This window comes from Vipera berus (genome assembly GCF_964194415.1).
Source record: "Vipera berus genome assembly, chromosome: 1".
In the NCBI taxonomy this organism is placed as follows: Eukaryota; Metazoa; Chordata; class Lepidosauria; order Squamata; family Viperidae; genus Vipera; species Vipera berus.
This window is the reverse complement of record NC_138202.1, coordinates 7734362-7806124: the sequence shown is the minus strand read 5'-3', so window position 1 is coordinate 7806124 and position 71763 is coordinate 7734362. Positions and strand designations below refer to the sequence as shown.

Genomic DNA, 71763 nt, shown 5'->3' with positions numbered 1-71763 from the left:
TCGTGGACTTCAACTCCCAGAATTCCTGAGCCAGCCTGGCTCAGCTTGGAAACCTCTCCCTTTCCCCTCAGCATGTCTGGCTCAGGAATTCTGGGAGTTGAAGTCCACAAGTCATAAAAGAGCCAAGGTTGCCTACCCCTCTGTTAAGTCAATCATGCCATTTATGATCTTTTTACCATAATTGTTAAGTGAATCATGTAGTCATTAAACAAATCCCAATTACCCCATTGACTTTGTCAGAAGCCAGCTGGGAAGGTCACAAACATCAAACACAGGGCCCCAGGATGCTGCCACTGTCATATAAATATATGCCAGTTGCCCAGTGCACAAATTGTGATCATGGTACTCGAGGGATGCAACAAAGGTGTAGGGGTTAGAACTGGTGATCAGTCACTTTTTCCAGTGCTTCCCTAACTCTGAATGGTGGCTAAATGAATGGATGTTAAGTCAAGGATTACTTGTAGATTGGAAACTCAAAAACCTAGAAGAAAATAGGGTCAACTCACACCTCTTATGTTGCTAAAAAGGAAAACCACAAGAACTTGACCCTGAGGTCATGAGAACTCAAGTTCAATTTGAAGGAGAATTCTTCTTCTTTGCAAACTGGCTCACCTCTTCAAAGTACAATTGTTAAACCCCCTCTGTGCCCTTATTTCAAGTTTGCCTCATGCAGGTGCTGCACAGGTGTCTTGCATTCTTCAAGGAAGGTAAATTGAGTGAGAAAGGAGCAATAACCACTACTTCTCAAGACTCTTTTGTGGGCCCCAAACTAAGATGCTTTCAGGGTCTGTACCAGGGATCTTTAAACTGTCATTTGCAACCTTTCCAGGGAGTTTCTCACCAGGAAAGTCAATGGTGGAAGCAGTGGACAATCACTTAAATATGAGCCTGCAGCTGCCAAAAAAAGCCAACACAGTGCTAGGCTGCGTTAACAGAGGGATAAAATCAAGATCACGTGAAGTGTTAATACCACTTTACAAGGCCTTGGTAAGGCCACACTTGGAATACTGCATCCAGTTTTGGTCACCACGATGTAAAAAAGATGTTGAGACTCTAGTGCAGAGAAGAGCAACAAAGATGATCAGGGGACTGGAGGCTAAAACATACAAGGAATGGTTGCTGGAATTGGGAATGTCTAGTTTAATGAAGAGAAGGATGAAGGGGGACATGATAGCAATGTTTCAGTATCTCAGGGGTTGCCCCAAAGAAGAGGGAGTCAAGCTATTCTCCAAAGCACCTGAAAGCAGGACAAGAAGCAACGGATGGAAACTAGTCAAGGAGAGAAGCAACCTGGAACTAAGGAGAAACTTCCTGACAGTTAGAACAACTAACCAGTGGAACAGCCTGCCTCCAGAAACTGTGAATGCTCCAACACTGGAAGTTTTTAAGAAGAGACTGGACAGTCATTTGTCTGAAATGGTATAGGGTTTCCTGCCTGAGCAGGGGGTTGGACTAGATGACCTCCAAGGTCCCTTCCAACTTAATAATAATATATGAACAGGAGTGATTCACTTAACAACTGCAGTTAAAGAAAGATTGTAAACTCCTGCCCAACTCAAGCACCATATTGTTTAGTAACGGACGTTCTGGTGTCACCTGTGATTGTAAGTCGGGCTACCTGCAGTGTTTGTACAGACCAGGGGTCTTCAAACGTGGCCCTTTTATGACTTGGCTGAGGAATTCTGGGAGTTGAAGTCCACGAGTCATAAAAGGGCCAAGTTTGAAGACCCCTGGTCTAGTCTCTTCTTAAAAACCTCCAGTTCTAGGTTGATTCTCACTTGATTAGTTTCCATCCATTGTTGAGCAAGGTGGTTTTTAATGGAGTTGCACCCAATATTAAGAGCTTTTTTTGCCACAGTTGTTAAGTGAATCACTGCATTCATTTAGCAAATCCAGCTTCCCCATTGACTTTGCTGCTTAGAAGCTGGTGGGAAGATTGAAATGTTCAAGTGACTCTTGAGATGCTGCAAGAGGTATAAATATCTGGTAGTTGCAAAGTGCCCGAATCGCAATTACATGACCATGGGGGCCAGTCTTGAGTCATTTTTCCCCCCAGTGCTGCTGTAACTCTGAATGGTCACTAAACAGATGGTTGCAAGTCAAGGACTATTGTACAAGCAAATTGTGGGTTTGCAGATTGATACCTTAGCCTGCTATCGTGATTGCACCAATTTAACAGATGACGGGCTTGTGCCACTCCAGAAACTATGGTCTATTTAATAAACCATGGTTAGACACAACCTGACTTTGATCATCTTTGTAAGCTCCTCCATCAAGGATGGCACTTGGCTCCCAACACCTTGGGGACAAAGAAATTAAAATTAAAGAATCACTCCTTGTCTTAAACCTCAAGAAAAGCTCCCGGCTTCCTTGCATTAAATTTCTTTTTTTTTAAAAAAAAAAACCCAAATACATATTTAACACGAGCACAATGCCAATCACGAGCACTCGGTCCACCTTAAATTGCTTTTCCAAGCTTAGGCTACTACGAGCCGCTGCGGATTGGCTGAACCAAGGTAGGCAACTGGCCAATCACTCGCGTCGGATCCCACACGGGTCTATGACGTCAAGAGCAGGGCTGGCTAATCAAGAGAAAGCGACCAAGAGGCTGGAGGCTTAAGCGGCCGGGGAAGGGAGGGGCTCGGCGGGAGCTTCCCCAGCAGAATTGTGGGTAGTGTAGTTTTGGCCTGTAGAAAATGTACTTTTTCTGCTGTTGGTCAGTGGAGCACGTTTTCCCACTAGGATAAATTTACCGTACTTGGATAGCAAAAGGAGCATTTATTTGTAGCACATTCGACCTATTTTCCAGTGTTTCCTCAGCATGCTGGCAGGGGGAATTCTGGGTGGTGAAGTCCACCTCTCGTAAAGTTGATAAGGTTGAGAAACACTGCACTCCAAGAAAAATACACATATATTTTATATGCAATGCATATCTTATATAGGTAGTCCTCAATTACAACAGCTTGTTTAGTGATGGTTCAAAGTTACCATGACACTGAAAAAAGGGACCATTTTTCACACTTACCACGATGACAGCCTCCCCCACGGTCACATGATCAAAATTCAGAGGCTTGGCAACTCACATTTATGACCTTTGCTGTGTCCTGGGGTCAGGTGATCCCCTTTTGCGACCTTCTGACAAGCAAAGTCGATGGGGAGGCCAGATTCACTTAATAACCGTGTTACTAACTTAACAAGCACAATAATTAACAACTGCGTCAAGGAAGGTCGTAAAATGGGGCAAAACCCAATTAACAAGTGTCTCAATTAGCAGCAGAAACATTGCGGTTGCTAAGTCGAGGACTACCTGTAAACATACAGATATGCACACAAGTATTTATAAGATTTGGGGGGGGTTGCATATAAGTAAAGGTAAAGGTTCCCCCACACATGCGTGCTAGTTGTTTCCGACTACTCTAGGGGCCAGTGCTCATCTCCGTTTCAAAGCCAAAGAGCCAGCGCTTGTCCGAGGACGTCTCCATGGTCATGTGGCCGGCATGACTAGACGCCAAAGGCGCACAGAATGCTGTTACCTTCCTACCGTAGTGGTCCCTATTTTTCTACTTGCATATTTACGTGCTTTCGAACTGCTAGGTTGGCAGAAGCTGGGACTCACTCTGTTACGTGGCACTCGGGATTCGACCCGCCAAACTGCCGACCTTCTGATCGACAAGCTCAGCGTCCTAACCCACTGAGCCACCGCCTCCCTGGGTTGCATATAAATATTTGTAATAAATAAATAAAATGCTCTCTCTCTCTCTTAACCCACCACCTGGATAGCTTGAGAAACTGCAGGTCAAATCTGAACCCCCGATTTATTTAAACCAGAATTGTGGCCAGATAAGTTTCTTAAGTCTCCCGAGCCTTGAATATCTGTGTCAAGTCCTCCATTTTTAGCATCTGGCTGGCCTTAGAAATGTACATGATAGTCCCTCACTTACAGTCACAACTGAATCCAAAATTTTGCTGCCTTCCCCATTGACTTTGCTCATCAGACGGTCGCAAAAGGGGAATCACGTGACCTTGGGCCACTGCAGCCGTCATAAATACGAGTCAGTTGCCAAACGTCTTGAATTTTGATCGTGTGACCACGGGGATGCTGCAGCGGTCGTTGAGTGTGGAAAAAAACGGCCCGAAGTCCCTTTTTTTCAGCAGCGTTGTAACTTTGAACCGTCACTGAACGAACGGTCCAGGAGTGCTTGTGCTGTTTTAATCGGCTTAAACTTCAGAACTTCCAAATCAGCAAATTTATTTATTAATGGGACTTAATTGTCACTTGTCGTTTGGCTTTCTGCAGAGCAGGATGGCCTACTAAACCCGGGTTGGTGGCTTCCCACCACCCCTAGGCAAGGCTAAAAAGTGGAGTTTGCGCCGAGTTTGGCTCATGCTGGGTTTGCTTGCTGCGAGTTCGGCTCATGCTGGGTTTGCTTGTTGGGAGGTTGTGGGAACGCGGTCAATTGCAACCAACCCCCCCCCAGACGAAAGGTATGCTTGTCTAAATCTATTCAATAGGAGCCCGATCCCCCCCCCCCATTTTTGGGATGGGGGGCGGCAGGAGGCGATCCCTCCAAAATAGGAAGAAAAGTTAATGAAGGTGGAAGAACAGAATGAGAAAACGACGGCGGCGGCGGCGAACTACGTTCCCCACAAGCCCTTGCGCGGCTGGAGCCGTGCCCCCCCCGCTTCTCACCCCCCCGCCTTCTCCTCCCCGCGCTCCGCCCTGTCAATCAAAGTAACGTGGGCTCCCAAGCCTGCTCGCTCCTGATTGGCCGCTGGCTCTAATTGCAACCCATTGATCTCACCCAGGCGAGGTTCTCCTGTTGGCCATCAATCAAGCATTAGCGGGGAAAGGCGGGGAGGGAAAGGGGGGGGAGGAGGAGAGCAGACGGGCTGCCGATCAAAAGCCGGCGCTCTCCAGGGCTGCCTTCCAAAAAAAAAACCTGCTTGGCTTCGCTTCCCCCTGCCCTGAAGCCCAGAAGCAGACGCCGCTTTGCAAAAGGCCCGCCGGGGAAGCTTGCAAAGCAAAGCAGCGCGCCCAGCGTGCCTCTGAGCATGGACAGAGGGAGCGCCGCTCTCCCGGGAAGGGCCACCGGCTTGGCAGGCGCGTCTCGTTTGGCGGCCAGCCCGGGGGTGGGAGGGGGGGCGCAGGGGAGGACTCGGGAGCTGCGCGTTCACATGATATCTAAACCCGGGTTAAGGAGAACAGGAGGGTTGCGGTCTTGAGTTACTTGGCGATAGAATCACAGCTTTTCTGGAGGAACATGTAAACCAAACAATGGGGACAGTGAGTTAATTGATAATGAGTTGGTACCTTAGTTTGCACTATCTCAATACAGAACATCACTGTCCCCGGCAGTCTAAGAAAATAGGGGAACTCAGGCACCACACAGGTTATGCAGCAAGTAAACACAGGGTCAGTCATAAAGGACTCAAAGGTCTGTACACAAATGCCCAGAGTAGGAACAGTAAGCAGGGTGAACTAGAAATTCAGGTAAATGAGGGTGGATATGATATTGTTGCCATCACGGAAACATGGTGGGACGAAACCTACCAATGGAACACACAGCTAGAGGGATTTAAACTATTTAAAAGAAACAGACTAAACAAAAGAGGAGGAGGAGTTGCTCTCTATATAAGAAATAACTTTATCTCTACAGAAATAGAGCACAACAATGACGAAAACTGCAAACTTGAAAGCATTTGGGTCAATATAAAAGGGGAAAAAATGACATTGCCATAGGTGTATACTATAGTCCGCCCAACCAAGCAGAGGAAATAGATGAACTTTTTGCTAGTCAGCTAACTAAGGTATGTAAGAAGCACATCACAATAGTAATGGGGGACTTTAATTACCCTGATATCAACTGGGAGACAAACTCTGCACCAAGTGGAAGATCAAACAGATTCCTGAGAAACCTAGCAGATAACTTTCTCTCCCAAAAAGTAGAGAAGGGAACTAGGGGATTAGCCATATTGGATTTAATTCTCACAAACAGAGATGAAATGATAGAAAGTGTCGAAGCCACAGGAACCTTGGGGGGAAGTGATCATGCAATATTGGAATTCAACATTCTGGAGGCACAAGCAATAGAACACAGCTAAACTAGAGTCTTGGACTTTAAGAGAGCTAATTTCAATAAACTTAGAGAGACCATGGGAAGAATTCCATGGATGAGAATCCTAAAGGGGAAAACAACTCAAGAAGCTTGGGAAATTTTGAAAAGTGAGATAATAAAGGCCCAGTCTAGTACAATACCAACAAAGAAGAAAAATAACAGCTCTCAAAAGAAACCAGCATGACTGCATAAAGAACTCTCTGATAAACTGAAAGATAAAAAGGACAAGTATAAGAATTGGAAAGAGGGGCACATAACTAAGTCAGAATATCAGCAAATAGCCCGTGCCTGCAAAGATGAAGTGAGGAAAGCTAAGGCTCAAAATGAACTAAGGCTTGCGACCAAAGTCAAAAATAACAAAAAATGCTTCTTTCAACATATAAAAAACAAAAAAAAGTTAAGGAAATGATTGGTCCATTAGTGGGGGAAAGAGGCAAGAAGGTGACAAGCAATAGGGAGAAAGCAGAACTATTTAACTCATTTTTTGCATCTGTCTTTGCACAAAGGGGAAAAACAGTCCAACCTACCAAAACCAGTGCCATAAAAAACAGAATAGAAACGCAAGTTAAGATAGGCAAAAAAATGGTAAGTGAGCACCTGTCCAGCCTAGACGAGTTCAAATCACCAGGACCAGATGGATTACACCCCAGAGTTCTCAAGGAACTGGCAGACGTGATCTCAGAACCACTGAACTATATTTTTCAAAGATCCTGGAGCACTGGGGAACTACCAGAGGACTGGAAGAGAGCTGATGTAGTTCCCATCTTCAAAAAAGGGAAAAAAATAGATCCGGGAAAAAAATGGATCCAGGAAATTACAGACCTATCAGCCTGACCTGAATACCTGGGAAGATTCTGGAAAAGATAATCAAACAACAAATCAGCGAACACCTTGATGCAAACAAAGTCATCACTAAAAGTCAACATGGGTTTATCAAAAACAGATCATGCCAGACAAATCTTATTACATTCTTTGACCAAGTGACAAAATTAGTGGACCAGAGGAATGCTGTAGATATAATTTACTTGGACTTCAGTAAGGCATTTGATAAAGTAGATCACAACCTACTACTTGATAAGATAGAAAAATGTGGGTTAGATAGCATCACTACCAGATGGATTCGTAGCTGGCTGACAGGCCGTACTCAGCGTGTGGTCCTCAATGGAACTGCATCTACATGGAAGGAAGTGTGTAGTGGGGTGCCCCAGGGCTCTGTTCTGGGCCCAGTGCTCTTCAACATCTTCATCAATGATTTGGATGAGGGGATAGATGGGGAACTCATCAAATTTGCAGATGCCACCAAGCTGGCAGGAATAGCCAGAAGATAGGCTTAAAATACAGGAGGATCTGGACAGACTCGAACACTGGGCGCTATCTAACAAAATGAAATTCAATGGTGAAAAAAGTAAGGTTCTACATTTAGGCAGGAAAAATCAAATGAGCCAGCCGTGTGCTGCAGCTGCCAAAAAAGCCAACACAGTGCTAGGCTGCATTAACAGAGGGATAGAATCAAGATCAAGTCAAGTACTAATACCACTTTACAATGCTTTGGTAAGGCCACACCTGGAATACTGCATCCAGTTTTGGTCACCACGATGTAAAAAAGATGTCGAGACACTAGAAAGGGTACAGAGAAGAGCAACAAAGATTATTGGGGGACTGGAGGCTAAAACATATAGGGAACGGTTGCTGGAATTGGGTATGTGTAGTTTAACGAAGAGAAGGGTGAGGGGTGACATGATAGCAGTGTTCCAATATCTTGGGCTGCCCCAAAGAAGAGGGAGCCAAGCTATTCTCCAAAGCACCTGAAAGCAGGAGAAGAAGCAACGGATGGAAACTAGTCAAGGAGAGAAGCAACCTAGAACTAAGGAGAAACTTCCTGACAGTGAGAACAATTAACCAGTGGAACAACCTGCCTCCAGAAGTGGTGAATGCTCCAACACTGGAAGTTTTTAAGAGACTGGCCAGCCATTTGCCTGAAATGGTATAGGGTTTCCTGCCTGAGCAGGGGGTTGGACTAGATGACCTCCAAGGTCCTTTTCAACTTATTATTATTATTATTATTAAGTGGTTTGCACTCCCATCAAGGAAAGCAAGATGGAGATTGGGTGGATTCCCACATGGGAATCGGGATCCCGGTAGTCCGGTATTTTTCAGCCTTTGCAACTTGAAGTGAGGTCTGGATTTGAACTCCCAGAATTCCCCAGCCATCATTTGTGACTACAATTCCCAGGATTCCCTAACATTAGTGAACTTCAGCTCCCAGGATTCTCCAGCCAGGATTTGTGGGCTGCATCTCCCAGAAATCCTCAGCCAGCATTTACGACTTCAATTCCCAGGATTGCCTAACAAGCATTAGTAGATTTCAAATCCCAGGATTCCCTAACAAGCATTAGTGGATTTCAACTCCCACGATTCTCCAGCCAGGATTTGTGACTTCAATTCCCAGGACTGCCTAACAAGCATTAGTGGATTTCAACTCCCAGGATTCTCCAGCCAGGACATGTGGACCTCTACTACCACAATACTGGGAGTTGAAGTTCACACATCTTCAAGTTGCCAGAGTTGAGAAAAACTAGCGGAGGGGTCCTCAACCCCCAGGCCGCAGCGCGTTCAGAAAAGGGCCGTGGAACTAACGGGTGAGCGCGTGTGGAACTCCACTCGTACAAGCAGTGGGCGAGCGCATGCGTGAAGCTCTATTTGTGTGAGTGGCAGTGGGTGTGTCCACTGCTGGTGCAAATGGAACTGCATGTGTGCACACACCACCTGTCAGAATCCATTTATACAAATGAAGCTTCACGCATGCGCTCACCCGCTGCCTCTCCACAGAGCTGGAAAGGTTTGGGGATAGTCCTTGACTTACAATCATTTGTTTAGCGATAGTTTGAAGTTACGACTATACTGAAAAAGTGACTTGCAACCAGTCCCTCCTGTTTATGTCTCTGGATCCCAATGGTCACATAATCAAAATTCCAGTGCTTTGCAATCTGCTTATATATTCATTTTTGTTGCTACTTCTCAGGGTCCTGTGGCTACCATTTGCGGCCCTCCCAGCTGGCTTCCACAAGCAAAGTCGATAAAGCTGGTTTTGCTTAACAGTCATATGATTCACTTAATGACTGCAGTGATTTGTTTAAGAGCTGTGGCCAAAAAAAGATAAAACTCAGTGCAACTCACTTAACAGCTGCTTGTTTTACCAAGACAAATTCTGATTCCAATTTTGGTCCTAAGCTGAGAACTATACCTGTAGGATGAACAGAGAAAAAATTACATGAATGAAGTACATTGTGGTTTAATTAACCATAGGCTTGTGAACAGAGCGGCTGAGTGCATTTGCATAACCCAGATAGGCATGTCAACTTCAGAAGTGTATTCACACAACTGTTGTGACTCAGGGCCAGCCGGTGGGTCCGGCAGCCGGCTCGGATGTATCGGATGACTCAGATGAGGGGGAGGAGGAGGGTGTGGAAGACGAACCGGCTGATGATGGCTTGGAGGCTTCGCAGAGCCCTCAGCCGGGGCCCTTTTCTCAGCTGCGTGAGCCCGATAGTGCGGAGGATGATGACCCACAGCTGGCCCTGTTCAAGGACGCCCGACGCAGGAGGCAGTCGAGCAGGAACAAACAAAGAAAGGCTGTGGGACTCCTCGGGAGGAGGCACAGGGAGACCACGCCCTGAACTCTAAATAAAAGGAGTGTTTGGGGAGGGGCTGGTTGCTGAAAGCAACCCTTCCGCTTGAGGATTCAAGTTCCTGTGTTTCTTGTTCTGTTGTTTTGCTTGTGAATTAAACTTGGCAGACGCTTTGCAGCCTCAGACGCTCTCCAGTCTCTACTGCTTGAACAGGGGTTTGCCTTATTACAAGGCCGGTAGTTGGCTGGTTCAGAACAACAACATGCTAAGCTTAGTGTCAATCCACACTGCTTATTCTAGAATAAAATTTACAGACTGTGATTGAATTCATACAAGACAAATAATACAGTGGCTTGTTTAACTCTTGTCTTCTTTCAAACCAATCCCTGTGATTTGTAAACCATGTTTATCACCTAATGATTAAAGAGTTCTACCCAACTGAAACAATCAAAATTTGGCTTAGCAGAATGCTTTGATTCCTACACTGCCAAGCTATGACTTGTTTTTATCATGGTTTATTCAACTAAGGCCCAAAGGTTGGTTTTGTGCAACCTGCTAGATCCAAACCAACCTGCAGGAATGACTTAGTGTAATGTGTGAACTCAGCTAGAGGTTTTCTTCTGAATCAATTCCCAATGAGATAGTCCTTGATTTATGACTTAGAAACAGTTCAGATTTATGACAGACCTGAAAAGGGGGGATTTATCAACCAGATCTGAAGTTACAATGGTCAGTTTCTGCCCACAGACATACGAGTCTAGTTCGGGAGCTTGGAAACTTGTAGTAACTTCAGTGAAATCACATCCATAAGCAAATCATTGGTTTGCTTAGCAACTGCAATGTTTGCTTAGTGACCATGGAGTCACTTAATGACAGGTGATTTGCTTAATGATCACCACAACAAAGTCGTAAAAATGTGGGTTGGTCACAAGACAGACCTGTTTTGCAACCATTAGGACTTAACCGTCGCAACTCAAGGACCACCTTGAATTTCTTTTCCTTGAAAAGAAAACGTTAACACATTGGAAAGAAGAGTTTGACTCCCTCAAGATTTATTTAACGTCTGCATTAATTAATTAATTTAAATTGTTAAATTAATTTAACTTCCGCAAAGCGGAAGAAGACCAGAAAGCCTTCCTGGTTGGGTAAAGACAGGGGTCTACAAACTTAGCAATTTTAAGACCTGTGGACTTCAACTCCCAGAATTATTCAACTAGCCATGATAGCTGAAGTCTTAAAAGTGCCAAGTTTGAGGACCCCTGGGTAAAGAGGTCTTGAGTTGGGTACAATGACTTCGCAGCAGGAAAAATGAAAAAAAAGCAGGATAATAATAAAAAGTAGATGGGGGGGAGTTTCCCCCAGATTTGTAATATACAAGTAATAATAATGATAAAGTTGGAAGGGGCCTTGGAGGTCATCTAGTCCAACCACCTGCTCAGGCAGGAAACCCTATACCATTTCAGGCAAATGGCTGGCCAGTCTCTCCTTAAAAACTTCCAGTGTTGGAGCATTCACCGCTTCTGGAGGCAGGTTGTTCCACTGGTTAATTGTTCTGTCAGGAAGTTTCTCCTTAGTTCTAGGTTGCTTTTCTCCTTGACTTGTTTCCATCCGTTGCTTCTTGTCCTGCCTTCAGGTGCTTTGGAGAATAGCTTGACTCCCTCTTCTTTGGGGCAGCCCCTGAGATACTGGAAGACTGCTATCATGTCACCCCTCACCCTTCTCTTCGTTAAACTACACATACCCAATTCCAGCAACCGTTCCCTATATGTTTTAGCCTCCAGTCCCCCAATCATCTTTGTTGCTCTTCTCTGTACCCTTTCTAGAGTCTCAACATCTTTTTTACATCGTGGTGACAAAAACTGGATGCAGCATTCCAGGTGTGGCCTTACCAAAGCATTGTAAAGTGGTATTAGTACTTCACTTGATCTTGATTCTATCCCTCTGTTAATGCAGCCTAGCATTGTGTTGGCTTTTTTGGCAGCTGCAGCACACGGCTGGCTCATATTGAAGTTATTGTCTACTAGGACTCTGAGATCCCTCCCACAGTTACTACTATTGAGCAAGGTACTCCCTATACTATACCTGTGCATTTGATTTTTCCTGCCTAAATGCAGAACCTTACTTTTTTCACAGTTGAATTTCATTTTGTTAGATAGCGCCCAGTGTTCGAGTCTGTCCAGATCCTCCTGTATTTTAAGCCTGTCTTCTGGAGTATTGGCTATTCCTGCCAGCTTGGTGGCATCTGCAAATTTGATGAGTTCCCCATATATCCCCTCATCCAAATCTCACTGTCAGGAAGTTTCTCCTTAGTTCTAGGTTGCTTCTCTCCTTGATTAGTTTCCATCTGTTGCTTCTTGTCCTGCCTTGAGGTGCTTTGGAGGATAGCTTGACTCCCTCTTCTTTGGGGCAGCCCCTGAGATATTGGAAGTGAACATTATACCTGCAGGTCCAGCTGTCTTGGGGGGGGCAGGGAAATCACAGGAAGCTGTTTTTTTCTGTCTAAACTTGATTTAAACAGATTTAAGGGCCTTTCTGGCTGAAATTTTCAGTTTATTCACATTTTTTTAAAGGGGGAGGCTGAGCTATTTTTTTTTAAAGTGCCCTGTGAAAAAATCAGAAATCGAATAGCAGCTGTGAATGCTTCTCACCTTTAATAAAATGGCCTCATCCCCAAAGGGGCTGTCGGGCTTCTGGCTTTGGGAGAAAAGTAGATGTTGGTGCAAAAAAAAACAAAACTTTTTGCACACTCAGCTGGAAAAGAAGCCAGAGTTATGTAACGGAACAGGCAGTGATTCCACCCGCGACCAGGGCCAAATCTGCATGGCAATTCAGATGTCCTAAAGGTAAAGGTAAAGGTTCCCCCGCACATGCGTGCTAGTCGTTTCCAACTCTAGGGGCCGGTGCTCATCTCCGTTTCAAAGCCGAAGATCCAGCGCTTGTCCGAGGACGTCTCCGTGGTCATGTGGCCGGCATGACTAGAAACCAAAGGCGCACGGGACACTGTTACCTTCCCACCGGAGTGGTTCCTATTTTTCTACTTGCATTTTTACGTGCTTTCGAACTGCTAGGTTGGCAGAAGCTGGGACGAGTAACAGGTGCTCACTCTGTTACGCGGCACTCAGGATTCGACCCGCCAAACTGCCGACCATCTGATCGACAAGCTCAGCATTCTAACCCACTGAGCCACCGCGTCCCTTTCAGATGTCCACATAGGGTCAAAAAAAGTCAAAATGGCCACCACGAGGATGTGATTGTAACTTATGCAGACAGTCCTGGTTTGTATATTTGCCTATCTGGTGTGTTTCTGAGGGGTTTTTTTTTGCCACAGTTGTTAAACAGATTGCTGTGTTGTTAAGTGAACTATATGGTCTTAAGTGAATATTGCCTCCCCCTCCCCATTGACTTGGCATGTCAGAAGCTGGCTGGCAAGGCCAAAAATAGTGATCACGTGATCCCAGGACATTATTACCATGGCACTAATGACTTATTAGCGACTTATGACTGAATCCTGCGCATACAGATAGTCCTTGACTTACAACAGTTCATTTAATGACTAATTGAAGTCACAGCGGCACTGAAAAAAGTGAGTTATGACCTTTTTTCAGACTTATGACTTTTGCAGCATCCTCACGGTCACATGATCAAAATTCAGACGCTCGGAAACCGACTCACATGTATTTTTTTTTAATAATATTTTATTAATTTTCCAATTTTACATATAAAGTATTTAAAAAAGCAATGGGGCAACTGGGTTAATCAATAATTCGATAACAAAATCTCAGGTTACAACATCAGATATTTCTTCTCTTTTCCCCTTAACTTTTACTGTCTCATATTCAAGTTAGTGCAAGTTCTGGTTATATCAACTCAATAAATTTTTAGCTTATGCATAGCTTAATTACATTCAATCCTCATAAACAATCCATATCCTGTTATTAATTTTTACCCAATTTTTAGCTTCTCATCAATATTCCAATTTCACCTTTGATATTTATAATTTTCAGGCTTTGCCTAACCAAGATTTCCCTTGTCTCAATTCACAACAAAATATAATATCCAAAATACACATTTATGACCGTTGCAGTATCCCGGGCTCCTGTGATCCCATTTTACGACCTTCTGATAAGCAAAGTCAATGGGGAAACCAGATTCACTTAACAACCGTGTTACTAATGTAACAACTGCAGCAGTTCACTTAACAACGGAGGCAAGAAAAGTCGTAAAATGGGCCAAAATTCACTTAACAAATGGGGCTCAATTGTGGCCATAGGTTGAGGACCTCCTGTACACCTGTTGCAGTAACCCCATGGTCACATGATCAAAATTCAGGCACCTGGCAACTTAGCATTCTTGTTGTAAACCCAACAAGTAAGGTTCATTTAGAATTCAGTAAATTCATTTGGCCAGCCGGTTGAATGGGTTGTGTAAATGAAGTCAAGGACCTTCAAGGAAGCAAAACACCTGAGTAACCCCAAAAGGAATTTTGCAGCACCTGGAAAATCACTTAGTAGAATAGAATAACAAAATTGGAAGGCACCTTGGAGGTCATCTAGTCCAACCCCCTGCTCTGGCAGGAAACCCTATTATACCATTTCAGACAAATGGCTGTCCGGTCTCTTTTTTTAAAAAAAAACTTCCAGTGTTGGAGCATTCACAACTTCTGGAGGCAAATCACAACTTCTGTCTAAGTCTAAGGAAACAAAATGCAAAGGGATGTTTATCAGACCTCCCCCTCCCCAATCTAAAAATCTAAAACCTCTCGGTTCTTAGCCTCTGTTTAACACTTCTCCATTTTCATCATTTCATACCTTATTTATATTTCATTTATCAAATTTATTTGCCACTTATCATGCAGTTCGAGGCGACTCTGATCACCTGTTGATCATTTTGCAAGCTGCCCAGGGTCGCTTCAGTGGTGAGATGGGTGACATATAAACGTTACGTTAGAATAAATAAAATATATAAACCCCATCTATATGGTCTGAAGGGTTCCCGAAATCAGCTTCCACTGCAACTTTTGTTCTGAATTATTCACTGGGCCCCAGAGGGAGGCTATCAAGGGTAGGGGGGCAGAATAAAAAAGTGGGGGGGATCCTCCCAATTTTCCTGAAATGCCAGGAAATTGACAGAGGATCAAAAGAGTCAAGATGGCGGCAGCATCCATGCAGTTGCATCTCCAGCAAAGGAAATCTGTTCTCTCTCTCTGTCTCCTTTCTCTCTCCTTCTCTCTCTTTCCTTTCTCTCTTTCTCTCCTCTCTCTTTCCTCTCTCTTCTTTTTCTCTCCTCTCTTTCTCTCTCTCCTTCTCTCTTCACTTTCTCTTTCTTCCTCTCTCTTTCTCCTCTTTCAGTCTCCTTCCTTCTCTCTCCTTTCTCGCCTTCTTTCTCCTTTCTCCCCTCTCTTTCTCCTCTCTCTCTCTCTCTCTTTTCTTTCTCTCTCCTTCTCTCCTCTCTCTTTCTCTCCCCCTCTCCTCTTTCACTCCCCTTCTCTCTCTCTTTTCTCTCTCTCCTCTCTCTCTCTTTCTCTCTCCTTCTCTGTCTTTCTCAGCCCAACTCAAATCGCAGGGTTGTTGTTATGGGGGAAATAGGAAAGAGAACACAAGTTACAACGGCCCTGAAAAAATGTGACTTATGACTATTTTTCATAGTTACAACTGACTGGAGCGTCCCCGTGGTCACGTGATAAAATTCAGAGGCTTGGCATCTGGTTCATATTTATGACGGTCGCAGTGTCCTGGGGTCACGTGATCCCCTTTTGCGACCTTCTGACAAGCAAAGTGAATGGAGGAAGCCAGATTCACTTAACAACCGGGTCACTAACTTATCAACTGCAGTGATTCACTTAGCAACTGTGATAAGAAAAGGTGTAAAATGGGGCAAAACTCAACAAATGTCTTGCTTAACAACCGAGATTTTGGGCTACACCAGGGGTAGGCAACCTTGGCTCTTTTATGACTCATGGACTTCAACTCCCAGAATTCCTGAGTCAGCTATGCTGACTCAGGAATTCTGGGAGTTGAAGTCCATGAGTCATAAAAGAGCCAAGGTTGCCTACTCCTGGGCTACACTGTGGTCGTTAAAGGTCGAGGACTACCTTTACCTAAAAGTTACATCGGCAGCAGCCGATGGCATCCATGCACTTCCGGCAGGCTGTTCTAGGGCTGGGAGGCCTCCTAAAACAAACTTCCGGAAGTGGTATCCATGCACTTCTGTGCTGCCCATTTTGTCACAAGCCCCGGCTCCTTGTGTGTTGCAGGACGCCCCCCCCCCCAAAAGCTGAGCTCTGATGGGATTGGTGGCAGGTGCCATCTTGACTTTTTTGCCTTCTTCCCTGTAAATTGCCCCTACTGAATTATTTGCCTGGTTTGCCCGAAGTAGTGGAATCAACCGCACAGAGGGAGGCCGCACACGATGCTCCTTGAAAAAAACGGGATTGCTTCAGTGCATTGTGTGAAGGAGAACAGCCGTTGACACTACCTTGCAGAAAAGGGGAGGGGGGCAAAAGCTGGAAACACAGACACACACACACACAGACACACACACACACCTCCCTAAAAGCCAGTTGTCTTCCATTCTCCAAAGCAGCTGCACGAGCTAAATATTTCATAGGCCGTGTTTCCTCCTAATCTCCTAATCCCATCACTTGTGGTTGCCAAAAGCTGGAAGCTCGTGTGTGAGGTGAGTGTGTGAAAATTGGAAGCTCCCCCCCTTCCCCCGTGTGCCTGGGTATCTTGAAGTGTGGACTTCAACTCCCAGAATTCCCTGGGCAGCCGAGGAAGATGGCGCAGTTCGCCTCAAGGGATGGTGACTGTACGGGTTCTCTGAATTTTTTCCAAACTCTCAACATCTTTTTTGTGATATGGTGACCAAAATTGGCTGCAATATTCCAGGCATGATCTTACTAAGGCTTTGTAAAGCGGTACTAGTACTTCGCGTGATCTGTCGGTTGCCAAGCATCAGAAGTTTGATTTTGTGGTTATGGGAGGCACTACAACGGTCATAAGTGAGAGGACCGGCTATTTTTTCAGTGCTGTTGGAATTTCGAACAGTCAACAAATGAATGGAGGTATGTCGAGGACTAACTGTAGAGACTTGCCTCCATTTACTCTGGGGACTAGTTTTCTCTCTTAACAGGGACTAGAAACTTGTATTTGTTATCACAGATGCTAGAAATATCAAAGTATGCTATATGCTGGTTCTAAGGAGTGGTAGAGAGGTGAATCCGGTTGAGGTTGTACTGAAGAGCCCTGGTGGTTAGGATGCAGTATTGCAGGCTGACTCTGCCCACTGCCAGCAGTTTGATCCTGACCGGCTCGACGTTGACTGAGCCTTTCATCCTTCCGAGATCAGTAAAATGAGGACTCTGAAAACCGCTTGGAGAGAGCTGTAAAGCATTGTGAAGCGGTATTGCTATTGCTGTTGTTATCAGATCCTGGATTAAATGGGGGCTGGCTAGTGTGTGAGTCTGTGGGTCTTATTTACAGGTAAGCCTCAACTTATGACCACAACTAAGCCCAACATTTCTGTTTTTCAGCGAAACATTTCTTATGTGAGCTTGCCCCATTTTACAACCTTTCTTGCCACAGTTGTTAAGCGAATCACTGCAGTTGTGAAGTTAGTAATACGGTTGTTAAGTGAACATCGCTTGTCAGGAGGTCGCAAAAGGGGGAATCACATGACTCTGGGACTGTGCGACCGTCATAAATACGAGTCAGTGGCTAAGCGTCTGAATTTTGATCACGTGACCGTGGGGAATGCTGCAACGGTTGTAGGTACAAAAAGCAGTCGGTCACTAAATGAACTGCTGTAAGTCGGGGACTAACTGTATTTATTTATGTCTATCTCATCTTTATTATTTCCACAAATAAAACTTTTATGCAACATCAGCCAGTGGGCCCTGTTTAGATTTCAGCCGTTGTACAAATCCATTGTAGGGCAACTGAGCCGCTGGTGTTGTAAGCCCCAGTGTTGTGGCTTGTGTTATTTGCAACACCGCCTAATTTGCAGGTGCAATGCCTTGGGGTGACAGGGGCTCCCACATTGGGCAAAATAACAACCCAGCTTCCCTGGTTTGGGCTTGGCAGGCGGTGGGAAGCAGCTGCTGCGGTTGATAAACCATGATTTGTGGTTTCCCACAAGGACAGCTCTGGCCAAGGACCCCAACCTCAAAGTGTCCAACTCTGCCAATTGTGGTTTATCCAATGGAGCACATGGCAGCCTAACACACCAAGCCAGGGGTTCTCAACCTGTGGTCCACAGACCCCTGGGGGCCGTGATGTTGTCACGGTGTGTGTGTGTGTGTGTGTGTGTGTGTGTGTGTGTGTCTCAAACAAAGTGGCAAAAAAAAGCAAAGGCTTGAAGCAGTGTTATGATTTAAATCTTGAGTTACTGTAAGTCTTGAGGATCCGTGGCCACAAAAGGTATTTAAACATGGTCCGTGGCGAAGTTGAGCACCACGGCACCAAGCCAAGCCTGTATCAAAGCACAGGTAGTCCTCGGCTTACAACAGTTCATTTAGTGACCATTCAAAGTTACGACGTCACTTTAAAAAGTGGTTTATGACCATTTTTCGCACTTACGATCGTTGCAGCATCCCCCATGGTTACATGATCAAAATTCGGGTGCTTGGCAACTGACTCGTATTTCTGACCGTTGCTGTGTCCCAAGGTCACATGACCCCCTTTTGTGACCTCCGGACAAGCAAAGTCAATGGGGGAAGGCAGATTCACTTAACAACCACGTTGCTAACTTCACAACTGCAGTGATTCCCTTAACAACTGCCGCAAGAAAGGCCGTAAAATGGGGCAAAACTCGCTTAACAAATGTCTCACTTAGCAACCTAAATCTGGGGCTCAATGGTAATCGTAGGTTGAGGACTACCTGTACTAAAGTACAGTATATGTAAGCCGGGTCTATGTGTAAAGTAAATCTCTACTACAATATTTAAATATATGCAGTTAGTCCTTTACTTACAATCATTCATTTAGTGACCATTAACAGAACAGAACAGAACAGAACAGAACAGAACAGAACAGAACAGAACAGAACAGAACAGAATAGAATGGAATGGAATGGAATGGAATAGAATAGAATAGAATAGAATAGAATAGAATAGAATAGAATAGAATAGAATAGAATAGAATAGAATAGAATAGAATAGAATAGAATAGAATAGAATAGAATGGAATGGAATAGAATGGAATGGAAGAAATTTCCTGACAGTCAGAACAATTAGCCAGTGGAACAACCTGCCTCCAGAAGCGGTGAATGCTCCAACACTGGAGGTTTTTAAGAAGAGACTGGACAGCCATTTGTCTGAAATGGTATAGGGCAGGGGTCAGCAACCTGAAACAGTGAAAGAGCCACTCGGAACCGGTTCCCTCACAAAAGGAAAAACTGGGAGCTGCAAAAAATGCGTCCGCATGCGCGCACATGCGCAGAACAGGGTTTGACTGAAGAGTGGAGCCAAGGCGAGATATGCACCTACCCTGCATATTTGAATTGATTGGTTGAACTTTTTTAGTCCCACTTTTTTTTTGGACTGCACATGGCAGAGGACTGGGAGCCGCAGGAGACGGCTGAAAGAGCTGCATGCGGCTCCGGAGCCGCGGGTTGCAGACCTGTGGTATAGGGTTTCCTGCCTGAGCAGGGGGTTGGGCTAGATGACCTCCAAGGTCCCAACAACATCATCATCATCAATCTGAGGTGTGCACAACACACCTGTCCCCCCCACAAGTACTGCTACCAAGCCAGGTACTGCCTCCTTGCACGTCTGTTTCCCCCCCCCCCGCCCCCCCTTATTTAAGCACAAAACTCTCCACTCCCCACCACTGAAGAATTGCATGGCTGATTCTATTAAGACATCTGAATCAGTGATTGGATTCAAATATGTGAAACACCGGTTTTCTGGGTGGATGCTGCTTCTGGAAGTCCATTCTGGGCCTGGGCAACAAAAAATTAGTTAACGGTTCTGCCGAAGTGGTGCGAATTGGCTGAATCCCATCACTGATCTGAATCCTTCTGAGATGTTAGTCATCCATTACAGCTTTGGCTAATCTGTACCTTGGCCTTTCTGCCTGCTTATCTACCGTAAGTCTTTTGTTTTTTTCCCCTGGAAAAAAATTAGCTTATTCAAAGAAGATTAAAATGCAAAAAAAAATGCCAATATACATTTAAAAAAACAACACCAAAGAATGAAAAATATCACACACAGAAAAAAACCATTACACAGAAAAAGTGTCTTTAAAAAAAGGGAAAAAATAAAAGACTAACACACGCAGACATAACATCCTTCCTAGTTGAATGCTGTTTAGTATAATAGGGCAGTGTTGGTTACCCACCCCTTGTGAAACAGTCCGAAAGAATTTTAAACTGTTCAACTACCAAATCTACTTACAAATTGTTAACCAGCCATCTATAAATTACAGCTGGTCCTCGACTTTCAGCAGCTCATTGAGGGACCGTTCAAAGTTACAATGGCATTGAAAAAAAGTGGGCATTTTTCACACTTCCCACCATTATAGCATCCCTGCGATTGGCAACTGCTTCACATTTACGACGGTTGCAATGTCCTGAGGTCATGTGATCCCCTTTTGCGACCTTCTGACAAGCAAAGTCAAGGGGGAGGGGAACCCAGATTTGCTTAACAGCCCTGTTGCTAACTTCACAACTGCAGTGATTCACTTAACATCTGTGGCGAGAAAGGTTGTAAAACGAGGCAAAACTCACTTAACCGCTGTCTCACGTAGCAACAGAAATTTCGTAAGTTGAGGACTACCTGTATATTAACAACAAAATAGCTAACAGGGAGAACAATAACAATGAACATATTCTGTAAAAATAGAAAAGTAATAGTTGTGAACAGTGGTAAGAAAAAAACTAAAAGTGAAATTCCAAAACCTTATGTAAGACTTTTATAAAACCACGGAAGAGCACTGGGTATATCCACTGCATTACCTCTCTTTCTGCGGATAAGTCAGCAGCTCAGCAAAATTTAGAGTTTGCAACAAAAGGGGACGGAAACAATTAGAAGCTCGGGGCGATTTTTTGTTTAGTCCTAAAATAATTCTGTGGCCCATATCTTTTTCTATTTTTAAACCTTCTCCATTTAAAAGACTCCAAGAAGTCTCCTGGTAAAATATTGCAATATTATCTCCATCTTTGTTGGTGCCTGGCGTTCCAGCCAACCTTGCATCCCTCTGGACATTTTGATTTATTTATTTATTTAATTGGATTTGTATACCGCCCTTTCCCGAAGGACTCAGGGCGGTTAACAGGGTAATTAAAACAAGAAATACAAAAATTAAAAACAATTAAAAAGATTATAACAGTCCCTGAAAAAGTAAAAAACCCCAATTAAAATTAAAATTAAAATTCTCAGCCTGGGCCAGAGAGCTCGAAGAGCCAGGTCTTCAGGTCCCGGCAGAATGAACGGAGGTCGGGGGCAGTCCTAAGCTCCACGGGCAGCTGGTTCCAGAGGGCAGGCGCACCCACAGAGAAGGCCCTATCCCTGGGTGTCGTCCGCCGGCAATCTTTAACCGGCAGCACCCTGAGAAGGCCCAACCTGTGAGAGCGCACAGGACGAACGAAGGGAACTTGATGCCAGCAGCAGGTGTTCCCTCAGATATCCCGGACCCAAGCCATTTAGGGCTTTATAGGTCATCACCAGCACCTTGAATCTCACCCGGAGGGCAACCGGAAGCCAATGCAGCTCGTGGAGTAGAGGTGTTACGTGGGAGTATCGGGAAACCCCCATCACAACTCGCGCGGCTGCATTCTGCACCAGCTGAAGCCTCCGAGTGGTCCTCAAGGGCAGCCCCTGTGCCATCTGCTTTTCCCTGTCCATCTGATAAATCAATTCCACCAAGCGTGCTGAGCCTATATTGTAAATATTTTTTTTTCTATTTCCCCCCTCCCTTTTTAAAAAAAGGTTTCTCTCGTTCAGAGGTCCCCAACCTTTTGGGCACCAGGGACCAGTTCCGTGGAGATGGAGGTATTTTTCCACGGACCAGACAGTGTGTGGTTTTGTGTGCTGCCTGCAACCCACGGATGGGGCTTTGCTTCTTTCTGCGGACCGGTTGCTGGCATGCTGCGGCCCGGTACTGGTCCATGGTCCGGGGGTTGGGGACCCCTGCTCTAGTTGCTGGAAATCTGTTCCCCCAGATCAGGTAGTCCTCAATTATTACGGCTATAAGTTGCAACGATTGTAAAGCAGGTCATCAAGCGATCAACCCGATTTTATAAGCTTTTTTTGTGTGTGTGTGTGTGTGTGATGGTTGCTAAAGTGAATCAGGTGGTCATTAAGTCAATCTGTGATCACTAAGCAATCTCACTGTTTGCTCTGGGGCGTTTTTTGCTGAAAAGCAGAAGTCAGGTCAACTTAAAACCATTCCAAGTTACAACAGCACTGGGGAAAAAGTGTCTCCTAACTAGAAGACAAGTTGTTTACCTGTCACAAAGATAACCGATAGCGATAGGTGCCTTGGGTGCAATCCCAAAACATCTGGAGCACCCCTTGAACACCAGCGGAACTGACAAATTCATCATCAGCCAATTGCGAAAGGCAGCTTGACAATACTCCAGAAGATAGGCTTAAGATACAGGAGGATCTGGACAGACTCGAACACTGGGCGCTATCTAACAAAATGAAATTCAATGGTGAAAAAAGTAAGGTTCTACATTTAGGCAGGAAAAATCAAATGCACAGGTATAGTATAGGGGGTACCTTGCTCGATAGTAGTAACTGTGAGAGAGATCTCGGAGTCCTAGTAGACAATCACTTAAATAGGAGCCAGCCGTGTGCTGCAGCTGCCAAAAAAGCCAACACAGTGCTAGGCTGCATTAACAGAGGGAGAGACTCAAGATTACATGAACTACTAATACCACTTTACAATGCTTTGGTAAAGCCACACCTGGAGTGCTGCATCCAGTTTTGGTCACCACGATGTAAAAAAGATGTCAAGATTCTAGAAAGGGTACAGAGAAGAGCAACAAAGATGATTGGGGGACTGGAGGCTAAAACATATAGGGAACGGTTGCTGGAATTGGGTATGTGTAGTTTAACGAAGAGAAGGGTGAGGGGTGACATGATAGCAGTGTTCCAATATCTCAGGGGCTGCCCCAAAGAAGAGGGAGTCAAGCTATCCTCCAAAGCATCTGAGGGCAGGAGAAGAAGCAACGGATGGAAACTAGTCAAGGAGAGAAGCAACCTAGAACTAAGGAGAAACTTCCTGACAGTTAGAACAAATAACCAGTGGAACAACCTGCCTCCAGAGGTGGTGAATGCTCCAACACTGGAGGTTTTTAAGAAGAGACTGGCCAGCCATTTGCCTGAAATGGTATAGGGTTTCCTGCCTGAGCAGGGGGTTGGACTAGATGACCTCCAAGGTCCCTTCCAACTTCTTCTTCTTCTTCTTCTTCTTCTTCTTCTTCTTCTTCTTCTTCTTCTTCTTCTTCTTCTTCTTCTTCTTCTTCTTCTTCTTCTTATTCTTATTATTATTATTATTATTATTATTATTATTATTATTATTATTATTATTATTATTATTATTATTATTATTACATCTTGCAAGGATATCTTTGACATCATCAAACGTCAACATCTGCCTATCCCAGCTCCTTGGGAAGAACTCAGTGGATGAACAAAAATGCCAAATCCAGGCTAAACATCTGGCTGATTATATGACCAAGCATCATCATCATCATCATATCAACAGCACCTCTTTTGCCCCCACCCCCACCCCACTTTGACAGAGTTATTTGGTAGTTTCCTGCTGGGGACTTCACAATTTCTTAGAGGCTTTTAGCACCCAGCAGCTGCCAGATTTACACACCATTAACCATTTCCAGCTTCCCTCAGGGCCTGCTAAAGTATCAGGGTATCAAGCCTGCCCCCGCCCCCCCCCCCCACTCACTTTCCATGTGAATTGCAATTCAAAATATCTGCTGGTAAGTTTTGTTGGCTGGAACATGTGCCCCTGGGCACCTGATTGGCAGTCAACAACCTCATCCAGGCCTGAGCTTAAAATTGTGGGGTGGTGGGGAGGCTCCCCCCCAACTTAGTGGCGGGAGCAGTTTTAAGAAACAGAGGGATACGTGATTTCATTAACTTTCATACCGTTCTTAATTCTCTGATAATAGACTTCATTTATAGACGGACCTTCTTTGTACCGATAGAGATATGGGGATGAAATGGGAAGCTCACTGGTTGCCTCAGGATTGCAATGATACATTCAATTTTGCAGCTACTAAGATTGTTGGACGCGCAGGTACAAAAACAGCCAGGGAAGTGATTGAAGCCTGGAAAACAGGCCCCTCCTGGTCAATCAACAAGACTGTTTTACCACCAGCTTATCAAGTCCTTAGGAGGCCAGGGCTTCGCAGTACAAAGAAATAACAGCCAACAATAGCCAGCCATCAGCACCCCAATCCACAACTAAACTCCCCACACACAACAGGCACCATATAAATACCACACAGAATAGCACAAAGCACACATTCTGGAATGGTGGGGACTCCATCAGTGGAGGTTTTCAAGCAAATAGTGGTTAGTGCAAAGTCGTGATAAACCATGGTCATGTGACCACAGAATCCTGCAAACAGCCATGAATTTTATCCTGGTTGCTGACCACCCCAAATGCAGTCATGTGACTGAAAGGGGTGGGAGTGACCATCTGTACTTCAAAGCTAGGTCATAGGTACCCTCAGGTAGGTCCGTTGGAACTTGAAACGGTTGCTAAGCAACCAGTCCTACACTGAGGACCCTTTGTACTTGTCTGGGATGGTCTACTCTAAGGCAAGGGTCCTCAAACTTGGCCACTTTAAGACTTGCGGACTTCAACTCCCAGAATTCCGCAGCCAGCCATGCTGGCTGGGAATTCTGGGAGTTGAAGTCCACAAGTTTTAAAGTGGCCAAGTTTGAGGACCCCTGGTCTAAGGCAAAATGCTAGCTGGGGAATTCTGGGAGTTGAAGTCTACGTAACTTAAAGTGCCTGAGGTTGAGAAACATTGATCTAAGGATTCCTGCCGTGGGGAGGAAGCTGGACTACATGACCACAAAAGTCTAAAGTATATGAAGAACGGTTGCAGGAATTGGGTATGCCTAGTTTAATGAAAAGAAGGACTTAGGGGGTCACATGATAGCAGTCTTCCAATATTTGAGGGTCTGCCACAAAAAAAGAGAGAATCAACTTATTCTCCAAAGCACCAGAAGGCAGGACAAGACACAATGGATAGAAACAAATCAAGGAGAGAAGCAACCTAGAAATAAGGAGAAATTTCCTGACAGTGAGAACAATTAACCAGTGGAACGACTTGCCTCCAGAAATTGTGGGTGCTCCATCACTGGAGATTTTAAAGAAGAGATTGGACAGCTATTTGTCTGGAATGGTATAGGGCAGTGATGTCGAACCTTTTAGAGACCTAGTGCCCAAACTGCAACCCAAAACCCACTTTTGTATCGTCGGGTGCCGGGTGGGCGTGGCCCATTTGGGTGGGCGTGACTGCGGTGGTAATGGCAGACTGGGTGGGACTAAAAAGTTCAACCAATCAATTCCAACTTTGCGAGATCTTTTTCCCGCGAGAAGTTGAAATTGATTGATTGAACCTTTTTTTTTTTTGCACACGGTGGCGGAGGCCTAAAGCAAAAAGGTTTTATAAAATCCAGCTGAAGGCCTAGGACTGGGATGACGGCACGCGTGCCCGAGAGGGCTCTGTGTGCGCCACCTGTGGCACGCATGCCATAGGTTCGCCACCACGGGTATAGGGTCTCCTGTTTGAGCAGGGGGCTGGACTAGAAGACCTCAAAGGTTCCTTCCAATTATAGGAAGGAAGGAAGGAAGGAAGGAAGGAAGGAAGGAAGGAAGGAAGGAAGGAAGGAAGGAAGGAAGGAAGGAAGGAAGGAAGGAAGGAAGGAGGTTATCTGATGGAGAAGTTGTGAGTGCTTCATCACTGGAGAACTTTTAAGGACAACCACTTGTCTGAAATGCTATAGGGCAGAGGTCCCCAACCTTTGGGGCACCAGGGACCGGTTCCGTGGAGAGAGGTTTTTCCACGCACCAGAGAGTGCGTGGTTTTGTGTGCTGCCTGCATCTCGCAGATGGGGCTTTGCTTGTTTGTGAGGACCGGTTGCTGGCATGCTGGGGGTTGAGGACCCCTGCTATAGGGTCTCCTGTTTGGGCAGGGGGCTGGACTAGAAGACCTCCAAATCCCCTTCCAACTCTTGTCTCTTCCAACCCTAGGATTTTACACTCACAACGGAGGCTCCTCTCTTGAATAAAGAATTGAGCAGGCAAATCCTTCTTGGTGGGCCGGAAGAATCAACCCAGATCTGATCCTTCATCAGCCAACCCCAGCTGACTTGAGTCTTGCTGGCTTTCTGGCGGACTAAAGCCTCCTTGGCAGCGGCCGGGCCTTCCGAGATGCCGTGGGCCTGCCTGCTTGCAACGAGGATAGATTTGTGAAACTGTTCACAGGCTCTCGGCTCTACAGAGGCTGGCTCCGCGCCCGTCCGGAGCCCTGCTCCTGAGTTGGCAAAGGCGACTGGCAATTTATCTTCCCTCGCTCCCGTCCTCCTGCTCCTCGTTGCTGCTCTGAAGGCCTCTTGAGTGGGGTTTCAATTATTGAGGATCTGTTCCTTGCTGCTCTTCCCCTTCCCCTTTTCCCAGCCAGCGCATGCATTAAAACCGCATTGTCCTGCTTCAGAAATGCACCAGGGCCATCAACGCCGGGCAAAAATCCAGCAGGAAGCGAAGGAAAGGAGGGGAAAAAAAAAGTAAAAAGGTTTTGTAGGCTGCTGGATAGTTTTCAGATGTCGGTCTCCGTTCCAGGGGAATAGCCTGTCTGCCTTCCTAGGCCTAGACCAGGGGTAGTCATATAGGAGCTGTGACTAGAGGGGCCTTCGCCCAGGTTCGTCTGGTGCGCCAGCTGTGACCCTATCTGGACCTGGATGCCTTGCGTACAGTCACCCATGCACTTGTGACCTCTCGTCTTGACTACTGCAACGCTCTTTACATGGGGCTGCCCTTGAGAACCACTCGGAAGCTTCAGCTGGTGCAGAGTGCAGCTGCACGAGTGCTTTTGGGGGTCTCCTGATACTCCCATATTACACCTCTGCTCCGTGAGCTGCACTGGCTTCCAGTTGCCTTCCAGGTGAAATTCAAGGTGCTAGTGACGACATACAAAGCCCTACATGGCATGGGTCCGGATTACCTACGGGAGCACCTACTGCCAGCGTCAACATCCCTCCGTCCTGTGCGCTCCCACAGAGAGGACCTCCTCAGGGTGCCACCGGTCAGAGAATGTCGGCTGGTGACCCCCAGGGGGAGAGCATTCTCGGTGGGTGCGCCAATCCTTTGGAACCGCTTACCAGCTGAAATCCGGATGGCCCCCGACCTTCGCTCCTTCCGGCGTGATCTAAAAACTTATCTATTCCAACAAGCCGGCCTGGCCTGATGGATTTGGGTTTTAAAATTTTCTCACTTTATTGCTTTATTGTATTCTTACTTTATTGCTCTGTACACCGCCCTGAGTCCTCCGGGAGAAGGGCGGTATATAAAACAAACAAACAAATAAATAAATAAATAATAGTCAACCTCGGCTCTTTTATGACTCATGGACTTCAACTCCCAGAATTCCTGAGTCAGCTATGCTGACTCAGGAATTCTGGGAGTTGAAGTCCATGAGTCATAAAAGAGCCGAGGTTGACTACCCCTGGTCTAGGGACATAACGCTTGGCTACGGTTTGCCTCAAGATGGGGTCATCTTTGCAGATTAGCGACTTAATGGTAGCTTGCTTGGATCGATTACGAATGCTTTTTTTTCGCCCCCCCCTTCCTGTTTATTTTTTTGTCAGATTTTTATCCGACCTTCCTTACGTTAGAAGCCACTCGAGGCGGCGAATGTGCTAATGTTCCTTCCTCCTCCTATTTCCCCCACAACGTCAACCCTGTGAGGCGGGTTGGGCTGAGAGAGGGACTGGCTCAAAGTCACCCAACCGGTTTTCAGGCCTAAGGTGGGAGTAGAGTTCGCTATCTTCCTGGCGATTGGCCCAAAGTCATCTGGCTAGCTTTTGTGCCTAAAGCAGAACTAGAACTCACTGTCTCCTGGTGATTTACCCAAAGTCGCCCAGCCGGCTTTCATGCCTAAGGTGGGGCTAGAACTCACTGTCTCCTGGTGATTGGCCCAAAGTCATCTAGTCAGCTTTCATGCCTAAGGCGAAATTAGAATTCACCATCTCCTGGCTTCTAGGTCAGCCTCTTAACCACTCCAACTTTTAATTTATTGATTTCTTTGTTATTTTTTTGGGTCTACTCCAGCACGCATTTGACGGCCCTGACAAAATTGGGCAGTGGGGGAGCAGAAAATGTTAAAAATAACATTTTTAACACTGGGACGCAACTAATGAACAATAAGATTTTGCCTTTAGTCTCCGTCTTACGGGGTTGGGAACCAACAACTCTTGAATTATCCTTTCCCTTAAGTCCCTTTTGACTTTCTCCTAAGCAGGATTGCTGGAAACAGATTCTCCGAGTTGGCAGCAGATGAAAACTCTAGCATAATCTTGAAAACAGGAATATGGGTACTCGAGTTTCCATTGTCTTTCTGCAGCCTCAGAATGTTTTTTGTATCATGGTGACCAAAACTGGACACCATATTCCCAAAGTGCATATTCCTAGTGCAGTATAGAGGGGAACTATCACTTCCTGTTAATCTGTAACTATCTGTGATGATTCCCCTGGTACTTCTCCAGATGTGAGTTCAGAGGATGAACCAGTTCCGAGCACATCTGGAAGGGTCGGTAGCTCCAAGCAGTCATCTTGAGAGATATTTGGCTGAAGCACAGCTACAGCAGGACAGCCCTGAGGCTTCAGGTGGGGAAAGCACTTGCAGCTGCAGCCTGTCAGCGATAAGGAAGAGGAATTGCTTTCTGAACCTGATCCAAGAACACGTAGGGCAAAGAAAAGGCAGGAGCAAAAAAGGTCAGCCAGATTACTCACAAGGAGAAAGCCTCGCCCTCCTTGAAGGGCTGAGCCAGAAGTGGCTGTTTAGCACAGCAAACAGATCCAGACGATGCTGGGAATGTGTTTGTTTCCTTGCTGTGTGTCTCTTCATCTGTTGCTTTTACCTTGTCGGTGGACTTGCCTCTGTCTTGGAAACTTACTTTTGCCTAGCGCAGTTCCCCAAACTTTCCGGCTTGGCAGCCTGGAAGGAAGCAGTAAGGAAATGTGTACACACGTAGCCCTGGGGCACATGCACAAACAGGCATGCACATGGTGGTGCTAGCGTGCATACGTGTGCACAAGTGGACCATGCACACCCATGATGTGCAAACTGCCGCCCACCTGCATGTGCAAGTGGGCCGCGCATGCCCATGGCACGCACGCCAGCGCAAATGGGCCACTGGTGCCCGCGTGGCACGGGAGGTGGTGTTAGTGTCCCCATGCACGTGCAAATGGGGCTGCTAGTGCTCACACAGCAGTGCTGTGAATGGGGCAGGGCTCGCCAGCTATTCCCGGGGCCTGGTGGCCAACAGGCCGGGCCGTGGACCGTAGGTTGGGGATCCCTGGCCTAGTGGACTAGATTTGCCTTTGCCTTGAGGACTAGCGTTGGCTTCATTTGAGTAGCCTGTAGAACTCATTGGGGTTGAGCTGATGCTAGCCCAGGGAATTGCTGGGGAATATTCAGGTTTGGAATTAAGACTCCTTACATCTGTGTTGCATGAGTGGGAGAGCACACTATCCCTTTGTTGATGCAACCTAGGATTGCATTAGCTATTTTTTGAGGCTGCAGCACACTGCTGGCTCATATTTAAGCGGTTGTTCACTAAGGACTCCTACGTCTGTCTCATAGTTACTGCCATTGAGCCAAGCGCCACCTATCCTGTACCTGTGCTTTTGGTTATTCTTCTCTAAGGGAAAAACCTGACTTTTCATAGCGTTGAATTTCATTTGGTTAGATAGGGCCCAGGGTTCAAGTCTGTCAAGATTCTTCTGTATCTATCTTCTAGAGCAGGGGTCTTCAAACTTGGCCCTTTTCTGACTTGTGGACTTCAACTCCCAGAATTCCTCAGCCAGGCACGCTGGCTGAGGAATTCTGGGAACTGAAGTCCACAACTCACAAAAGGGCCAAGTTTAAAGACCCCTGTTCTAGAGTGCTGTTGTCTGCAAACCTGATGAGTTCTCCTTCTATCCCCTCAGCTAAATTGTTTATGAAGAAGTTGAAGAGTACTGGGCCTAAGACAGGACCTCGTTCCTCCAGGCCTTCCTATCCACTACCATCTTCTGGAGTCCATTTAAGCTCACACCTCCTGCTTCAGTGACTCCACCCAGCCACCTCATTCTGTGTCGTCCCCTTCTTCTCTTGCCTGTTGTCCATAGGGTCGCGATGGGTCGGCCACGACTTCGCAGCTAACAACATCCCAAGCAAAAAGTTTGACATGGGAAACAAACCTGGTTAGACTTGGTTCTATAAAGCCAAGATCAACCCCCTTTGGCTCTTTTATGTCACCTGAACATTGATCTGACAGTGCAGTACCACCCCTTGCCAGCAGAGGCACTCAAATGGAACACTTGATAAAACCACAGCGCTCTCCATTGGTGGTTAGTCAGAGAGGCTTCCAAACACCATGTTTTTATACAACACTTTCATTGTTGTTGTTGTTAGCTGTGAAGTCGTGTCCGACCCATCGCAACCCTACGGACAATGTTCCTCCAGGCCTTTCTGTCCCTTACCATCTTCTGGAGTCCATTTAAGCTCATGCCTCCTGCTTCAGGGACTCCATCCAGCCACCTCATTCTCTGTCGTCCCCTTCTTCTCTTGCCCTCCACCTTTCCCAGAATTAGGCTCTTCTCCAGTGAGTCCTTCTCATTAGGTGGCCAAAGGATTTGAGTTTCAACTTCAGGATCTGGCCTTCTAAAGAGCAGTCAGGGTTGATCTCCTCTAGGACTGACCGGTTTGATCGCCTTACAGTCCAAGGGACTCGCAGGAGTCTTCTCCAGCACCATAGTTCAAAGGCCTCCATTCTTTGGCGCTCAGCCTTTCTTATGGTCCAACTTTCACACCCATACATTGCAACTGGGAAGACCATAGCCTTGACTATACGCACTTTTGTTGGCAGGGTGATGTCTCTGCTTTTTAGTGTGCTGTCTACATTTGCCATGGCTTTCCTCCCCAGGAGCAAGGGTCTTTTAATTTCTTGGTTGCAGTCCCTGTCTGCGGTGATCTTGGAGCCCAGGAAAATAAAATCTGTCACTACCTCCATTTCTTCCCCATCTATTTGCCAGGAATTGAGAGGGCCGGATGCCATGATCTTTATTAGAGACTTCATTAGAGACTTTTAACCAACACATTTCAACAATAATTTTATTTTCAGCCTCAGAGGTCTGAGTGCGGGCCAAAATAAAACTGAAGGGGGAAAAAAGGAATCTAAAAGAGGCAGTAACGAAGCGGTCGAAAGTTTAACCAACAATCTGATTTCTTTATTTGAAAAGGCACAGCTATTACATCTTCAATACAGAATTTGTCTTCAGTTCCTCTTAATATAGGGTCAAGTGATTAATAAACACACGGAGCCAACAAGATTTTTTTTTTCTCTCTCTCTGTCTCTAAAGGAATATATACAAACACGAAAAATTCTCTTTTGTCGTAAAATTTATTTGGGGAATCGGAGGGAAGAAAAAAAAAAGTCGAGAACTACCGTACGGAAAGATAGAATAGCTGCAAGGATCCTTGGGGTGTTTTTCTTTTAAGCAATTGGAAGGGGCATTCAGGAGCCCTCTCCCCTTTCACACCCTTTCCCATCCCCCTCAAACACCCCCCCCCCCAATTTCAAACCAACCGGCTGACTAATCCACCTTCAAAAAGGGAGTCCAGCCGTCGTGTCGTCATTTGAGACAGTTTGCAAATTCCAGCTTTTTTTTTTTGTAACTCGAAAAAGAGAGGGCAGGGAAAGGAAACAGCAAGGCAAGGTTTAAAAACAACACGCCATGGAGAGGTTCACCCAGAGGCAGAGATTACCCAACTAATATATTTATATATTTATATATATTTATATATATATGTATATATATATAAAATTTTTGCTTCTGTGCTACCTTAAAAACAAAGAGACATGCATAATGACAAAGGTGCTTGCTTAGCTAAAACAGTGCTGGTGGGAGCAGAGGAGGGCCAGCGATAGGAGGAGTCGAGCGCGGGGGGAGGGGGCTTCACAAAGCCCAGAAGATGCTGCTTGCAAGTGTTTGGGGGTGGGGTGTGGGTGTGGGGTGTCAGTAGCGATATGGATCAAATTCAAAGCAAAGGGTTCTGCAGAAAAGGCCTCCCCCCACCCCAATCGGCAGACGTGAGCTAAGTGGGAAAAGCAAATTAAGCTACTGGTGTACAGTGGGAGTACAGTGGGATCTGGCGGCTTGCAAATTGCCCAATGCCTTGCACTGGTAAAGTCTTGACGGGGTCAGGCCCGGCCAGAACCGTTAAAAAATCCCAAGGAGTCAACCTGGCTTGCCTTCACCGGTGGGAAGCATCTGTCCACGTCTGGCTGTTTCACGTAATTACCCAAAATCAAACAGATCACCCTTTTAAGGCGGGATAGCCTTTTAAGAAGTTGATCCCGTTGCTTTGAGTACAATAGTCCTCGATTTACGACCAGAAACGGTAGCAGAATTTCCACAGCTAAGCAAGGCGGTGGTTAAATCACACCCAGTTTTATTATCTCTTTGCTGCGGTTGTTAAGAGCAAATCACGGCGGTTGTTAAGCGAATCATGCAGTTGTTAAGCGAATCTGGCTTTCCTTCTCAGAAGCCAGCTGGGATGGTCGCAAAAGGTGGTTAAGGACAATCACTTCCTGAATTCTCGGAGGAGCAGAAGCCGGAGTTAAAAGGGATGGTAGAGGGCAGTGGTCTTCAAACTTGGCCACTTTTAAGACATGGACTTCAACTCCCAGAATTCCTCAGCCAGAATTCCCCAGCTGGCTGAGGAATTCTGGGAACCGAAGTCCAAAAGTCTTAAAAGTGGCCAAATTTGAAGACCCCTGGTATAGGGTTTCCTGCTAGAGCAGGGGGTTGGACTAGAAGACCTCCAAAGTCCCTTCCTTGTTATTCTGTTAAAACATGACCCCAGGATGATGCAAACGTCATAAATGTATGCCGGTTGTCAAGCACCTGAATTCTGATCACGTGACCAGAGGGATGCCGCGTACGGTCGTATAAGTGCAAGGGCTGATTGTAAGTCACGTGTTTCAGTGCCATTGCCATTTTGAATGGTCGCTAAATGAACGGCTATAAATCGAGGACTAGCTGTTAATGCCTTTCCTGGCTGAACGCAGCTGCTGAGCACTTGCAAGTAAGGGGGAGTCTGCTGGATCTAGGTTTTTTTTTTTTTTTGAGAGGGGGGAGTCTATAATCCACAAGGGGGAAATTGTGCCATTGGGCAGATTGGCTGGAGACAGTCACAAAAACCCCAATGCAACCTCTGCAAGAATACAGGTAGTCCTCGACTTACGGCCAACAATTGAGTCCAACCTTTCTGTTGTTAAAGTGAGACGTTTGTCACATGAGTTTTGCCCCATTTTACCACTTTTTTAGCCAGGGTTGTTAAGTGAATCACTGCAGCCGATTTAAGTTAGTCACGTGGTTAAGTGAATCTGGCCTCCCCCACTGAGTTTGCTTGTCAAAAGGTCACAAAATCACGTGACCCCGGGACAACTGCGACCATCAGAAATGTGAGTCAGTTGCCAAGCGGCTGAATTTTGATCAGATGACCACGGGGATGCTGCAACGGTCATTAAGTGTGAAAAACGGTCGTAAGTCACTTTTTTCAGGGTCGCTGCAACTTTGGTCACTAACTGAACTGTTGTAAGTCGAGGACCACCTGTATCCAAATGGTGAAGACTGGGGAATGGAAAGGGGGGGGCTGGGTGCAACATGCCAGCATCAAGCCACATCTCTCCATTTGGGGGCATGTTTAAGAGGTGGGCGGGTTTCCAAAAGTTTGCCAGCCATTTTCTCTCTCACCCTGTAGGACTGCCATCTCCCAATGGGGTCTGTCCGCCCCACACACACACTGGGAGAGGATGGCCCTCCATGGGCACAAAACTCTGGGCGCCAGCTGTTCGGAACCAGGTGCCACTGTGCCAGGGGACTCAACTCAAGGAATGTTGGGATTTATGCTTTTTTTTTTTTTGGCTAGGCCTCTGTTTCTCAACGGTGGCCATTTTAAGATGTTTGGACTTCAACTCCCAGCATTCCCCCTCCTGCAGGGATTCGCTTAGCAGCCGTGGGGGAAAAAAGCTGGTCATTTCACCTCCGCCTCGATTAGCAAAGGAAATTGCGACGTTCAGTCGAGGACAACCTGTACAATGCCATCTCAACAACCTCCACCACACGATCGATCTAGGTCAGGGTTTCTTCAAAGTGAGGCCGGGGCATTCTGGGAGTTGAAGTCCACCCATCTTGAAAAGGCCAAGATTCAGATATACAGGCTGGGAGGGTACCAGTGACTTGTCTTCCCCCACCTGCCAGCTAGAATGGGGGATGGGGCGACCGGGGGGGGGGGGGGAGAATTCCCAGGATCTCTGGTTTTCCCACAAATCTAGGATAACTTGGAGAACTTGGTTTGTTATGGTTTCTTGTCCAACGGGGGCCAATCAATCGCCTGGGGTCCTTGCAAGAGCCCAGGGCGGAGTGGGAAGGCAGCAACCCAGTTAAGAATATTCTGATGCCAGCTTAATATTTTGGATTTAATTGAAAGGGTGGAGGGGAGACAGAAAAAAAGGGGGGGGGGAAAATCACGCCCCTTCCTCACCTGACCCCTAACATGCATGCAAAGCCCCCCCCCCACAAAAAATTGCTTGGGGAACCGTTCACGCCTGCTGTGGGGCTGGAACGGAAGGAGGGGCAGGGGGGAAAAAGGGGGGGGCTCAAATGTTATTGCTGCAATTTTTTCTCCCCCCCTGCTGAAGAACTGTGGCTTGCCCACTACCCCTGGAATTGGATTAAATGCGGCATCTTCTGCCCCCCCTCCCGGATCGCCCCACGCTGCCCTTCGCCCCCCCCCCCCAAACTGGAGAAGATCCACCTAGTCGGATTTATCCCCGTCATCTTCTTGGTGAGTGTCTCCGTCGTGTCCGTTCTTGTCTTCCTTGCAGAGGTGGGCCTGGGAGCCCAGGGCCGAGAGAGAGAGCAGGCCGGTGCTGGCGCTCACGGCGGGCAGGGAAGGGGCCTGCAGGCCGACGGAGAGCGGGGTGAGGGGCAAGGCCAGCGCCTGCAGCTGAGAGAGCTGGTGGGCCTGGAGTTGCTGCTGCGAGAGGGGAAAAGATCCGGGAAAGAGAGAGAGAGAGAGAGGAAAAAAAAACAAGAAAAAAGAAAGACAAATGAGACGCTTTCATTCCCCAACCTTCTTTCCGAGCCGTCGTTGCTACAGGTAGTCAAGACTTGCCATGGTTCATTTAGCGACCGTCCAGAGTTACAACGGCACTGGAAAGCGTGGCTGTTTTTCTACACCTATGACCGCTGCAGCATCTCCAATTCTGGGAATTGGGAGACGTCCACACAGCTTAAAAGTACACGTAAGTCCTTGACTTACGACGGTTCATTTAGCGACCATCCAGAGTTACAGCGGCACTGGAAAGCGTGGCTGTTTTTCACACCTATGACCGCTGCAGCATCTCCAATTCTGGGAATTGGGAGACGTCCACACAGCTTAAAAGTACACGTAAGTCCTTGACTTACGACGGTTCATTTAGCGGCCGTTCAGAGTTGTAACGGCACTGGACAGTGTGACTTCCAACCCTTTTTCACACTTAATGACCATTGCAGCCTGCAGTTCTGGGAACTGGACGTCCCCAGTTTAAAAATACAAGTAAGTCCTTGACTTACCACAAACCGTTTAGTGACCGTTCAGAGTTACAGCGGCACTGAAAGAAAGTGACTTATGACTGTATTTCCCCATGTGTTCTGTACCAGCCTGCTACCGGCCCTGCAGAAAAGGCAACCCCTTTATAAACGGCAGGAGGCTGGAATGACGTCTGCCAAATTTATTACTACAAAAAACAAACAAGACACGTACCAAGATACAGGAGCTTTGAAACACTATCTGAGCGGTTGCTTTCAGCAAACCAGCCCTCCCCACACATTCCCCTTATATAGAGTTCAGGGCGTGGCTTCTCTCTGCCTCCTTCCGAGAAGCCCCACTGCCTTCCTCTGTTTACTCCTACTTGACTGCCTCCTGCGTCGGGCGTCCTTGAACAGGGCCAGCTGTGGGTCATCTTCATCCACGCTGTCAGGCTCACACAGCTGGGTCTCCATGGTGACCAAGTGGGAGGGGCCTGGCTGAGGGCTATCATCATCAAGCTGTCCAACCCCCTCAGCAAGCTCTTCAACACCCCCCTCCTCCTCTGAGTCGTCCGACCCAACTGCCGAACCCACAGGCTGACCCTGAATCACAACACCATGCTCACGTGATCAAAATTCCGACGCTGGGCAACTGGTTCACGTTTATGACGGTTGCGGTGCCCCGGGATCCCCTTTTGCGACCTCCTGACAAGCAAAGTCAAGGAGGAAGCCAGATTCACTTAACAACCGTGTCAAGAACATAACAACTGCACATTAATGATTTGATAACTGTGGCAAGACAGGTTGTAAAAACAGGACAACACTCACGTGACAAATGCGCCTGGCTTAGCAACGGAAATCTTGGGCTGAGCTGTGGGCATAAGTCGAGGACTACCTGTATGGGTTTCTCATCCCTATCCAATAAAACACAGGAACAAGTGATCCTCGACTGACGACTAGCCGCTTACTGACTGTCCTACCTGAAAAAAGGCAGGAGCGGGTCAAAGGTCATGAGAGTTGTAAAAGATCATCACATAACTGGCACAAATTGTACCACCTCTTTTGTGCCGGTCATTAAGCGAATGCTGGGGTCCCTAAGCGAACTCATTGTTCATTATGGGACATTTTTTTGCTGGAAGCTAGAAATAAACATTCATTTCCAGCAAAAAATGTCAGGAGGCTGCAAATGTGGGCCAGTTTCCGGAGCATCCAAAATGTGGTCTTTTTGACTATGACAAAGACAGCCATTGCAGGTTGTAATTATTTTGAGGGGGAGGGGGCGTCTGTCGTAACTTTGAACCATTGCTAAATGACTCGTCGTAAGTTGAGGACTATCTGTAATTGTCACCTTTTGGCTAAAAAAGGAGAATTAAAAGTGCTGGCAATCGTGTTTAGTAGCACCAGATGGAAGGGACGGTACAATGGGGCGGTGGCAACTATGCACGGGTTACAGGTAGTCCTCGACTTACGACCACATGAGCCCAACATTTCTGTTGCTAAGTGAGACATCTGTTAAGTGAATTTTGCTCTATTTTACAACCTTGTCAGAGTTGTTAAGTGAGTCACCCCCTTGACTTTGCTGGTCAGGAGGTCGCAAAAGGGGATCACATGACACTGCAACTGTCATAAATAGGAGTCAGTTGCCAAGTATCTCAATTTTGATCACTTCACACATAAGTGTGAAAAATGGTCGTAAGTCACTTTTTCCAGTGCCGTAACTTCGGTCGCTAAATGAACTGTTGTTAAGTTGAGCACTACTTGCGCTAATTCAGTCTCTACTGCTCTGTCTACAAATTTATTAATATTACATATTATTTTTTTTCTTTTTGCCATCCTGTAATCCCTTTATGCAGGGTGGAATCAGGACGACTGAATGGAGCTGAGCATTTACTGCATGGATACCCTTCCTGAAGCCTACAAGGAGTTTGCAGCAAATATTTTCCCTTTGCGCCGATTAGAGAAACATCTGCCAGCTGCCTAGGATTAAATTCTCAATCTTCCGAGTGGGAGGCGAGCGTCTTCACCTCTAGGCCACCACGCTGGTCGATTATTATACAATATATAATTACATAATAATGCAATTATTAAGTTTGCATGCTCAGATGCGGTTTTTGCACAGTAAAGTAATATGCCTGTTAACGTGGCTGGACACATCAATTACATTAAATTTGGAGTTTATCACCCACCCGCCCACTTCCGCCGTTCTCAGTTTTTAAATAGGCACCGCTGAATATAAAACTGTCTTTTTTCCTCCAAGGAGAATCAAACAGCGTTCCTGATTCTTCGCCATCATCCTCATAAGAGCCCTGTAAAGCAGGCCGACCCACGCAGGAAAGCATTCTGGTTTGGAGAGCAACGGAACCCAAGCAAGATACTTTTAACTCAGTATTTTTCAACTGCGAGTCCTTTTAACGTGTGTGGACTTCAATTCTCCGAAGTGCTGGGAATTGAAGCCCTCCACACCTTAAAGCTGACAAGTCTGTGGAGATTCTCAGTCATCCAGGTCAAGATTGTCCCCCAAAGGTGCTTTTTCAAAAGGCCACTGAACTGTCTTGGTTGTTTTTTTTTCCTTGAAGAGGTTTCGCTTCCCATCCAAGAAGCTTCTTCAGTTCTGACTGAACGGTGGAGGATGGAAGGATTTATAGTCCTTGCAGTCATCTGGTTGTTAGCATTTCCTCGGAGAGTCACTGAGGCCACTTGGAGGTTTATCTAGTAAATGGTCTTTCTGCCCCCTCCCCTTTTCAAACCAGCAGTCCTGTCTATCCAGAATGTGGAGTTTGCTGTCTTCGAAAGAGTGACCTTTTGTCATTCGAATGCAGAATGGACTGCTGAATCCTTATCCCGATGGGTTTGTTCTCCTATGTTGTGCCGCGAGTTTATGAAGGGGTTGTTTTGCTTCCCCAATGTACAGATCTGTTGGTTTGGAAGAGGGAGGCAAAGAGGCCATCCATGTTAAGACTGAGCACCCCTCTCTAAGCAGAGGGGGAAGGACACGATGCCACCTATTCTGGGAGTTATATATATAAGTCTTTACTGATTAGCCCTTGGGCCACATCAGAGTGCAAAGTTCCAGCCACAAATTGTTACTAAAATCTGATTAAAAACAATTTAAAATGGAATTTGATAAAATACAATTTAAAATGGAGTTAGAATAAAATACGATTTAAAATGAAATGGGAACAAAACACAATCTAAAATGAAATTGTAATAGCGTACAATTATTCAAGATACAGATAACATGTGACTAAAATTATATTTCGGAGTCGCCCTTGCAATCTACCCCAATCAGTCCCACATATGCAGATCTCAAGCGAACCATTTTGTTTAAGCACTGTGCTGCGTTAAATGTTATTTTCAAGTTCTGGCTGGACATAAGGTAAGTTGTTTTGATATGGGGATCCCAATGGGTCATTCATTTGGTATATAGACCAAGATACCTGTCTCTCACCCTTATACAGGCAACAGTCAAATAGGATGTGAGCCAGGTCTTCTACCTCTGCCGCTCCACAAATGCAGAGATGCTCATTGTAGGGTATAGCATGAAATCTCTCATATCTGACCATTGTGTCAAGCTGTTCGAATCTCGCTCGCGGTAAATATCTCCCTAAGACGTTTTGGCAGTTGTAACTTCAAATAACTGTCTACTTGAAAACTACGTTTGTATTTTATTCTGGGAGTTGAAATCCACACGCCTTTAACGTTGCCCAGCTTGGGGACCCTACAACCTCCCCGCTCTAAATTAGCGAAGTCATGGGCCCATCACACGAGAAGATCTGTGAAAATGGGGACTGCTCCCAACGGCTAAATCCCCAAGACCCCAGCCCTCCCAGCAGTTCTAATTTTTAAAAAGAGCATCACAGACCCGAATGATGGAATTGAGTTCGGGGGCAGTCACTTGTTTGGCACGCTCAATGGCTCCCAGGACCTGCTGTTGGTGCTGGGGGAAGGGGGGGGGAGGAGGAGAAAGAGAAGACCATTAGGAGATGAAACGAACCCATCAGCAAGGAGGATCAACAACAGAGAAAGGGCAGGGTGGTTTACCAGCCAATTCCTGCCAGAAAATGGCATTTCCATTATTAAGGCTGAGCCAGATGTTTGGACCGGATTTGGCATTCCTGTCCACCGAAGGTGTCCTTCCCAAAGACATAGGATAGACAGACGTTGCCCCTGAACCTTAAAGGGACCATTGCAGGTGGCCAGATGTTCCAAGCAAAGCTGCCTTCTGCAATCGACCGAGGGGGATTTTGTTAATGCTGATGTTCACGCGGTGCTCCAGACGTTTTGGGATTGCACCCAAAGGGCCTGCGGCTATTGGTCCTATCTTTGCTTTGTACCGTTATTATTCTGCCAATTCTCCTTTGCTCACCTCCACCGGGAAATGCTGTTAACTCTGTACTCAAGAGTGCTTCAGACTCGCCCCACCTCCAACATCGGCCATTATCAGAGGGTTTTCCAAGGCACCCTCCTACAGTCCTTACTAGAAGCAGGGAGGGAGGGTATGAAGGAGTGAAGATTCAGATACTGGGGCAGATAAGCCCCTTAAGGCAAGGGTCTTCAAACTTGGCGACTTTTAAGACTTGTGGACTTCAACACCCAGAATTCCTCAGCCAGCCCTGGGTGTTGAAGTCCACAAGTCTTAAAAGTCGCCAAGTTTGAAGACCCCTGCCTTAAGGCAAGCAGAGATACCATACTTTTCAAAGCTAAATAAGGGTGAATTCTTGAAAGCTGGGATGGGTGTCTTTGAGCCAATCACCAGGAGACAGTGAGTTCTAGTCCCACCTTAGGGATGAGAGCTGGCTGGATGACTTTGGGACAAATCACCAGGAGACTGTGAGTTCTAGTTCTGGCTCAGCATTAAAGCTGTCTGAGTAACTTTGGGCCATTCACCAGGAGACGGTGAGTTCTAGTCCTGCCTTAGGCATGAAAGCCACTTGGGTGACTTTGGGTCAATCACCAGGAGATGGGAGTTCTAGTCCAGCCTTAGGTATGAAAGCTGCCTTGGGTGACTTTGAGCCAATTGGTGAGTTCTAGTCCCGCATTAGGCATGAACATTGGCTGGGTGACTTTGGACCATTCACCAGATGGGAATTCTAATCCAGACTTAGGTATGAAAGCTGCCTTGGGTGTCTTTGAACCAATCACCAGACACGGTGAGTTCTAGTCTTGCCTTAGGCATGAAAGCTGGCTGGGTGACTTTGGACCAATCACCAAGAGATGGCGAGTTCTAGTCCCGCTTTAGGCATGAAAAGTCAGCTAGGTGACTTTGGGCCAATCACCAGGAGATGGCGAGTTCTAGTCCCGCTTTAGGCATGAAAGTCAGCTAGGTGACTTTGAGCCAATCACCCAGAGATGGTGAATTCTAGTCCCACTTTAGGCATGAAAGCCAGTTGGGTGAAAAAAGCCAGTTATTTGTAAAAATAAGGCTGGGATAGAAATAAATCTAACGGAGCAAAGAAAAGGTGAATTACCTCTTGTGACAGGTATGGCAACACCTGGGCGCAAATGCCATTCAACCGCTTGACAATTTCAGCCTGAAATGGAAGATTAGACACAAGGTTAACCCAGAGGAGGGTACTTCAATCAGCTGCTTGGCACAAGGCGACAAAACCAGGATGTGCTAGTGCGTTTTATCTGGCAGCAACAACCCAGACTCCAAAGCCTATTGCATCACTTTGCAGCATTATGCAAAGGACACCCTCAACGGCTGTTCGACAAGACAGGCTGCCAATGACAAAATGCGCAACGTTTGCACCTTTTGCATGGTGCAAAGGTGACACACTCTCCGTTCTAGTGGAACTTCCTGAACAATGGGCAACGCTACCGTCTTAGTACACTGTTCAGAGATGCATTTATTCCAGGGCATTTCAGGTTTCTGGCTTCACACAATACTCTGAACTATCAACCGATTCATGGAGGCTGCATTGTGTGAATGCACACAGGTCCACGTGGCTGGGCGGACCACGCCAATTTTTACTGAATGCAAACAATTTGGGGTTAAAAGTGAGCAAAAAGAAGGCCTAAAGAAAAGATGGCAATCAGGGGGCCTTTCTCAAATTGGTGACTTTAAGATGGGATGGATGTTCTGGCCTGGGAATTCTGGGAGTTGAAGTCCACCCATTTTAAAGCATACCAGCTAGAGAATTCTGGGAGTTGAAGTCTATTCATTTTAAAAGCATGCTTGCTGGGGAATTCTGGGAGTTGAAGCCCATCTATCTTAAAGCATGCTGGCTTGGAAATTCTGGGAGTTGAAGCCCACCCATCTTAAAAGCATACTGTTTGGGGAATTCTGGGAGTTGAAGTCCACCCATCTTAAAGTCACCATTTTGAAAAGCACTGATGCAGATAGTGGCTGAGTGGAATTTCCCAATAACCCCACTGAAAAGGAGCAGCAAGTCTTTGGAGGAATCTGGTTCTTCTAAGAAAAAATGGATATGGGATTCGTAATTGTAATTTCGTACAATTCAACCTCTTGGCTTAAATAAAGCACAACCTGCTCCTATGCACGGTCATTTCTAAATAAATAAGTAAGTCAGCATCATGGTTTAAACTTGGTCTAATAATGGGTGTTAGAAGAGCTGGCAAAAGTTTACTGGACTACATCAGGGGTGGGCAACTATGGCCTCTTTACAACTGGTGAACTTCCACCTCCCAGAATTCCTGAGCCAGCCTGATGTGAACTTCAACTCCCAGAATTCCTGAACTAGCATGGCTGACTCAGGAATTCTGGGATTTGAAGTCCACAGGTCTTAAAAGGGCCATAAACCATTCAACCCTGGGCTGCACAGTAGCCTAAAATTGCATCTCATTTTTTTTTTAAAAAAATTAAGACAAGAATAAAGAAATGAGCTGGGTGGAGCTAATAAACCCCGCTTTTAATTAAATTTGTTTGCTCTAGCACAGCATATTGAAAAGACCAGATGCGGTCTTTTGTAAAAGGTGCAGTAAGTCAGAACAGGTAGATGATGACACGCAGGAGGAACAAATCGGATTAACTGCAATTTAATTTAAATGTCATTTAAATGAAATTTCAATTATATTTAGCTAGTGTCTGGCAGGCACGCCCGGTTGTTTGTAAGGGCTCTACTTGTTTGAAGTGGTGGGGAGGGTGGCCCTGAATATAATCACAGACAGCACGTAGCCGGTGACCTCAATTGCTCCTGAAATGATATTATAACCCAAGGGAGAAGGAGTTGAGGTGAGAAAAACCCACTCCTGATCCAGCTGCATATGCAAGCAGTCCTCAACTTACAACAGTTCATTTAGTAACCGTTCAAAGTTACAACAGCACAGAAAAAAGTGACTTTTGACGTTTTCACATTTATGACCAGTGGTGGGATTCAGCCCGTTCGGTAGAACCGGAACCAGTAGCTAAATTTGTTGAGTTCGGAGAACTAAGATGAATGAACACTGCTTCCGGAAGTTCGTTCTAGGCCTGGGAGGCCTGGAGGATGGCCCGCTGGAAGTGTATGGATGCCACTTCCGGAAGTCTGTTTTAGGCCTGGGAGGTCCCCCAGGCCTAGAATGGCCCACTGGAAGTGCATGGATGCTACTTGCAGAAGTCCATTCTAGGCTTCAGAGGGCCAGGCCTGCATCCACGCAGAGAACTGTTTGTTCAGGTATTTCAATCCCACCACTGCTTACGACCGTTGTAGCATCCCCATAGCCATGGGATCAAAATTGAGAGGCTTGGCAACTGACTCATATTTATGACGATTTTAATCTTAAAATCTCACCTGTTTATGCATTTCGATGTTGAGGCCATAGGACATCTCATAATACTGGAAGAAGAAGAAGAGACAAAATTAAAATATCTGCTTGCTTGATGAAATCTAGGCCTGTTTCCTAATTTCTGGAGTTGTCCCTGCAGGATTTGAACTCATCTCCCGATTTTACTAAGAGATAGGTATTCCGTATTATGATCGTGGCCAAACACAGCAATGGCCCATGTGCAACAAGATTAGAATTAGACGAGGTTGTGGATTCTCCACCTCTGGAGGATTTTAAGAGTCTATGATTGCAAAGAGTTGGACTACTAGAATGTCCCGTGGGTATCCTTCCCAGTCACCAATTTTGACGCTAACTGCTTTTCCTGCCCGTTGGAAAAGGATGGACTAAGTAACTCTTGGGGATCCCTTCTCCATTCCCAATTCTGACATAGTTTTTCTGCCCGTTGCAGAGAGCTGGACTTGATGACTCTTGGGGGGGGGGTCCCTTCTCAATCCTCAATTCTGGTGCTGACTTTAATGCCCAATGCAAAGGGGCTGGACTAGATTACTTCTAGGGGTACCTTCTCAGTCCTCAATTCTGAAACTAACTTTAATGCCCACTGCAAAAGGCTTGACTAGATTATTATTTTTTTTGGGGGGGGGGGTCCCTTCTCAGTCCTCAATTCTGATACTGACTTTAATGCCCATTGCAAAGGGCTGGACTAGATTACTTTGGTGGTGGTGGGGGGTGTCCCTTCCCAGTCCCAATTCTATCACACGGTCTTTCCTGTCCGTTGCAAAGGGCTGGACTAGATGCCCTTGGAGACCCCTTTCTACCCCACAATTCTATGAGCCGGAGCAACAGTAAAACACAACAAAACCCTTCTGAATTTTAGAAGTTAACAACACACAAATTAACATGTTTCTCTGCCCTTTCCATGCGCCTGCAATTTTGCCGCACCCACAATTAAAATTCCTTTCTGGCACGGAATCTGAATCAAAGCTCTCCACTGTGGCCTGCGAAGTATTATTATTATTATTTAAATAGTTTTACTGTAAAGAGCATGGGGGGGGAAAGAGAGAATACGGAAGTGGGGAAAGGAGAAACAAGATTAAGAGGAAAGGAAATGGATGAACCAAGAAAAAGTCTGCATACAGATAAACCTCGGAATACAACAGCTCATTTATTTATTTATTTATTTTATTTTTTATTTTAATTCCATTTATATCCCGCCCTTCTCCGAAGACTCAGGGCGGCTTACAAGCTTAGCAGTAGCCTTCATTCTATGTATATGCCTGCTTATTAGGGCTTTCACACACACCCCAAGCGGCATTATTACAAAGTCAGCTTATTGCCCCCAACAATCTGGGTCCTCATTTTACCTACCTCGGAAGGATAGAAGGCTGAGTCAACCTTGAGGCTGGTGGGATGCGAACCTGCACTTAATTGCAGGCAGCTGGTGATACTTAAGGAGGCATTAGCCCACTGCTCCACCAAGGCAGTGGGCAGTGGCAATGGCATTTAGTGACCAAAGTTACAACAGGAGTGGGAAAAGGAACTTATGACCCTTATTCACACTTACAACTAGTATCCCTGTTTTCATGTTATCAAAACTGGAATGCCTGGCAACTGGCCTGTATTTATAACGGCGGCAGTGTCCCGGGAACATATGTGATAAATCTTTTGCAAACTTCTTTATAAAAAAAAAATGTTTTATTGTTTTGGTTTTTTTACATACCCCCCCATCAATATTTGGTAAACAGTGTGTTGTCTGGGTTTGCATTTACAAATAATCAATAACAGATGGTTTCTATAGTCCCATATTCCACACAGTCGCTTTCCTTGATTTTCTCTTCTTCAAATAATCTTCTCATTTGTCAACCTTAAATTAATACATTTCTTGGTAATTTTAGAAGATAACAATTAAATATCCACCTCATTGTTAAGCTTCTTTCCTAATTAATCATCTAGATGACCTTTGCCAACTTCTGACAAGCAAAGTCAGATTCACTTAGAAGCCACGTTACTAACTTAACTGTGTCAAGAATGGTCACAGAGTGGGGGGGCAAAACTCACTTAACAACTGTCTCGTTTAGCAAGAGAAATTTGGGGCTCCGTTGTGGTTGGAAGTCAAGGATAACCTGTATATCAGGGGTCTTCAAACTTGGCCCTTTTTATGACTTGTGGACTTCAATTCTCAGAATTATTCAGCCAGGCACGCTGGCTGGGGAATTCTGGGAGTTGAAGTCCACACATCTTAAAAGTTCCTCCAGGTTGAGAAACATTGCTCTTGAGCAGGGGCTCTTCAAACATGCCTGGCTGAGAAATTCTGGAAGTTGAAGTCCACAAGTCATAAAAGGGCCAAGTTTATACTATGTTCACATTGATTTTGGTCGCACCTGCCCACTTTGACTTTGGCCCTGCCCACAAACCAGCTTTTGCTTTTCCTTTTTCCCAAAAACTGCATTCATGAGACAACGGAATTAAGATTCAACTTTGTGTACACTGTGCCAGAATGCTTTCAAGCAAGTTAAAGCCAAGCCGTGATTTTATGCACAACCAGGATGAAACTCAGTTTGATCATGGGCCGTCTCTGCTTTCCAAAGTGAACCAAAAAGGAATTCAAGAGATTAAAAGTCATTTCTCCACTCAAAACTGCTTCTTTTGTTCACTGATTTACTGGGAACAATATTTTCCCTGCTTCACATTAAAAGCATTCCTTGCCCAACCTACACATTGAAGCAGGGGGGAAAAATCACCAGCAACAGATGATTGAGTAGTCCTTGACTTACGACTGCTTGTTTAGTGACTGCTCAGTCACTCGCAACAGGGCTGAGTTTATGGCTGTTTGCAGCCTTCTGTGCTCGTGTAACTATGTTTTATGACATTTTTGCCAAAACACGGCATTTCCTTTCTGTTTTCAGCAAAACCGGGGCCAGAGTTGAATGACTGTAACACCTGTGACATTCACTTAACGATTGCAGCAATTTACTTAATGAAAAGATTGTAAAAAAGGTTGGAAAATCATAAAACAACACAATCAATTTACGACTGCCCTGGGCAGGCTCCCTTACAGTCATAATTCAAGGATGACCTGTATTTGTCTAAAGTGGTATATAAGGTTTCCTGCCTGAGCAGGGGGTTGGACTTGATGACCTCCAAGGTCCCCTCCAACTTTATTATTATTGTTGTTGTTGGTTGTTGTATGGCTGTAGATCACAGGGAGAAGTATGAATTCCAAAATCTTATACCAAGAAACTTCAGGTTCTGCAGTCAGAAAACCTGAACATATCCCTTCTGCAGGCAGTCCTCAACTTACAACCGTTTGCTTAGTGACTGTTCAAAATTATGACATTACTGAAAAAAGTAACCACTGTAGCATTCCCCATGGTCATGTGATCAAACGTTGGGCTCTTGGAACCATGTTATTCACTTAACAACTATGGCAACAAAGGTCATAAAATGTAGCAAAACTCACTTAACTATCTTGCTTAGCAATGGAAATTTTGGGCTCAACTGTGGTCATAAGTAGAGGACTAACTGTACACTGTTTCCCCCTAAATGACAGTTAGAACAATTAATCAATTAATGAGTGGAACAACCTGCCACCAGAAGTTGTTGGTGCTCCAACACCGGAAGTTTTTAAGAAGAGACTGGACAGCCATTTGTCTGAAATGGTATAGGGTTTTCTGCCTGAGCAGGGGGTTGGACTAGATGACCTCCAAGGTCCCTTCCATACTACTACTACTTCTACTTCTTCATCATCATCATCTGCCATTTCTGAACTCACTAGAATGGTGTTTCTTAAAGTATGGTCAGAACATCTGCCAAAACTCACTTAAGGGTCCAGAAAATCAAAATGATTTGTGGGATATTGAAAATATTGCAAAAATGTAAAATGTCATCAGCCTTCTCATTGTTTATTTTTTTTAAAAAAAACAGCGGCTTTTTCCCCATGAGAAATATTTTATCGATTTTAAAACTGAGTGAGTTTCATAGTCATTTTTAGCGGATTTAATAAATAAAATTTCTACACATTTTAATGCTGTAAATATCAATAAATGTAACCTGTGCAAACAAAAACTCTGTTTGGGGTCCTCCATGACTTTTAAAATTGGGAAGGGGTGCCAAGAGAGAAAACACTGACCTGGATTAAAAACAAACAGCAATCCTGCACCTTTTAATCTTCTTAAATGACAGAGAGCCAAAATATTCCCCCTTTCAAACACACTCATTTATTTAAGTTGCCACCAGCCGATTTGGGGCCTCTGGAATTAATCTGGGGAACGGATAAAGCAAAAGAAAAAAGAAAGAAAGAAAAAGAAAAAAACCCCGCAAATTCAATCCTTCTGACCCACCTTAACTGCTCTTGCAGGCCTCCATAAAATTCAAACACTCCACATTAAGGACTAGGAACTTGGCAAGGCAGAGGGTTTGGCTCACTGGGGTTCTGCCTTCTAAATGGAGGAAGCGGGCACAGGTGGTGGTTCTTCAATCCTACCCTGTGTTTTGCGTCTTTTCTTGACTCTCACAAAAGGTTAGTATGTGCTTACATTGCAAGGTATTCTAAAATACTTAACAAATACTTAATGTGGGTGTGTGTATACTGCTCAAAAAAAATAAAGGGAACACTTAAACAACACAATGTACTGTATTTAATAGTAGAATGTCTTATCTTGTGTTCCCTTTATTTTTTTGAGCAATATATATATATATATATATATATATATATATATATATATATATATATATATATATATATATATATATATATATATATATATATATATATATATATATATATATATATATATATATATATATATATATATATATATATATATATATATACACACACACACACACATACACACACACACACACTTGTTTTCTGAGGTTTTCGCGGGTGTTTCTATGTAGATCTTTGGTCATTCGGGTTTTTTCCCACGTAGAATTGGAGGTATCAGGGCAACGTTTCGACGAAATCTCATCCATCATCCTCAGGCTGGTGACTTCAGCTTCGTTCTTCACTTCTCCCAGAAGAACGAAGCTGAAGTCACCAGCCTGAGGATGACGGATGAGATTTCGTCGAAATGTTGCCCTGATACCTCCAATTCTACGTGGGAAAAAACCCGAATGACCAAAGATATACATATATACATATATGTGTGTGTGTGTATGTGTGTGTGTATGTATGTATATATATGTATGCGTGTATATATATGTATATATATATATATAAATATATGTATGTGTGTATATGTATATATACATGTATATATATATATATATATATGTATGTGTATACATATACATATACATATACATATACATATACATATACATATACATATACATATATATGATTACATTTATATACCGCCCTTTCCCGAAGGACTCAGGGCGGTTTACAGGGTGATTAAAAAAAAAAACCAAGATACAAAAGTTAAAAACAAATTTTAAAAAAAATTATATTTGTCCCTGCATAAATAAAACCCCAGTTAAAATAAGATTAATCCTAGGCCTGGGCCAGAGAGCTCGAAGAGCCAGGTCTTCAGGTCCCGGCGGAATGAACGGAGGTCGGGGGCAGTCCTCAGCTCCACGGGCAGCTGGTTCCACAGGGCAGGCGCCCCCACTGAGAAGGCCCTCTCCCTGGGTGTCGTCCGCCGGCAATCTCTTACCGGTGGCACCCTGAGAAGACCCTCCCTGTGGGAGCGCACTGGACGAAGGGAGCTTGATGCCGGCAGCAGGTGTCCCCTCAGATATCCCGGACCCAAGCCATTTAGGGCTTTATAGGTCATCACCAGCACCTTGAATATATATATATGTATGTGTGTATATATGTGTGTGTGTGTGCGTGTGTGTGTGTGTGTGTGTATATACACACACACACACACACACACACACTAAATGAACACTGGGATGGAATAAGAAAAACTAAGAGTTTTTATTGCTAAAAGATCAAGATTTCGTCAGGATGGAATCTAGATTTTGCAATCTAGATTTTGCAATCTAGATTTTGATACAATGTGTGCACATGGCTACACATAACCAGTCTTTAATCTTAACAGGGACCGAGGCAATTGCCAGTGACGACACCAAAGGCGGCCGCTTGTTCAAGGAAGCTTGGTTTTCAAACCACTCCTCTATCAACCGGCACACAGCCCTCCCCCCCACTGCATACCAGGCAGGGGGGAGCTGGGAAGAGGAACAACGACGTGCCCGATATGAAGGCGAACAGCGCAAGCATTCACAGAGCGCCTGATTGTATCAAAATCAAGATTGCAGCAACACACAACCACCCTGCAATGTAGAACACAGGGAAGAAGAGCAACAACCACTTAGGACCTCTGGTGTGAGAAGACGGGCAATGGCTAGAGCTACGGCTACAACTGTCAGCAATTCGCTTCTGACAACAGATACCCAGAGACAACTACATCCCCCAAAAACGGATGCGGGACAACTCAAAGAAATACGACTGACCTCAACAACCACATCGGTAGGGTGCTCCATGAGCAGAGTGCAGACACCAACAGTACAAACACGATCTCTCCCCAACCCGGCTGACGAAAGCTTGATCTTTTAGCAATAAAATCTGTTTTTTTCTTATTCCATCCCAGTGTTCCTTTAGTTTGTTTGTTTACACACACACACACACATTGCCCTTTTCTTTTTTAATTGAATTGCCTAGGAAATACAAAGCATTTGTGCCTTATCTCTCTGCTCCAGAGAAGGTGCGGCCGGCCTCTTTTTGGAGGGCCTGGGAACTGGTTTCACTCAAGGCTAACGACATCCATCACCTTGAATCTTGGCACCAGCTGCTGCTAGCACAGCTGGCCACCTCCCACCGGCACATCCAGGAGAGAGCCAGCTAACTGTGTCCTGATAAAAGCTAAATAAATAAAAAAATTAAGCCCAGCCTAAATGCAGCTGCCTGGGTGACTTATGCAAAACAGTCAAGCCTCCTTTTGCAAAAAACAAAAAACTGATGGAGGCTGAATAGAGGACACAAAGGGAAATCCTTCCAGAAGGCAGACTAAGTTTTGGGATCTTGCTGGGACCTCCTTAAGTTTCTAGTCAAGAAAGAATGAAAGGAAGAGAGAAAGGGAGGGAGGGAGGGAGGGAGGGAGGGAAGGAAGAAAAGGAAGGAAAGAGGGAAGGAAGGAGAGGGGAGGGAGGGAGGAAGGAGGGAGGGAAGGAAGGAAAGAGGGAAGGAAAGAGGGGAAAAGGAAGGAAGGAGAGGGAGGGAGAGAAGGAAGAAGAAGGAAGGAGGAAGGAGAGGGGAGGGGGAGAGAAGAAGGAAGGAAGGAGGGAGGGAGGGAAGGAAGGAAGGAAAGAAGGAGAGGGGAGGGAGGGAGAAGGGAGGGAAGGAAGGAAGGAAAAAAGGAGAGGGGAGGGAGGGAAGAAAGAAGGAAAGGGGAGGGAGGGAAGGAAGGAAGGAAAGAAGGAGGGGAGGGAAGGAGGAAGGAGGGAGGGAGGAAGGAAAGGGAAGGAAGGAGAGGGGACAGGACAGGACACCACTGGAATTGCTCAATGATGAGATGGGTGGCATATAAATTTAATCAAGTAATAAAAATAAAGAAATAAAATTAAAATGGACTTTGTGTTTTGGACTGAGGGGAGGAATCTAGAACCAGAATCCAATTGAGAACAGATCTTAAGGCAGTAACTGGTGTGTGTGTGTGTGTGTGTGTGTGTGTGTGTATCTTTAGTTCACAGGGATTGATTCCTGGGGGGGAGGCATCTGACTTATGGAGGCCTTGTGGCCCCCCCGCCCCCGCTGCTCACCAAGCTTCCTATTACTTGCATCTGAACAGGAGATCCCGCACACTCTGGTTTGGTTTGCGAAGGAGGGAGGGGGGGCTGTTCCCCGTTTCCTTTCTATGGGAGAAATATGCGGGGGTGTCATTTGCAACTTTGCCTCACAGGACCTGCTGCTCTTCTCTGTGGGACACACACACACACACACACACACAAAACCACCCCGGTCGATTGCGAGTGCGAAACTTACCATCACGTAATGGCGCTGCATCTCGGATTTTTCACTGGCCAGTTTGTCGCATTCCAATTTCAGGCTGTAAAAAAAAAAAAAGAGGAAGACTTGGGAGGTGGGCAGGGGGAACAAAGGGGAGGGGGCTTCTCGGCCGTTGGAAACTTCCGTTCAGTGACCGTTCAAAGTTGTACAACAGCACCCAGAGAAAAAAAAAAGCCATTGACAAGGGGTCCTCACCCATCCAACCGTTGCTGCATCTTTCCGGTCACGCGATCAAAAGCTCGGGCACCCGTTTCTGAGCTTGAGATCCCGTACCATCCTCTAGATTTTTATTTTTTTTTAAAAAAAAAAACAGAATGCATCTTATAAAACATGCCCCAATTTCCAAATTGCAATTGACGTCTAAACTTAAGGATCCAGGAATGAAGATTCTTCCCCTCCGCCAGTGTTTTAAATTATTGCAAAATAATGGTGGATCCGCATTTGTTTGACAAAATACATAGGAAGGGGATCTCAAAAAAGAGAGGAGGGGCAGATCTGGAGATCATACTGGGATCTCGGGGGGGGGGAAATCTCTGGAGGATCTGCGAAAGACTGGCAAGCATGTCTGACTCCAAAGGGTTTAACCCAGGAGGTTGGCTGGGGAATTCTGGGAGTTGAAGTCCACGCATCTTACAAGTTGCTGAGGTTGACAAGACACTTGTTCTGTTCCAGTGACCTTTTTCACACAACTGCACCAAGGCTGCACACGGCTGAGATCCTGATAAGCAAAAATCGAGCAAATACATGCCTGAGTGATCAATCGTGCTGAGTGTTAAGTCCCCTAGGATCCAACCTTCTTTTCAATTTCACCAGCTCCCACATCCTGGCCTAGAAATCATCGTTCACACAACCGCTGGCTGAAAGCTGGAGAAAAACTAGGCGATTTACCTGTGGTACTGTGCCTGGAGCAACTGGAATTCATCTTTAATCCGGTCGCAGGAATCCGAAGTTGTGAACTTCAACTGCTGGGGCAGATGAGAAGAAGCCTGAAACAGAATTGGGGTGGGGGGGGCGGGGAGAAATATCCTTTAGCTGATTAAAAATTGAGCCTAGGAGCCTGCTTTAATTGCACTTGATTTGGTATATTGCTGAGCTGCCTGCTCAGGATGCTAGTCCTCAAGATTCCTTTTAGAAACCATCCATTGCACTGTCAAACAAATGGCATAAATTATGATTTAGGGGCTGCCGTGACCATGTTTACACTACAAGAGTCAGGGGTAGGCCACCTTGGCTCTTTTATGACTCGTGGACTTCAACTCCCAGAATTCCTAAGTTAACATAGCTCAGCTTGGAAACCTCTCCCTTTCCCCTCAGCGTTGCTGAGCAGGTTTTCATTGAGGATATTTCTGCACTTTGCTCCATCCAGCTTTCCTTCAACCCTGAACAGTCTCCCAGTCCCTCCTGTTGAAAAACACCCCCCCACACACACACACAGAGCACAATTCTGACACCACCATGCTTCACTGTTGGGATGGTATTGGGCAGATGATGAGCGGTGCCTGGTTTCCTCCAGACCTAACATTTGGAATTGAAACAAAACAATTCAATCTTGGTTTCATCAGACCAGAGAATCTTGTTCCTCACTGTCTGAAGAGTCCTTCAGCGGCTTTGTTGCAAACTCCGAGTGGGCTTTCATGTATTTTGCACCGAGGAGAGGCTTCTGTTTAGCCCAGGGGTCTTCAAACTTGGCCCTTTTATGACTTGTGGACTCCCAACTCCCGGAATTCCTCAGCCAGCCTGCCTGGCTGAGGAATTCCGGGAGTTGAAGTCCACAAGTCATAAGGGCCAAGTTTGAAGATTTCTGGGCTAGCCACTCTGCCATAAAGCCCAGATGGGTGGAGGGCTGGCTGCAGTGATGTTTCTCCTTCTGGAACTCTGTCTCATCTCCACACAGGATCTCCAGAGCTCAGTCAGAGTGGTCATCGGATTCTTGGTCACCTCTCTTACTAAGGCCCTTGCTCAGTTTGACTGGGCGACCAGCTCTTGGAAGAGTCCTGGTTGTGCCAAACTTCCTCCGTTTGAGAATTATAGAGGCCACTGTGCTCTTAGGAGCCTTCAGTGCAGCAGAACTTTTACTGTAGCCTTCCCCAGATCTGTGCCTTGCAATAATCCTCTGCAGGCAGTCCCTTTGACCTCATGGCTTTTGCTCTGCTACAACATGCACTGCCTGCCAGCTGTGAGGCCTTCCATAGAGAGGTGTGTGCCTTTCCAAATCATGTCCAATCAATTTAATTTACCGCAGGCCGACTCCAATCAAGGTGTAGAAACATGTCAGCAATGATCAAGAGAAATGGGAAGCAGCAGAGCTAAATTACACGCCTGGTTGCAAAAGATCTGAATACTTATGCCGATGTGATCTTTCAGGGTTTTTTTTTTCCTTTTTAATAAATTTTCAGATGTTTCTAAAATTATAGTTTTCACTTTCTCATTATGGGGTAGTGAGCGTAGAGAAATGAGAAAAAGAATTAATTTCAACAACTGTAGAATCAGGCTGCAGCGTAACAAAATTGACAAAAGCGAAGGGGGTCTGAATACTTTCTGAATGCACTGTGTATGTGTGGGTGTAAGATACACACACACACACATGTATGTATGTATGTATGTATTGTATATGTGTATAGCACGCGTATATGTGTGTTATGTGTATGGATAGATATTTTCCTTTCGAGAGCAGGCAACAGAATTTCATTTTTAATGTGGGCCAGTGTGCTCACAAGTAACAAAATGACAATAAAGGTTATCTTAGCTTATTTTACACAGCAACGTTTTGAGAGCCCCTGTGGAATAGCGGTGAAGATTATGAACCAGGAAACCAAGACGCTACAAGGGTAGGCAACCTTGGCTCTTTTATGACTCGTGGACTTCAACTCCCAGAATTCCTGAGCCAGCTATGCTGGCTCAGGAATTCTGGGAGTTGAGCTCCACGAGTCATAAAAGAACCAAGGTTGCCTAGGAGCTTCACAGGGTGGTTGTTATGGGGAGAACAAGAGGTGGGAGTTGCCTTGAGTTACACAAATAAAAGTTGGGAGATAAATCTAATCATAAAGAAATAAACATTTTGGCTACCTGTAAAGCAAGAACTGGACACGGAACCACTGATTGGTTCAAAATTGGGAAAGAAGTCCGGCAAGGCTGTATACTGTCGCCCTGCCTATTTCAATTTATATGCAGAGCACATCATGAGAAAGGCAGGGCTAGATGAATCAAAAGTTGGAATTAAGATTGCCGGAAGAAACATCAACAACCTAAGATATGCAGATGATACCACTCTTAATGGCAGAAAGTGAAGAATGCTAAAATGTGAGGCTTCCTCTACACACAGGTCAGAGCTCATCACATCATTCGAACACAACTCCTTCACCTACTGTGTAAAGCAGGGGTCTTCAAACCTGGCCCTTTTATGACTTGTGAACTTCAACTCCCAGAATTCCTCAGCCAGGCTTCAAACTTGGCCCTTTTGACTTGTGGACTTCAACTCCCAGAATTCCTCAGCCAGGAATGCCTGGCTGAGGAATTCTGGGAGTTGAAGTCCACAAGTCATAAAAGGGCAGAGTTTGAAGACCCCTGGTGAAAAGTGATGCATTTTTATTACTGTGTAATTTGAGGTTTGTGCAGTATCCAGACTGCAAAACTCTCTGTAGCCAACAGAGGGCTGCAAAGGGATCCAGAAAGATCCCCAGGTAATCCTCAAGCTATGACCACAATGGAAGCCAAAATTTCTGTTGCTATGCGAGGCAGTTGCTGTTGAGTTTTGCCTCATTTTACAACCTCTCTTGCTACAGTTAAGTGTAACGCTGCAGTTGTTTGGTTAGTGACACAGCTGTTATGTGAATCTGATTTTCCCATTTACTTTGTTTGTCAGAAGGTTGCAAACGGGGATCAGGTGACCCTGGGACACCGCAACCTTCATAAATGTGAGTCAGTTGCCAAGTATTTGAATTTAATTATTTTTAAATGTATTTGTTGCCTAACTCCAATGGACTCCGGATGGCAGTACAAAATAATCCTCAACTTGTGGTTATTTACTTAACAGCTGTTTGAAGTTAAAACAATGCTGAAAAGTGACATATCTCTAGTCCTCGCACTTATGACTGCTGCAGTGTCCCCAGTCATGTGATCAAAATCTAGGGGCAGCTGGCATGTGTTTACGATGGTTTCAGGTTCCTGGGATCAAGGGAGTATCATCTGCAACTTTCCGAGAGTGCAAAGTCAACAAAGGAAGCTGGATTTGCATAACATCTGCATGATTTGCTTAATGACCCCTGTGATTTAGTTACCCAGGCAAAAAGGTTATAAATTAGGCTAAAACTTGCTTCATGATTGCATTGCTTAATGATAGAGCAGGAGGTCTTCAAACGTGGCCCTTTTATGACTTGTGGACTTCAATTCCCAGAATTCCTCAGCCAGCGTGCCTGGATGAGGAATTCTGGGAGTTCCACAAGTCATAAAAGGGCCATGTTTGAAGACCCCAGCTCTAGAGCAATGTTTCTCAACCTGGAGGAACTTTTAAGATGTGTGGACTTCAACTCCCAGAATTCCCTAGCCAGAAGTCTGCAAGTCATAAAAGGGTCACGTTTGACAGAGGCTTCAATCCCAATTATGGTTATAAGTTGAGGACTACATGTACAGATCTGGTCGCCAAGATTTGGCATTTATTATTAAATACATTCTATACAGCCAGCTGTCCATCCAGAGTGGCTACATTAATTGCTCTGAGCATGGCCCAGAAAATCCCTTTTGAGATTATTGAGGCCTTCAATATCTACAGGTATCAACAGGCATGTATTTATGACATTTGCAAGGTCCCGGGGGTCATGTGACCTGCCCAGCCGGCTTCCGACAAGCCAAGTCAATAGGGCTGGGGTGGGAAGCCAGATTCACTTAACGACGGCATGATTCACTTAACTGCAGTGATTCCCTTAACAATTGTGGCAAAAAAGGTCGTAAAATGGGGCAAAACTCAATTAACAACCGCCATGCTTAGCAACAGAAATTTTCGATTCAATTGTGGCCCTTAAATCGAGGACTACCTGTATTTGACTTGTTTCGATATAGTCCAGGTCCGGCTGGATATATCGGTTTCATAGCTGGACAGATGCAAACAGATGTTTTACAGGAAGCAATCCTGCCACTCTCTCTGCCTTTAGCTGTTGCAACAATTTGTGATTTTTTGGGGGGGGCCCTCCGTGCTTCTCCCATTTCGGATGTTGAACACCAGGATTGCACGCAGTCCTTGATTTACGACCACAATTGAGTCCATACTTTACGTTGCTTAGTGAGACAGTTAAGTGAATTCTGCCCCGTTTTACGACTTTTCTCGCCGCAGTTGTTAACCGAATCACTGCACTTGATAAGTTAGTAACCCGGTTGTTAAGTGAATCTGGCTTCTCCATTGACTTTGCTTGTCAGAAGGTCGCAAAAGGGGTCACGTGACCCCGGGACACCGCAACCGTCATAAGTATGAATCAGTCGCCAAGCATCCAAATGTAAATGATGCCAACATGGGGATGGCTGGAAGGGTCGTTAAGTGTGGAAAATGGTCATAAGTCTCTTTTTTTCAGTGCCGTCGTAAATTTGAACAGTCACTAAATGTTGAGGATTACCTGTATTTTTTTTCCCACCCGTCCCCATGCACTGTTGCAGGCCTCCTGCTAATCCATGGTTTGTTTTAACACAAATTTGTTTTTTTTTTATTAAAGAGTTTTACAAAAACAAAATTTTACAATATATCCCCGAATCCCCCCCACCCCAAACCCGCCCACTTCCCCCACCCCACTTCCCAGAGCTAAATACAGGATTATAGTTATAATAATCATATTCTAAATAAAAATTATGCATAATATACAATTAACCAAATTCATAATGTGCTTTAACTCCCCTTTAACATAACTACATGCAAAGTACCAATAACAATATCCCACTAAATTCTACTCATAAGCTAAATGGAACTTTTTGGTCCCATATTTGTTTTCAATATAATTTATCCATCTCCTCCAAACTGAAATATATCTTTCCTGTGAGTGATCTTTCAAGTAAGCAGAAATCTTAGACATTTCTGCAAGATTCGAAACTTTAAACACCCATTCTTCTATAGTGGGCAAACTATCCTTCTTCCAATATTGTCCCACCAGTAACCGTGCTGCTGTTATCATATTCAACATCAACAAATTTGTTAAATTAGTCATGGAGTAGTCCAAACATCACCCACCCTAAGTTGTAACACAGAGTGTGCAAGTTGCAACGGTTCAGAGATGTGTTCAGAGAGGGAAGAGAAAAAGCCCATCACGGCTTAATTAGATGTGGTCAAATCCAAATACATCTGAGAATATTATGCATACATTAATTTAATTTACTGTAATGCATTAATGTTTCTTTTGAAGCAGAATATGATATATTTTTTGGCGTTCTCCAATAATTCCCACAAATCCAGTCCTTTGGACACCTCTTCAGCATAAACCCCAGATTGTTCTTCCTGATTATTCAACACAAAATCAGCCAGATTTTATTTTAGGATCTGGTGACTTTTGCGACAAACGTTGTCACCCATGAAGGGATCCTGAACAACTTTACCACAACGGCACAACCTTGGGGACACACAATCTTTTCCAGGTTTGTTGACCTGGGCCAGGGGTCGGCAACCTCGGCTCTTTTATGACTCGTGGACTTCAACTGCCAGAATTCCTGAGCCAGCATAGCTGGCTCAGGAATTCTGGTAGTTGAAGTCCACGAGTCATAAAAGAGCCGAGGTTGCCGACCCCTGACCTGGGCTCTGGAAAGTAAATTTTGGAGTGCGTGGGACACATCAATGTTTGCTTTATTTTTTGCCCTTTTTTTCCCCAGTCTGCGCTGCCTTCTTTGGAAAAGCAAAATGAAACCGGTGACCCTCTTTGCATTTCATTCCATTTCATTCTACAGGTTGTCCTCGACTTACATCCGTAGTGGAGCCCAAGATTTCTGTTGCTAAGTGAAAAGTTTGCAAAGGGAGCTTTGCTCCGTTTTATGACTTTTCTCGCCACGTTTGTCAAGTGAACCACCGCAGTTATTACATTTAGTAACACGGTCGTTAAGTGAATCTGACTTTGCTTGTCGGAAGGTCACAAAAAGTGATCCTGGGACACTGCAACCGTCGTGTATATATAGGAGGAGCCGGTTGCCAAGCTTCTGGATTTTGATCACGTGACCATGGGGAGGCTGTGACGGTAAACCGGTCACAAGTTATTTTTTCAGTGCCATTGTAACTTGGAACGGTCGCTAAATGAACTGTTGCAAGTCGAGGACTTCCTGTTTGTTTGTTTTTTTTACATCCTATAAAAATCAGCTTCTTTCTGCAGAGGCGTTTAGAAGCTCACTTCCCAGCAAACACAGGGCATGCGGCCTGCTTCTAGCAGTTTCATTATAAGTGGATCCTGTTTCCTTACATCTATTTCAACCTAGAGATAGACATCCGAGTGCAAAAAAAAAAAAAGGGGGGGGGGCTGAGTTTATTTATAACTTCTCCCAATCCCCATATTTTGCAACTTCCATCATCTCTTCCAACCCAGTTCTAGCCCCAACCCATCTGAGCCATTCTTGCCCCCCCATGGATTTTTCGAGGGCCCTCACAAGCTCCCCTCTGGCCCTCAACTCCCAAACAGGAGGGTTAACTCCCCTCCTCAATGAGGACCAGTTCCTTAACCCACACTCATCTTCTCCAGAGAGTCACCTTGCCACTATCAGGGTCTAACCACTTCTTGGTCCCTTTTTCCATCCAGCTGGTGTTCAGCCAGGCTTGTGCCCCTCGTGTCTGGAAAAGGGGGGGGCAATCACCGGGGTCCCCATCCCCCCCCAGGCCAGAGGTTCTTCCCTCCCCCACCAGCTCCTGGTCCACGCCCTTCCTTCTATGCCCCAATTCCCTGGCTTCCCCCTTAAGAATTTCTTTTTGCGGGGGGGGGGGAAATATCTCCTGCATGGGTAACCCCTTCCCCAAAACATCCCCTCCCCCCCTTCTGGCCGCACCACCCACACCTGGTTCCCCCAATTCTCCCTCCCCCCCTCCTTCCCACTCCCCCCTTTGCAAAACTAGAGAGTGGGGGAGAATCACGCCTTGCAATCCCCGATACCCCTCCTCTTAATATTGGGGGGGGGTGTTCCTCGACCTCTCCTGAACTCTGCTCCCCCCCAGCCAGGCCTTTTTCTCTCCCCCTCCTCCCTTTCTCCTCCGCGACTGGTTTTTTTTTCCCCCTCCTTCCTCCCCACGGCCCCCCAAGCCCCGTCCGAGACCCCCCGAGATCTCCTCCGGGTGTCCCCGATCCTCAATACATCCCTCGGCCTTTCGCTGCCCTCCCTCCCCCTCCCCAGCACCCAACTCCCTTCCCCCCCCCATCCCGCATTCCCACGACGCTCCTGCCGGGGCTTCGAGCAACCCCCATCCAGCTCTCTAACCCAACCCCCCCCCCACGAAACCCCTTCCTCCTCCTCCTCCTCCTCTTACCGAGTGCCGGCTTTGCGGAAACATCATGCCAGTCCGTCAGCCGAGCCGGAAGGAGCCGAGTCCGGATGGCCCTCCGGCTGCAGCTCCTGGCGCTGCACCCGCTGCTGCTGCCGCCGCCGCCGCCGCCGAGCGGGGAAAGGGCGGCCGGGGCGCGAGGAGGCGCAGGCGGCGACTTTGCACCAGGCGTCGTCGGTAGCAGCGGCCTGGGTGGGTGGCTCCAGCCGCCGCCGCCGCTGCTCGGGCCGGGCCGGATGCCCCGCGCCCGCCGAGAGACGGAGTCTTTCCACCCCCCACCACACACACACACACACACACACACACACACGCTCCGGGCCGCTGCTCGCCCAGCAGGGAGGCAGTAGCCGAGCCTCCCCCCCCCTCTCCCGGGCGCGGCGAGCGGAGAGGCCCCGGAGGCGTCTGGAGCGCGGCGGCTACCGGGGCTGCGGGCCTAGCCGGGCTGCGAAGGACGGAGAGGGCAGCGGCTCAGTTCCCGGGCCTCGCCCGCGCCTCGCTCGCCGCCGCCGCCGCCGCTGCTGCTGCTCCTATTGTTTAATGGCGGCTGCGGACCCCCCGCTCGCTCCTGCGGCTGAGCGGCAGCACCACCTGCTGCTCCGCCGCTGCATTTCCGAGCCGCCCCCCCCCCACCGCGCGCCGCCCCCTCGCACGCGCGCGCCCCAGGCCCCGCCTCCGCCCCGCGGCTGTGTGTGTGTGTGTGGGTGCGCGTTCCGGCAGGCGGATGCAAAGCGGGCTTGGGGAAGGGGGGAGAGGGAGGGAGGGGGAGAGACGCCGCGTGGCCTGGCTCCGCGGGAGGAACCCTCTCCCCTCCCCCCCCAGTCTTTGCACCGATGCCTGGACGGGGGTCGGTCCCGGTTGTGTCCCCCCCACTCCCCAGCCTTTGCACCGATGCTCGGATGGGGTCTCTCTTTGCACCGATGCGTGGGCGGGGGTCGGTCCCGGTTAGTCCCTCCCCCACTTTGCCCTCCCCTTCTGCACCGATGCGTGGACGGGGGTCGGTCCCGGTTGTGTCCACCCCCCCCCCCACTCCCCAGCCTTTGCACCGATGCTCGGATGGGGTCTCTCTTTGCACCGATGCGTGGGCGGGGGTCGGTCCCGGTTGTCCCCCCCCTCCCCAGCCTTTGCACCGATGCGCGGATGGGGTCTCTCTTTGCACCGATGCGTGGGCGGGGGTCGGTCCCGGTTAGCCCCTCCCCACTTTGCCCCCCCTTCTGCACCGATGCGTGAACGGGGTCGGTCCCGGTTGTCCCCCCCCCTCCCCAGCCTTTGCACTGATCCGCGGATGGGGTCTCTCTTTGCACCGATGCGTGGACGGAAGGGGGGGTCGGTCCCGGTTAGCCCCTCCCCCACTTTGCTCCCCCCCCTTCTGCACCGATGCGTGAACGGGGTCGGTCCCGGATAGCCCTCCCCCACTCTGCCTCCCCTCTTTGCACCGATACGTGGATGGGGTCCTCCCCGCCCGCCCCCTCTGCGCCATTGCGTGAACGGGGTCGGGAACGGATAGCCCCCTCCCCCGCTTTTCCCCCCCCCCCCACTCTGCACTGATGCGTGAACGGGGTCGTTCCCGGATAGCCCTCCCCCACTCTGCCCCCCCTTTGCACCGACGGGCGGACGGGGTCGATTCCCCCCCCGCTTTATCCCTCCCTTTCCACCGATGCGTGGACGATTGCGCCCCCCTCCCCCAGCCTTCACACTAATCTTCGCACCGATGCGTGGACGGGGGGTCGGTCCCGGTTAGTCCCTCCCCCACTTTGCTCCCCCCCCTTCTGCACCGATGCGTGAACGGGGTCGGTCCCGGATAGCCCCCTCCCCCACTCTGCCTCCCCTCTTTGCACCGATAGGTGGATGGGGTCCTCCCCCCGCCCCCTCTGCACCATTGCGTGAACGGGGTCGGGAACGGATAGCCCCCTCCCCCACTCTGCCCCCCCACACTGTGCCCCGATGCGTGAACGGGGTCGTTCCCGGATAGCCCTCCCCCACTCTGCCCCCCCCTTTGCACCGACGGGCGGACGGGGTCGATCCCAGATACTTCCCCCCCGCTTTGCCCCTCCCTTTCCACCGATGCGTGGACGATTGCGCCCCCCCCAGCCTTCGCACTAATCTTCGCACCGATGCGTGGACGGGGGTCGGTCCCGGGTACCTCCCGCCCCCCCCCCCTCTTTGCAACGAGGCGTGGACGCGCGGTCGATCGCGGAGAGCGACCGAGTGAGGGAGCGCCGGATCTTCATTGCCTTCCCCTCCCCGCGCAAAGGTGCGCGCTCGGTGGGGTGGCAAAGCGATGGCTGGGGGGGGTTTTGACTTTGCACGCCCCCCCCCGCTCCTTTTTCAATCAAGCTCCTGGGTGCGGCTGGCAGCGCAGGTTTTAGCGCGGGGGGGGGCGATCGGGTTGCAATTTGGGTTTTTGAACGGCAGGGAGGTGGGAAAGCGGAGAAAGGGGAGAATAGGATCGGGTCGGGGTCTCGGAGGCTGCGGGGTGACGTCGAGCCGGGCCCTACGTCACTGGGGGGGTGAGTGACGTCATGGGTGCTGCCTTGATTTCCCCCCTCCCCCCCCCAAGAAGGCAGAGAAAATGTAAGAAAAAAAGACAGTGCAGTTCAATTGTACCCATTATAAAGCGAGGCATAACCAGGCTGTAAATAAGTACAGGTAGCCCTGCACTTAACGACCACCAATTTCTGTCGTTAAGCGAGACAATTTGTTAAGTGAGTTTTTGCCCCGCTTTACGACCTTTCTTGCCGCGGTGGTTAATCACTGAAGTTGTTAAGTTAGTAACACGGTCGTTAAGTGAATCTGGCTTCTCCATTTGTCGGAAGGTCGCAAAAGAGGGAATCGCATGACAAACCCCCCCCCCCCAGGGATACTGCAAACCGTCCTAAATACGAGTCAGTTGCCAAGCATCTGAATTTTGGATCACGTGACCGTGGGGATGCTGCAACGGTCATAAGTGTGAAAAATGGTCATAAGTCACTTTTTTCAGTGCCGTTGCAACTTTGAACGGTCACTGAGTGAGCTCTTATAAGCGATTACGTGTAAATCTGCCTTTATTTCAGAAGCAAGCCTAAAATGTCTTGCCTGGAGAACGACAGAAATTTTGGGCTCAACTGAGGTCGTAAGTTGAGGACCACCTGTAATACATGCTCTTCACCCAGGCCGACGGCAAAAGAGAACAAGACCCTGACTTCATCACTCTTGCCACGTTTTATCTCCATTTTGAACCTTTTATTACTGATTTTATTGTGATTTCTGACGATTGTTGTGAGGCGCCCCCTGTCGCCGAGACTGGGCAGTGCACAGGTTTAACACTAGAAATATATACTGGTAGCAGAGCTTGACTTACAAGACCGCAACCGAGATCAGAATTTGCATTGTTAAGCAAGGTGGTCAATGAGCGGCACCCAATTTTAGGATCTCTTTTTTGCCACGGTTGTTAAGCGGATCGCTGAAGTTGTTAAATGAATTGTGCGGCTTTTAAGCGAATCCAGCTTTTCCTCTCGACTTTGCTCACCGGAATCCGACTGAAGGTTGTCAAAGGTGATTGTGTGACCCTGGGGACCGCTGCAATGCAGGTAATCCTCAACTTACGACCACAAGCCCAACGTTTCCGTTGTTAAAGGAAGACATTTGTTAAGTGAGTTTTGCCCCATTTTATGACCTCTCTTGCCTGGGTTGTTAAGTGAATCGTAGCTGATAAGTTAGTAACCCGGTTGTTAATTGAGTTCTGGCTTCCCCCCTTGACTTTGCTTGTCAGAATGTCGCAAAAAGAGATCACGTGACCATGGGACACTGCAACTGTCAGAAGTCTGAGTCAGTTGCCGAAGTGTCTGAATTTTGATCATGTGACCATGGGGATGCTGCCAAGGCCATAACTCTGAAAATCGGTCATACGTCACTTTTTTTCAGGGCCGTTATAAATTTGAACGGTCGCTAAATGAACTGTTGTAAGTCGAGGACAATCTCTACATGCCAGATGCCATACGACCAAATTTTGATCACGTGTCCCTGGAGACTGTGATGGTTGTTGGCGCGGCGATTGGCTGTAAGCCACAATTTTCAGTGCTGTTGTAACTTCCAATTACCTGTATACGTGTGCTTCTGTGTGTGTGTGTGCACGCAGACATACATATTTTTCTTAATTTACACTTTGCACTATATTAAATAAAAATAATAACAGGGCTCTCCCACTGCTAATTGCATGCCAAGCTATTTTTTCTTACCGTAGGCTTTTTAAAATTATTATTTGCTCCTCTCCATTGCTATTTTGCAAAGGACCTCCCTCAAATTTTTGACGGAGGGTTCTGCGTTGTGAATTTTTCACGTTTTTTCCCCCCCACCCTGGCTGTAGGGGCTTCATAAAACCAGGGGGTTATAAAGATCCCACCTGCTTAATCAGTTATCTTGTTTACTCTTTTCCTGCTGTAATCAGAACCTAGGGGGCTGAATTGTGTTTCTAACAGGTTGATACTCGGCTGGTTCTGAAAACGTACAAAACTCTGAATTAGATAGAGGGTGGTATGAAGAGGACTGCTCCGAGCATCAATCTGGGATTTTCCCCCTTCCCCATAGGATAATTGATGGGGCAGTGGCTGGAGACGTAGGACCACAATTGAGCCTAAACTTTCTGTTGAAAATTTTGCTAAGTGACATTTGTTAAGTGAGTTTTGCCCCATTTTGTGACTTTTCTTGCCACAGTCGTTAAGTGAATCACTGCAGGTGTTAAATTGGTAATTTTAATTTTTAACTACAATTTTAATTCATTCTGCTGGGGCTGTTAATTTAATTCTTTTAGACTTTTGTATCATTGTATTTTATTGTTGTTAGCCGCCCTGAGTCCTTCGGGAGATAGATAAATCCCAATAATAAATAAATAAACTCGGTTACAAAGTGAACCTGGCTTCGCCATTGACTTTGCTTGTCAGAAGGTGGTGTGGGAAGGCAGCCCCCCACCCAAGAAAAATATTTTTGGAAATATTTAGAAGGCAGAATATATTTCCTTAAAGGATTTTAAAAGCAGGAACCAACCCCGCCCCCAAGTCTCTCTGTCCCAAACAGAAACCAAGTCTGCAGAATTACAGATGTGATAATCTTGTCAGAAAGACTGGAGTCAGGAAACTGGGATTAGGAAGAAAGATCCCTAGAATCAACAATTCCTCACACCAAAAATCCAACAGTCATCAGCCACAGCCCCAGGGAAGCAGGATATGACCTTTGGGACATAATAGGATTAATCCACCACCATCAGAATACCAGAAAGGCACACTCAGACACAGGTCAAAGTTCATGCCCCAGGAACAACTCCAAACAAAAGGCTCAAGAAGGTATAAAAACCCACTCCCTACATGTGCTCACTCTCTTTTCTTCCAGAGCCATCTTCCTGTCCGGCTCTCCACTTCAATAAACTGCAACCTTCTTTGTAAAGCAGTCGCCATGTTGTTTATTCCCGGCTTGGATTGAACCATGATGAAGACTTTTCCCTCAACAGTGGCAAAAAAGGGAATCACATGATCCCAGGATGCTGTGAGTGTATGAGTCGGTTGTCAAGAGTCTGAAATTTTGATCACGTGACTCTGGGGATGCTGCAATGGTTGTAAGTGTGAAAAGTCATAAGTCACTCTCAGTGTTGTCGTACGTTTGGTCATTAAATGATCTGTTTTACTGTCTGTAGTTGGAGATCGATAGATGGGTGAGTGAGAGAGAACTTGGAAAAAAAATAAAAAAATAAAAGAACTTCAAAGAGAGATCAAGTGAATGTGGAAAAAAAGTTGCAGTGACACTAAAAGTTCTCGATGTCTTTAGTGCTGGCCTCTAAAATCTGGAAAAATCCCTTGGTCAATATCAGAGCTGAATGAAACTCAAGTCTTCAATTACAGAAAGTGCTTTGCTTCGAACAATGTATATACCAGGGGTCTTCAAAGTTGCCAACTTTAAGACTTGTGGACTTCAACTCCCAGAATTCCTCAGCCAGCCCTAGATGGCTCAGGAGTTCTGGGAGTTGAAGTCCACAAGTCTTAAAGTAGCCAACTTTGAAGACCCCTGGTATATATGTACTATTACTGTATATCTTTTGACTATCTTAGATCCGGAGGAAAGATTCAACAGCCAAAAGTATCCAGTCCAGACAGATGTAACTACAGTACAGGTAATCCTCGATTTACGACAATTGAGCCCAAAATTTCTGTTGCTAAGTGAGACGTTAAGTGAGCTTTGCCCCATTTTATGACTTTTCTTGCCACAGTTGTTAAGTGAATCACTGCAGGTGTTAAATTGGTAACGGTTGTTAAGTGAATCTGGCTTCCCCATTGACTTTGCTGGTCAGAAGGTCGCAAAAGGGGATCACGTGACTGCTGTGACCGTCATAAGTATGAGTCGGTTGCCAAGCGCCTGAATTTTGTTCACATGACCACGGGGGGGGGGTTGCTGCAACGGTTGTAAGTGTGAAAAATGGTCAAGTCACTTTTTCAGTGCCGTGATAACTTTGAACGGTCAGTAAATGAACTGTTGTAAGTTGAGGACTACCTGTACAAAGCTCACTCTGTATTTCCTAGTTCACGCTTACACACCAAGGCATACCAAAACAAGTTGGGGAGACCCTGTTAAAAAATGCTGCCGATAAGGAGGGCGGGAACATCTTGAAAAGGCAAATGGCACACTTGGGAACTGTGTGGACTTCAACTCCCAGAATTCCTCAGCGGGCAAGGGTTTACCAGATTTCAGCATGGATAGGACAAAAACAAATGTGGCTATACTACTTTATCACATTTTTTGATTGGGTAACTTTCTTAACAGCGAGAATGTGGTAAACATAATATATCTTGACTTCAGCAAAGGGGGAAAAAAAATCTGGCTGCGGAACTCTGGGAGTTGAAGTCCATACATCTTTCAAAAGTTCCCGAAGTTGAGAAACACTTTGGCAATCTGTTCCAGCAGCTTCCTGTTCCAAATTCCTAAGGGAAGATGGCAAGGAAGAGATCCTTCTGTGGGGCAGGAAGAGAGGGTAGCCCTAGCAGAGAAATGTAGGGACTTTTTTGCTTGGGGGGTGGGGAGGAAGTCACCCCACAACAGGAAGTGCTGAGAATAAGGGACAAAAACCTGTCTGCAGGAAATTGGCCAACCCACCGGAACTGTCTGGAAGAGATTTTTAATTTTTTTCCCCCTTGCAGCAAAGCAAAGCGAGATTTAAACCTGGTCTGCCACAGGTTGTGTGGATCTGGCTGTGGACTGAACGCCAGGCTGCCTCACAAAGGGTGCGAGTGCGGCTTAGTGCATCCACATCACAAGCTTGCTCAGCTATTATGTGTCATTAACCCAGATTCCTTGGGTTGGATGACCTCAGCCTGGTGGTGGATTTAGTTTGCTTAATCATCCTATTCACAACACACAGACACCCTAATGTGTGTGTGTGTGTGTGTGTGTGTGCAGGTGGCAGGCTGACTACTCCCCTGTGCGACAAAAATAAGAGGGTCTGGCTTCCTTGGAAGGTGCCCAGTGCTGGCTTAAAGCAGGCTACTGGTTACAAGCCAGGTTAATAAAGAGCTTGCAGGCCTAAAGTTAAATGCAGGGTTTTAACAGCCCAGCAACATTTTAAAACACCTTTGCAGCCAAAAAGCACATATTCCCCCCCCCCTGAGAGAATGGGGAAGGGTCTGTAGGCTAATAATAATAATAATAATAATAATAATAATAATAATAATAATAATAAGAAGAAGAAGAAGAAGAAGAAGAAGAAGAAGAAGAAGAAGAAGAAGAAGAAGAAGAAGAAGAAGAAGAAGAAGAAGAAAGTTGGAAGGGACCTTGGAGGTCATCTAATCCAACCCCCTGCTCAAGCAGGAAACCCTATACCATTTCAGGCAAATGGCTGTCCAGTCTCCTCTTAAAAACTTCCAGTGTTGGAGCATTCACCACTTCTGGAGGCAGGTACTTAGGCAAAGACACAGGATATCTGTCTGGCTAAACTAGTTAAACTGGTTTGGGCCTCTGACATAGTTCAAATCTTTGATTGGTTTGGCTTCCTTTTCATGCTTCGCAGATGCTAAGACAGGAAGCAGCACCCCTTTTCCTGTTGTGTCTCTGGTATACTGCTTCAGTACTTGGAGGTTTCCTTTGATGGGCTATTTGTTTTGGCTGATTAACTCCAGGATGGTGTTTCTCGTCCAGCCTGATTCGAGCTTGGCAACACTTAAAAGAGGTGTGGACTTCAGCTCCCAGAATTCCCAAGCCAGCCTAGCGTTGCAATCCACGCGTCTCAGGGTTGCTAACGTGAGAAACACCAATCTAATCTGCCGTTCCATTTTTTATCAGACATAACCATGCTGGTGGTGCTGTTATTACTTCTCTAATTAATATTGAGAACTAATTAATATTAATAACAGCAGAGCCGTGGAGGCGCAGTGCTTAGAATGCAGTGTTGCAGGCTAATTCTGCCCACAGCCTGGAGTTCGATCCTAACGAGGCTGAAGACTTCCCTTCTGAGGTCAGTAAAATGAGAACCCAGATCCGTGGTGGCGAACCTATGACACGCGTGCCACAGGTGGCACGCAGAGCCCTCTCTCTGGGCACACGCACCCTTCCCCAGTCCTAGGCCTTCAGCTGGGTTTTATAAAACCTTTTCACTTTAGGCCTCCGCCGCCGTGTGCAAGGAAAAAAAAAAGGTTCAATCAATCAATCAATTTCAACCTCGCGGGGAAAAAAAGCACCTGACGATACATAAGTGGATTTTGGGTTGCAGTTTGGGCACTCAGTCCCTAAAAGATTCACCATCACTGACCCAGATTTTTTGGGGGGGTAAGAGGCTGGCTCTGTAAACGGCTTAACGAGAGCTGTAAAGCACTGTGAAGTGGTATATAAGTCTAAGTGCTATTGCTATTAAGAAATAATTTGCTCAGCCAGCCATTCTTCTATCCAATCCGTCCATCCGTGTGTGTATATATGCATCCATGTATCCGTGGACCCATGCATCTATCCATCCACCCATGCATGCATCCACCCACCCACCCACCCCCCAAAAAACCCAACGCATTTAGTGTCTGGGCTGCAAAAAGCTGAGAACATCTAGTGACAACAAATCTGTGTAGTTCCTCTGTGCCATTTTGTGATCATGAGAATGTGTGCAGCCGAGATTTGACACCAGCGAATGCAATCAATTCCTGCTTCATCCTGCCTCACGCACTCTGGCAACCCCCCCCCTTCCTCCCCCCCCCCCCCGCTCTTTCTCCAGCATCCAGAAGGACTTTTCCGGGATAATGAGGACAAGGCCGGTGAACTGGAACACAGGAATCCCCTTCTTTTTTCCTTGAATTTCGGAGATTGAAGCCCAGCCTGGAAAAGGATTTGATGCTTAGGGACTTCTAACGAAGCCCCCTTAGAGGGCTGATTTCCTCCTTGCTAAAAGGGGAGAAAGAAACCGAGGAAGCTGCCAAAAATATAGCCAATTTAATGAAGAGCCTTAGTAAATTATTCAGAGTTTTTTTTTTCCTCTCTCTCTCTCTTTCTCCTTTAATACCGACGGCTAGTCGCGGAGGCAGGTTGGGGGAAAAAGGAAAAAGAAGAAAAAAAAGAGCTTTGCTTTGCATAAAATCATTCTTTCCTGCCCACAGGGGAAGATAATAAAGCTCGTTGGGGGTCTCCTGGCCTTGCCCAATTGAGATTTCTGGGAAGAAAAATGGCCTGCAAATTGAATGCCTCAGCACAAAAACTTTGCCGCTGGCGAATTCCAAGGAACTGTCCAGACCGGGAATTAAAAAGAGGGCCGGGGGGGGGGGAAGAATCCCCAAAGGAAACTCTCTTCAAGGTTGCAACAAGCAGTGTCCACACGTCCAGGTTCAAAGAGAACAAGACTTGGTGGTATCCTCCAGAAGGGCAGGTTGAAAATTTTCAACTTAAATTTCCCTTTTCTTCCAATGTCCAGTCCTCCTTCCCTTGTCGAGGTCCGTTAAGTGCAACTGAGACGTCGGACGTCAGCGGTGGGCAGCGAAGCACCCAACCCAAGCGTCCATTGCAACATCATGGCTGCCATCTTGACTTTTTTGACCCCATCCAGTGCCCAGAGGAGTCACAGTTACATTTCTTGCTAGCCCGAACCAAGCAGACTTAACCTAGTGCAGAGGTAGGCCACCTTGGCTCTTTTATGACTTGTGGACTTCAACTCCCAGAATTCCTGAGCCAGCCATGCTGAGGGGAAAGGGAGAGTTTCCAAGCTGAGCCATGCTGGCTCAGGAATTCTGGGAGTTGAAGTCCACGAGTCATAAAAGAGCCAAGTTTGCCTATCCCTGGCCTAGGCCTAGGCCGCTTTATGACTCGTGGACTTCAACTCCCAGAATTCCTGAGCCAGCCATGCTGAGGGAAAAGGGAGAGGTTTCCAAGTTGAGCCATGCTGGCTCAGGAATTCTGGGAGTTGAAGTCCACAAGTCATCAAAGAGCCAAGGTTGCCTACCCCTGACCTAGTGAATGGACCCAGCAGGCAAGAGAGGGCCTGTAGGGAGTCCTTGACTTAACGACCGCGATTTCTGTTGCTAAGCGAGACACTTGTTACTTGAGTTTTGCCCCATTTGACAAATTGTTAAGTGAATCGCTGCAACTACTAAGTTGGTAACACGAGTGTTAAGTGAATCTGGCTTCTCCCTTGGCTTTGTCAGAAGGTTGCTAAAGATGATCACATGATCCCGGGACACTGCAACCGTCATAAATACGAATCAGTTGCCAAGTGTCTGAATTTCGATCACATGGCCATGCGGACGCTGCAACGGCTGTAAGGGTGAAAGAAGGTCACAAGTCACTATGTTCAGTGCGGTTGTAACTTTTCAACGGTCCCTGAATGAATTGTGAGTCGACAACTACCTATATTTGCATATTCTGCAAAAGGGTTTGGGTGTGGGGGGGTGGGGGGGTCCCAAACCTTTCATGCTTCCAACACAGGTAGTTAAAACAACCAGTGGAACAACCTGCCTCCAGAAGCTGTGACTGCTCCAACACTGGAAGTCTTTAAGAAGAGACTGGACAGCCATTTGCCTGAAATGGTATAGGTTCTCCTGCCTGAGCAGGGGGTTGGACTAGATGACCTCTGAGGTCCCTTCCAACTTTGTTGTTGTTGTTATTAACTTACGACCACCGCTAAGCCCAAAAACGATGTTGCTAAATGGGAAATTTCTTAAGGGAGCTTTGCCCCATTTGACCACTCCCCGTGCCACGTTTTGTTAAGTGAATCGCTTCAGTTGTTAAATGAGTCACACGGTTGTCAAGTCCGTCTGGTTTCCCCACTGACTTTGCTCGTCAGAAGGTCGCAAAAGGGATCGCGTGACACACACCCCTCCCGGACATGGCAACCGTCGTAAGTATGAGTCACTTGTCAAGCAACCGAATGTAAATCAGGTGGCCACGGAGATGCTGCAGCAGTCGTAAGCGTGGAAAACGGTCCTAAGTCACTTTTTCAGTGCCGTTGTTAACTTTGAATGCTCACTAAGTGAACCGTCGTAAGTCAAGGACTACCTGTACTTTATTTTATTTTATTTTTATTTTATTTTATTTAACTTACATACTGGATTTTATTAAACTTAAGACCTGGATTTGAAGTTCCAGTGGTCCGGCCCCTCCCTCACACTCACACAATGGCACTTTGAAGGATTGACACTGCTTTAGGGCTGTTTGTTGTGTCCTACAGTCATGTGACCGGACACTTGGACAGTTTTGCCAAAAGCTTCCGGTTTTCGGCAAAAGCAGCCCATTGGTTCACTTAAGGGCCACAGCAAAAAAAAAAGCTTGCAAAAATCTGCCTGGTCACATGGGTGACCTGATTTACACTGGTCACAAGCTACGGCATTGATGGGCAGGCTGTATTACGATCGTAACTCGAGGGCCTCCTGTAAATTGGGGGGTCTCAAATACCCCGCTAGGCATTTTATTTTAAGAATGGATAAAATCGTAACAAAGATGGATCTGCACATCGGTGTTGTGTGGATGTACACAGGTAAGGCACGCA

At 46.4% G+C, this 71763-nt stretch overlaps 1 protein-coding gene across 2 annotated transcripts; it reads right to left on the bottom strand.

The window, feature by feature from the left end:
- Positions 1-31196: 31196 nt before the first annotated feature.
- Positions 31197-60405, bottom strand: TLE5 (TLE family member 5, transcriptional modulator). Of its 2 annotated transcripts, none has more exons than XM_081321544.1 (7): positions 59781-60405; positions 52199-52296; positions 51287-51350; positions 43302-43346; positions 41037-41099; positions 39431-39505; positions 31197-35035 (listed from the first exon to the last, which is right to left on the bottom strand). In XM_081321544.1, exons 1-7 carry the CDS (start codon positions 59805-59807, stop codon positions 34814-34816), a joined length of 594 nt encoding a protein of 197 aa, XP_081177670.1. In that variant the 5' UTR covers positions 59808-60405; the 3' UTR covers positions 31197-34813. The 2 variants fall into 2 exon arrangements, with proteins under 2 accessions (XP_081177670.1, XP_081177671.1); XM_081321545.1 differs by having other exon boundaries at positions 31197-35032.
- Positions 60406-71763: the final 11358 nt, after the last annotated feature.

What these genes read in the sequence shown, in the direction of transcription:
- TLE5 (XM_081321544.1), bottom strand. Translation starts at nt 59,807, where the DNA reads ATGATGTTTCCGCAAAGCCGGCACTCG. An exon ending in TTCCGCAAAGCCGGCACTCG is followed by an intron (nt 52,297 to 59,780) that starts GTAAGAGGAGGA and finishes ATTCTGTTTCAG; the next exon opens with GCTTCTTCTCATCTGCCCCA. An exon ending in TGCCATACCTGTCACAAGAG is followed by an intron (nt 39,506 to 41,036) that starts GTAATTCACCTT and finishes CCCTTCCCCCAG; the next exon opens with CACCAACAGCAGGTCCTGGG.